At 50.2% G+C, this 53,061-nt stretch overlaps 1 protein-coding gene across 4 annotated transcripts; it reads right to left on the reverse strand.

Annotated features, from left to right (window-relative positions):
- Positions 1 to 21,156: 21,156 nt before the first annotated feature.
- Positions 21,157 to 39,876, reverse strand: GATA3 (GATA binding protein 3). 4 transcript variants are annotated; one of them, XM_016219737.2, is made up of 5 exons: positions 39,636 to 39,876; positions 36,791 to 37,327; positions 31,571 to 31,713; positions 27,216 to 27,341; positions 21,157 to 23,270 (listed from the first exon to the last, which is right to left on the reverse strand). In XM_016219737.2, the coding sequence occupies exons 1-5, from the start codon at positions 39,874 to 39,876 to the stop codon at positions 22,986 to 22,988; spliced, it is 1,332 nt and encodes a 443-aa protein (XP_016075223.1). In that variant the 3' UTR covers positions 21,157 to 22,985. The 4 variants fall into 4 exon arrangements, with proteins under 4 accessions (XP_016075223.1, XP_016075221.1, XP_087672064.1 ...); XM_016219735.2 differs by having other exon boundaries at positions 31,571 to 31,716; XM_087815938.1 differs by having other exon boundaries at positions 23,209 to 23,262.
- Positions 39,877 to 53,061: the final 13,185 nt, after the last annotated feature.

Here is a 53,061-nt window from a genome sequence, read left to right on the forward strand (position 1 = left end):
AGCGGGGGCGCTAAGAAAGAAGTTGTGATCACCTCTAGGAAGTGTTTGCCCTCCCAAACCACTGCATTGCCTCAGAGCCCAGGGTGCAGCTCAAAGCCCGGAGGAGGGAAGGCTGGGGCTTGTTCTGGGCCTGGGTGTTTTCAAGCTTACGCTTCTGGAGTAAACAAACTGAGGCTCAGCCAAAGCTATGGAGATCATGTGGGCATCTAAAAGCTGCCACTCAAATTAACAACTTTCCTCGAAGCTTTGATTCCTTTCAAGCCACACCTGAAAATGATAACTGATGCAACTATCTCATCATATCCGAGTTTGGGGGCATTGTCAAGGTTCTGCTCCTTCCTCCAGTTGGTACAGAACCAGGGCTGAGAGAGAAAAAGCAGTGTGACCCAGGTGATAGCAGCTGCCATTGTTCATGGTTATGATTATTATTTGCAAAAAGCCCAAATGCATAATCAGCAGGGTTACAAATGCCCAGAACCTCATGGGGAATGGCCTCTGGTCATTCTCAGGGAAGTCAGCTGGCTCCCCTCTGCCAGCATCAGATAATGGCTGAGATGATAAGTTTCAGCTACCTGGCTGGAGCCTCTTCCAGTATTTGATCCCAGTTAGGGATCTGATTCCCTCCTCCTGGCAGTTCTCTTTGATGTCTGAGATTCCCCTGAGGATAAGGGAGGTGAGGTGACTGCCTGCTCCTGAGTCAATTGTGACTTCTTGTGTCCCTTTGGACTTACTTCTGTCCTGGGTGCCTCCACACCATGCAGCCTATTTCCCAGGGTCGGCATGGAAGTTCATAATACCATTTCTAAAAACAAACTTCAAGAGAAGGCTTTTCTTTTTCTACGCTAAGGACAGGGGTCTTCAGACACCCAATAAGAAAGAGTTCGAGGTTTTAAGCCAACAGTGAAATGTCCTTAAGATTCTGGCTTGTAGAAGCTCTGAGGGTCCTCACTCTCTCCTGCCATTAAACAGAATTTGGGCATTGTGTGGCCTAGGGGGTAAACTCAATCCCCTATTTAATATTTGATCACAAATATGTACGAGTGCGCCAGCCCGGAGGCCCCCGTTTCCCTCTCTGGCAGGTGAGACCTGGCTAACCCTTCTGGGAAGGCTGGTGGCTAAGGAGCTGTGCCTACTGGCCTGTCGTCTTGCTGGTTGAGTCACTGAAAATCCCCAAACTGTCAGGGTGAATTGAGAACTAGTGTAAGAAGAAAATAGACTTTAGGGAATGAACTGTTCCCTCTTTGTTGACTGGCCTTTGAGGCTGGCCAGCTGCACAAACCTTGTTGTGGGGTGGGAAGGGGTTTGTTCCAAGTTCTCAACTTCTGAACCAGAAAAACCTACCTGTTTTCATCAAATTCACATACACTCGCACATACACACCCTTAAGAGCAACCAGTAGCTGCCTATGAAAAGATCAGATCACAGGGTCTGATAAGCCCAGGTGGGTAAATGGCAGAGATGGGTCATCAAGCAGCAGCACAGAAGCCAGCCGGCAGCACAGGGCTGTCATCCCCACAGCAGAACCGGGGACTCCATCCATTTAGTGACCTCGTTTCTCCCACATAGGTGGGTCTCTGCCCTTGGAAAGGTCGGGAGGCTTAGACAGGGCAAGCTGGACAAATCCCCTGACTCCTGGTGCTCCCTCTCCCACTAAGAATGAGGTGGGGGTGGGGAGAGAGAACAAGCTAGGCCAGGGGGCAAATTCCAGCAGGTCCAAAACCAACCCTGAGGATGACAGGATTCTTCTGCCCTAGCTCCTCCTTCCAGAACAGCATTCTTCCAGGTTCTGAACCTTCTAAATTAGGGGCAATTCCAATGGCCTAGAAAATTCTAGACAAGCTCTCCAAGGAAACGTCCACCACTGTGAGATCTGCTCCTTCCTTCTTTAAACCGTGCAAGCGTCTCCCGCTCTCATCTCTCTCCCCTGGGGTGGGTGGGCAGCTCAAGACAGCAACTTCCCTCCCTCTTCCGAGAGAGAGGCAGTCCCCGGCAGGTGTCTCTGCCTCGCCTTTTCTCCTGGGGCAAGAGGCAAATGCAGGTGCCTCCTGCCACTCCCTCTTTCCTCCTAATGGGAGTGGGTGGCTAGGGAGGTGTCCCAGCCACTCCCTCTGGTCCCCCCAGGGCTGGTGGGGTGGCTTAAGGAGGGACCTCTGCTACCAACTCCCTCTCAGCTCTGGAGCCCATAATCCAAACCTTACCCTCCCTCACTCTTTTTCCAACAGCTGTACCCCTTCCACATAGCTATATGGGCCCCTCATGAATTCTGCTTCCTACAGGACCTTAGCCTCTGACTCAAATCTTTCATCACTCATTAGTACGGTCCTAGCCCAGAGCCAGCAGATGGGCTGGGGTTACCCCAGAATAAACGCAGGGGGCAGCCTTGGCCTCAAGGAGTTTACAGTCAGCCCCAGGAGCTTGCAATTTGGTTCCATAGATTTACAATCTATCCCTAAGCTCTGGCTTGATAAACTCTGAGTCTCTGCTTCTGGATCTCACCTGACCCCTGACAGAACAGGACTTGGGGACATCATACCTCTTCTCTCCTGTATCTGGTTCTCACCCTGGAAAAGCGGGAGAAGAGAGAAATTTTGAAGGATATGAAGACTGAGGCTGGAGGGTGGCAATCAGATCCTTTCTCGATGTTCTCCACAGAGAGCCCAGAATCCACATGGATGGCTGTGTCAGAAAGGATAATGGCAGGAATATGACTGGAAGGTGAAGGCCCTTCCAGGACATGGCTACCAAGCATGTACGTGGACCTCTGCCTCATCACTGCATGCAGTCAGGGCTGCCAAGAGGAATCCAGGCAGACTGCTACTCACCCATCACAGGACGGTCTACCACCCCCAACACATCCCAGCCCCTCCGGAGAAGGTACACTGCAGGTTACGCAATAGGTTCTCTCGTCTGGGAAGGGCCGTGATCCCCTATTCTAAGGAAACGGGGAACCCTGAAAATCCAAACACCCCACATTTACCTTCCAGAGGAATCCTGAAGAGAAAAGGCAAATGGAAGGGAGGACATGTCCAAGGAAACCCACCTAGAGGCTGGCAGTGACATGCAGCTAAAACTAAGGGGGGCGGGAAGGTGAGAAGTAGTCAGTAGTGATGACAAAAGTGGCCTAGCCTAGGAAATCCACCCCAGAGAGGTCCTGAAGGTTAAAAATAATTATAACTTTTAACTAAGAGAGTTCATTGTTCTAATCCAGGGATTGGTGATTTTTTCCACCTTAACTGCTGGCAGCAGAGCTAAGCCAGGGCCTCAGCCTGGCTGACCAGACACACAAACTGTAAAGAAGGAAAAGGAGAGACAGAGAAGCAGAAAGGAAGGTGACGAAGGGGACAGAGCGGGGTTAGGGCAGAATGTCGGACAGGGAAGAAAAATGGGAAAATAGATAATGTGCAGGAGGTGGGGCAAGGGGCGGGCATTTTTCCTTTGTCCATTGCCCAGCGGGTCCCCCGAAGGGCCTGTGTCCATGCCATTCGGGACAAGCACTGGCACAGACCCTGGGCAGCTAGCCTGCACTCCAGGTGAAATCCCAGACGGCCCCCAGCTCCTTTCTGCTGAAAATCAAGTCACTAGATGTTTGGGCAAAGGGGACATTTTCCCAGAAGCAGTGGACCAGGATCTGGGGACTGCTCCTAGGGACAGTCACTCAGAATTAAGCCCCTGGCTGCACAAATTCTTCTAAGATCTGCCTGCGAGGCAGTGAGAATTCCTACGCCGTGAATGTGCAGTGACCTTGGCCTTTTCCTTCCATCTGACGCGTCTTTCTCAGCCCGACACACTCGATAATCAGTCTCCTCGTGAATGTTGCACGAGTCAAGCTGAAAACCAGCAAATGCACCATTTTATTGACAGGGAAACTGAGACACTGGAAAGGGAAGTGTTGATCCTTAGGAAAGATGGTGCCATAGCAAAAAAGACCCCCATTTTCAGCAGCTTGTGTGTTCCCTGGGGTCTTCAGAGCCCAGTGCCTTGGGGACAGGCACCTCGATTTTCTGGGAATTTCTTCAGGGAGAATGGGAATGTCTAAGGTTGGGTCAATCTAGGCTGAGTTTTTTAAGGTCCTTCTTAAAAGTGTGTAACCATCAAACACCACCATCTCTTGGAAATGTTGTTTCTTATCTCTATACTTCCATTAAATTCATTAAAAACACTAGAACTAAAAACAAATAAAATAGAATTCTAAAACTCTTTTGTGACTCCCAAGAGATTCATAGTTGCCCATCCACATGGCTGAATGTGATGAAAAAATAAGTAAATTACATCAACAGGGTCCTGCAGAGACTTCCAGCTCCGCTCTGATTAGGCAGATCAGCAAAGGGGCATCGAGGACTGTGCGACTTGCCCAAGGACACATTTAGGAATTGACAAAACTGACATAAGAATCCCAGTCTCAGGACTTCCAGTTCATGATCAGAGGAAATCAGCACGACCACAATTAGACAGCCACTGTGTGCTCGCCCCCATACAGAAAACTGCTGTGATCACGTTGCTTATTATTTTAAGCTCACTCACAAACTCACAAACACAGTTTGAGGTCAGCAATATCACTTTTGGTGTAAAAAGGGAGCGGTCCCAGAGTCACAAAAGGAAAAAAACGGAGAAACATGACATTGGTTCATAGCAATACAGAAAAAGGCAGGTCTGCCCGACTTCCCGCAAATTCTACGCCATTGTGTTTACAGTGAAGTTTGTAGTGATCGCCTTTGGATGCACTGGGGAGTTGGCAATACAAAGAAATCCTGTGGTGAACCCTTTTTACTAGCAAAGCACCTTTCTGGAAAGCAAGTAATTCCTCCTGAGGTCCACATATCAGTTTAACTTAAACTGAAGTGCGTGCCTATACTAAAAGCTAATCCCCCCGTCACTCCAAGAGCAGCTCTGATTCCATAAAGGACATTAGTTTGGGAGCAGCCTGGGGAGAAAGCATTTGAGTAGGAGTAGATCCAAGAGATAAATCAGATAGATTTACTTCTTTCCTAATTTCTCCCACCGTCTTCACCAAATGCTCCCAAATAAAGGTTTGAGAGGAATTTTATGAAAGGAAACTGATTATTTAAAGGGTAGACAAGGAAACTTGTCTCATGGTGAAGAATCAACGGTATCAGAAGGCAAATGTTCACTGATTCCCAGCAGCATTGTCCCATGGGAGAGCAGGAGAGGTAGGTCATAGATAGGTGCAGAAAAGATGAAAAGAAAGTCAGAAATTAATTAAGAGGTTAAACTCATCATACGAGAAAAACAAATATTTTTAGATCTATTATTTGTTGGGTTTTTGTTTTTTTTATGGAAGCAATTTTAAAAAGGATCAAGTATTGTTTTAAGGGTAAACCGAAGCAGGTCCACTCAGAGGAAGGGAATGGCTGGTTTCTCTGTCTCCCCCAAAGAAGTGCAATGAGGAACCAGGATGAGCTCAAAGGAAAGCTAAGATGTGGGAGTTTTCCTCGTGTGCTCTGATTAAAGCAATTCATGCTCATTGTGGAAAATCTGAAAAATAAAGTATGAAGAAGTGGGAGCACTCACAACCCCACCACGCAGGTAACCACTGTTAATTTGGGGGCATCTTTCTGAAGCTTTTTAAAGTCAGATCATCTTTGATTTTTGAAACAGTGGAAATGAAGGCTACTCCAGAGCAAGACATTTTACTTTCACATCATGGAAGCAATGCCATATAAGACTTTGCATTCCATAGAGCAAGATGACAGAAGCTTAGGCACCTGGAAAATAACAACTCCACATTCCCAGGGCCCCTTCCCCCAGAGCAAATGTGCCTGAGCTTGGGGAGATGCTACCTGGACCAATCCCCAGCTGGCCCCATCCTCACCTGGCCCAATCCCCACCTGGCCCATCTGCAACTCGAGACACCGATCCAGGTGAGGGTGGAGCGCGCCACATCCTGACAAATGGGAAAGCATCACCCTGGGGCACTTACTGCTCCTAAATCGAGTTCTCAGTTCAGGGGAAAAAAATAAACCAAGAAAGGAATTTTCCACTGCCCCATTAATCATGAGAGCAGCAGCCTGGGAGCAGGAAACACTGGCAGGCATTCCAGGTCGTAGAGCCCACCAGCCCCACCAGCACTCACCATTCTCTAGCAGGGTTACCCTCCACTGTGTTCACCCTAATGCACCCTTGTTTGTGGGGACAGTATTCGGATGCTTTTTACCTAATACACAACGTGGGTAGCAGGCCAGTAGCCCAATCACTTTGCACAGTTCCAATAGGAAGTACAACTTGAAGGCTCTTAGAGCTCCTGACCAGGTATCTTCTGATCTTGGGTTCACAGTAGCTGATACACCCCTGCGATTTAACTCCTTGACTTAAGCATTTTCCTGCCCCTGTGTTTCTCTTTTGAGACAGCTCAGAATAGTGGCCAAGAGGTCACTCCACAACTAACTAGCTGTGTGATCTTAGGCAGGTCATTTAACCTAAGTCTCTGCGCCCTCATCTGTAAAATAATAACAGCATTTCCCTCATGACGTAGTGAAGAGTCAATAAGATAATGTGTGTACAGAACCTGGTACCGAAACACTTAGGGAATGCTAGTTGTGACTTCCAGAAACTCATTCACTTCACAATTATTTATTGATAACCAGCGTGTCTTTGAGGACAAGTGGTTTCTGCTGTCCAGTGGGGGAGACAAAAGTCAAAGACAAACAACTATGACATCACATGATAACTCTGTGAGGTGCATATTATTCACAAACTATCTCATATATCTCCCCAATAATGCTACAAGGTAGACATTAGTGTGCCCATTTTACACCTGATGAGCCTGAGGTCCAGAGGTCACCCGATTAGTCAATGGACACTTGTGGACTTGAACCCAGGTCTTCTGAGTTCAACCCTAGTGCTTTTGATCCACATTCGCCAGTCCCTTTTCTCCCTATCTCTTCCAGGGCCTCTCAAAGCTTCAGGTGGACCTCCAAAGGGTAGCTCAGAAGACCACCTGATGCTAAACACAGCTTTAAATCTGAACTTGAGAGCATTCACCCATTAGGCAGCCAACTTCGCCAGGTTGATGCAAAATTACCTCCAGATTTCCATCACTTGTGGTTCATGTTGTTGCTGCTGCTGCTATCCTTCATCCTTACAGAATTGCAACCCTGAGTGTCACTCTGTGACATATGGCCCCGGGGCTATAAACTGCCACCAGGCCATTGAGGCTGAAGGCTGCCCTTCAATGCCTAACAGTGATGATTAAACATTGCCTATTAAAGGAGCCATAAAGAAGCCAGACATCCTGCATGGATGAGTCGAGTGGAGTACAAACAATGGGCCAGATTTTCCTGTCCCTCAGGGGAGTTACTCTCTCATCATTCACAGAAGAAAAAAATCATGCAGTGAGAACCTGGCAGAGTCATCTACAAGAGGTCCCCGGAAGGGCAGGGACCAGGAAAGGCAGCCTGGACACAGAGGCCCACCCAGTGCTTTAGTGCCCACATTTCTACTCCAGCTAAGAAGTAGAAAACAATTTAATTTCTCCTGAATTCTTATTGTCTGTTTTGCTCATTTGCATTGTTTACTGTGGGAATTGAGCTCCAAAAAGACAGCTGGCCTGGCATGCCATGACATCCAATCTCAGTCTAATTTCCCACTCTGGTCCCTAGACTTCTGAGTATTGCTGGAGAAAGTCCCTAACTTCACTGGGGCCTGCCCTTCTGCTTGGCATCCTGTAGCCATCTCCTGCTGATTCCCTATTAGTTCCCTGTAGAATTCCCAGGGAATCCCAAAAGGAATCCTTTGGAATCCACAACCTGCTTGACCTCCTGCCCTCCCTGTGGACAGCCTGGCCTCCCTGAGAACATCATCCATGTCATCATGACATTTCTCCAGTTCCTGCCATCAGCTTCAAATAACTGGAGGTGTGACATCTGTCATGAGACTCTTTCCTTGCCTCTCTCCCACTTCTGAATCTTTCTCTTCTTCTCTTTTCTCAGAAGACTGATTCGACCTCCTCTTTCCAAGGCCTTTGCTCTTTTTTTTCTTTTTTTTAATATATCTCCATTGATTTCAGAGAGAGGAAAGGAAAGGGAGAGAGAGAGACAGAAACATCAATGATGAGAGAGTCACTGATCGAGCCCACAACCGGGCATGTGCCCTGACCGGGAATCGAACCTTGATTGCCTGGATCCCAGGTCGACGCTCAACCGCTGAGCCATGCCCGGCCCAGCAGGCCTTTGCTCTTGATCTTCTCTCCCACTCCCTGTAGGTTTCTCTCCATTTGGCCCCATCCATCTTCCATCTTGGATCTTGGTAAGGACGCTTAACATGAGATCTAACCTCTTAGCAACACATTATTGTTGACTACATGTACGATGTTGCACATATCTCTAGAGCTTATTCAAATTGCATAACTGCAATGTTATGCTCATTGATTAGTAACTCCCAGCTCCTGGCAACCAACATTTCACTCTCTAAATTTGTGAACTTAACTATTTTAGATACTTCATATAAGTAGAATCACACCACATTTGTACTTCTGTAATAGCTTATTTCACTTAGTGTAATGTACACCAGGTTCATCCATGTTGTCATATATTGCTGTTTTCTTCTTTCTTAAGGCTGAGTGGTATTCCACTGTATGGATAGACCATACTTTGTTTATCCATTCATCTGTCAATTGTTTCCACAACTTGGCTGTTGTGCATAATGCTGCAACAAACATAGGAATGCTAATAGTTCTTCAAGATCCTGATTTCAGTTATTTTGGGTAAACACCCAGAAGTGGATCAAATGGTATTGCTAGATCAGATGGTAGTTCTATTTTTAACCTTTTGATCTGCAAAGTTTTCAGTTTCTCACATCCTTACCAACACTTGTTATTTTTAGCATCATTTTCAGAGGGATTAAACATATTGATGGTTCTAATGATTTTAATAATAGTCACCATCTGTTGAATATCTACTCTATGCTATGCACTAGGCTAAATGTTCTACCTATGTCATCTCATCTAATCACCATAGAAACCCCCATTTTACAGATGAGAAAATACATTTCCTACAAACTAAAAATGTGTGATTCAGTGATTCTGTCTTCATGAGCTCTATTTAAGCTCTGGGAGCTTGGGGGATTAACTGGGACTTAGCCTTGTTGTCTAATTTTAAGAATATCTGAATTTATGCAGCCATGAATTCTCTTTATAAAGAGCTACTCATATGGAATTTGCCACTGCTATTAATCAGCTCTAGCTATGAGTCAATAGGATACCAGAGGCAGGAGAAGCAGTCAAACCTGTTTGTCTTAATATGTCTAAATCATTTCTTTTTTCAGTTTTGAAGTTTTATGCATTTTTTATGCCACTGGATCACCACAGAAGGTATAGCCTATGTCTGAGACATAGTGGGCACTCAATACTTTTATTGAAAAATGTGTTCCCTCTTTAGGATGTAATTGAATTATTGTGCATGCACAGCCATAACATGTAATCAGACAAGTCTGCTTTGCTCACATGGAAACACATCTCCCAAAAGTGCCAAAGAGAAAAACTGTGTTTCTTCAATCCTCTAGGGTTCTAAGACTCTTTCAGATTTGGGAAGAGGCAGAAACCTAAGTCCTATATGATGGCTAATTGCAGCCCTTGCCTGAATACTTGAGAAAACTGTTAGATAAGAGTTCAGACAGCTGGTTGACCTTAAATGATGTCCCAAGGACTCTTTCCAGCTTTTCTGTGCTCCATGAGAAGCACAGGCCAGCAACTACACACAGAGCAAAAGGTTATCCACGGAGAGGACAGTACACTCCCCACACGTGCTCCCCAAGGAAGAACACGGCCTCCGAGTTCTCAATCCAAGCATGAGATAGTAACAGTGGGTCTCATTGACCGTTTCCTCCAGTGAATTTTGCCCTACATAAAGAGAAAGCAATCCAAAAATATCCTCTTTCTTACCCAAATATTAAGCTTCTGATACTTGTTCTGATGGAAAAGGAAAAATACACAGGCCTTCAAGATAATGAATAAACCTAAACTAATATATATTTGGATTGGGAATATCAAGGTAAACACACAGACATGAAATGCTTGCACATCCGTACAGAAACATGTAGACACACATACCTTGGATATAAACACCACTTTTGTGACCATCCTCAATGTGACTTGAATCAGATCCTATTATTGGAAACCAATGTCTCGACAGCTTTAAATTTATTAACCTTTTCATTTTTCTGAGGATCCTTCTGAATATGTGTGGGGCTGATATCCACACTGTCGATATTTTACTCTGGACACCAAGAGTATTTTACATGTTGGGTTAAATGGCATGTTGCATTAGAACATGTTTCAATATTGTCCACCTACTTGACCTCAGACTTGGCTACACTACCAACCCTTGGGGGTAACAAAATCGGCCACAATGGGGCTGACAACACTTTCTGATTGATACACCCTTCACCCAAGGAACTCTACACTGTAATTACCATGATATTCCATGGTCTTGAAATGAGGAAATTCTAGCACAAGGAAAGTAAGCCCCTTGTCTGGTATCAGGTAACAAGAGGAAGTTAGGACAAAACCTGAGAATCTCTAGCATTCTGGATATTTTTCATCACTCTCAGTCATAAGCTTTGTGATTCCAAGAGGCAGAAAAAAATCAAACCCAAGCCCTTGGCAGGCATCCATTTCTCATACTGATTATTTTGATTCTTGCCTTTTTATAACACTATCAGAGAAAAATACAAATTAATACCTGAATTGTACTTACCATTGCTATGCCAGTCCTTAGAATTCTAGGGATTTTTTTAAATGGAATTTCAGACAGACATTTAGAAATTTGACTTTTTGGCCCATTCCTGGTGAGTGAGTGCCTCCACATCCCTGTTTAGTGCCTTTGTAAGGCAGAGTCTTTCATTGTCAATAACTGTCTTTCTAAAGTTTAGTAGCCACCTTTTGAAAGGCAAGTCATTTTGGTTTTCACTTGCTTTGGGTTCATCATGAATGCCTCGATTAGTTCCGCTGATGTGGAGCTTCCTAGTCACCAACATGGAATCTTCTGGTTTCAGGGGTGCTCTGGGTTCAAGAGTAAGTCACAAGAATGAATCAATACCCAGCTGTGTCATGGATGTCACAGATAGCAACTAGTTACCTTTCACAATCCTTACAAAGTATAATAGTTGGCCTCCCTGAAGTGCAAGACCAGCCTCCATTTAAGGATTCCTATGTAACTCTCGTGCTCTTAACCTTCCTAGACACAGAAATGCACTGAACTGGTCTTCCCCGTAGCTCCATCCCAATTCTGCTGCCTCTTCAAGTGTTCCTTCCAGCATCACACCCACTCATCTTCTGTGATCCCATCTTCCATGCAGACTCCAGAAGATTCTCCCAGTCTTTGATGTTTATCCTGAATAAATTATTTGGGATCATTTCCCAAAGCATTAGGTTTGGGGTCACTTAGTATCTCACCTACCCACTCCCAGAAGTGCTTTCAAATCCACTGTTCAAGGACCACTGGAGGGCATGGCAGAGTTAGAACAGGGTAAATATATCTTCTTAGCCCTTCTATTGGCCCTACCCAAAGGATTCTTGACCATCTAGGTACCTCTCCTTCTGACCATGCCATTAACTACTCCTTTCAGGTAACCCATTGGGAACTAAACTCTGGAAAGACTTCAGCAACTAAAGGGATAATAGCTCTTCAACATTAGGGGCTAAATTGGTGACCAGTATAGTTCTCAAGACATTATATACAGTATTTCACTTAATCCCTACAATGACTAAATGCATAAGATATCCCCTTATTGGGAATGAAGCAACTTACATTTTTTGCTCTTAAGTGATAGAGCCTGAATTTGCATCCAGGCCATCTGGCTCCAGAACCTGTCCTCTTTACCACTGTGCTACAGCTAGAAAGGTGAAGGGACACATGGCTGCCTGTTACAAGGTCAACCCTGGCCTTGGTGGCCCAGTTTGTAGGTCAAGGAGTATATCTGGGCCCTCCTAGTCTTCTCTCTTTCCAAATCCTACATCTGGTTTTGGCTCTGGAGAGCGTGTCCCTCTGACTGTCACCCTCGTGCCCCAAACTCATGGGAATAAAGAAACACACACCGGACACAACACCTTCAGAAAGTTTGCCGCACATGCTGCGTCCCCTGCTCACCTTCATTCCTTCTTCCAAAGCCACAGCATCAGTGTTCTGGGTCCTCAATCCCTAACCAAACCTGCTTCTTGGCCAAGCCTAGAGAGACTGGGGATAGAAACCAAACACGCCCAGAGGTGAAGTATAGAGCACCATAAGTTGAAAACAGGCTTCTAAAACTTTGTCCTCATGGTATTTCTGTTCAAATCCCAAACACGAATGGAACCATGGGAAGACCACCATCTCCTGCCTCTCCATACCTCTTCTCCGACAGAGAAAGCAAGACTGGACCCAAATGTCACATGAAGTCAGTGACAGGGAGACCTGATGATTTCAGGGAGCCTGGAATCCCCGTCCTGGGTGCTTACCACTTTCATTCAATACATGACTTTGGAGTGCCCCTCAGGTCCTTGGACAAAGACTCCAGGATTGTGTCTCCATCTTTATTTTGACCAAACCTAAGGGCACCATTAATTAAAAAAAAAAAATCCTGCTTCCTTTTCTGGACTCATACCTAGTTCTGACAAGGCAAGCTATATTAATTAGCATTAGCCAACCACTCTCAGATCTGGGATGAAAGGCAGGAGGCCATGAATGGTGTACCACTATTAATATTATTATTATTATAATTATATTTTATGGCAGTTTCCCTTACCTCTACTGCTCAACACTGGCTAATTTCTCCATTATAAAAAGTGGGTTTTTTATTGGACTGAGTGTTCTCTGATGAGTTTGGTTGAGTTTTACCAGCTGAGACATAATTAAGGGAGGCAAATCTCCAAGAGATACCCGTTACCTACTCCAGTGTGCAGGCAAGCAAGCAATTTTAGAGAAAAATGACCACTCTTTGCAGGTATCCAGTAGGCAACCACACCCTCCTTCAGTCCTCAAAGGGGGTTTTAAGACCAAAGCTTCAATGTTGCAGATTATGCTGGGCTCCAAAGATTCCTAGGGACAACCAAGCAATCAAGTCTAAACATAAGCTGCTTCTGCTGAGAACATTCCCAGAGGGACCCTGGTCCTGAGCACTCTGGCTGTGAGTTTTAACCTGCCTGCTTGAGATGTTGGGCAAGTAACCTCCTTAGGAGAGAAGGTTAAGTGGTCAGGTTGCCTTATAAGGGAGAAACTGCAAGGCGATCGCTCTACCTAAAGCAATGGAAAGCACTCTCAGAAAAATGCTCCTAGAGCCTGAGGGCCAGGACCACAGCTGCTGGTTAGGTTGAGAAGGACTGGCCACTCCCAGTAGAGAGCAGAACTTACAACAGCTCTGGACTCTGACAAGCTGTGAATTTATTACTCACCTTAGCATCTCGAGCTAAGCATCTTTGTCCTCTGATGGAAAACGGGAATGATAAGTAATAATACCTATGAGCAAGGGCCATTGGGATGATTAAGTGAAGAAACACCTGCAAAGCACATAGTAAGTGCTCAGTGTCCAGGGCAGCCACCAAGCCTAGAAACATAGAAAACTACATCAGTGGTTTACTGATATTAATTTCTTTACATGATAAATTAATTGCTACATTTCCAGACCTGGTGGTCACCATATGCATTAGCTGATGTTATTATTAAACAAAGTGCACTGTGCTCCATGTTGAAAGACACAGAAAGGTCCTTTTCCCCCCAAATGTTATATCACTCCTGGTGCCTAGAATTCCCATGGCTGTTCAGTTTCAGTTTCAAGGTGCTAACGGCTTTTTCTACATGCAAAGCTCAACAAAGAAGCCTACTTTTCCCCATCGGCCTCCAGGAAAATATGACAGTTAAATGGAAGATCACAGTTTCTTCCTCTACGCATGGCAGTCCATTTTGATGGTGACACTCTCATGTCCTGCTGGGCTTTCCACACAGCGACAAAGAAGCTCCATTGTCCCTGGGAACCGATCTCCGGAGTGGAAATGACGGCCCTCACCTCTCTTCGCCTAACATAAGCTAAGGAGCGTTGAGTATTCGTTTTATTACTTAAGCCTTCTTTAAACAACCTCTAGACACTCCAGCTCGTGAGTTCCGCGAGGCCTTGCCTAGCTAGAGCTATCAGCAGGGTGATATCCAACAGGAAGCTGAAGCCATGTTAATTACAGGGCCAAGAGGTTGGACTGAGGGGGGCACGGGGCTTCTGTAGGAGACATTCCATATTTCACATGGACGAGCTTGATCCTTTAAGCTCTGAAAACACCCAGAGGGCAAACTGTCAGCACCATGCACAAGAATTTTGCCCTGAACAAAATGACCTTTGAGTTCTTAACTGGTTTCATATTCTTCAGGCCTCTGCATACATATCCCTCTTTGGTCACCCTCTAACATCTTAAATGCATTTATTTGCCAGTAGGGTTGGCCCTCTCTGGCCAACAGCCACTGATGAACATCTATCTAGTCTGCAAACCTTGTAGAAATGTAATCCTTGACAAAGTAGGGAAGTTCAGAGCAAGCCAACACATTGTATCGATTTGCAAATTTCAGCCCATCCTGAGCATCTTTCTCACTAAGTTACTACTCTGTCTTCATAGAAAATCCAGAGACTCTAGAATCAAGCTGGGCCTCTTTCTTGTCGCATCATCACAAACATTAAGTTCAGTGGCTGACAGGTGCAAAGCACAGTTCTAAAACAGGGAATGAAAGATCCATTGACAGGAATGAGACTTTTTTTTAAAGATATGAAATCAAAGCAAGATCTCCCATTCAGGATATCTTTATCAAAAAGCAAACATCTTTTTCTCAGCACTAAGCCAAAGCAGCATTTCTCTTAAGTTTAAGACATGCAGTAGGCTTTTCTAGTTTTCACTGCTGACGCTGAGAACTGTTACACCAGCACTCCACAGTCTAGGACAGGCCCTTGGGGACAGGCTGCTCTGTGTCTTTGGGTAACTCAGATATTTCCCTAGAGCTTCAGTTTCCCAGGTCGTGACAGAGAGAAAACACAGGCCAGCAGGGCACCTTAGAGGACAGCGGGGATGGAAAAAGTGGATTGATACATAACTCTTTCTTTCCTCCTCTCCTTTCACCTTTGTCCAGCCAGCTGGCTACGCGGGCGGACATTCCGCCAGCTCTTCTATCTGTGGTAATGGAAAGCAGAGACACCTAATCCCCAAACTTCATCTTAGACATGCTGTAGTTGGAAACCTCTACCTGCATCAGACCTGCTGGCGATTAGTAAAGAGGCCTGGTGTACACAGTCCTGCTTTCCCTTTGAACGGGTGTGCTAAGGGGCGGAGGAGGGGGCTGGATCTGGAATCTTTGAGGAAAAGTTGCACACAGGGCCTGTCTGATCCACAGACTGGACAGTCAGCCTCTGGGGGAATTGGGGGTGTGGTACTTCAGCCCGAGCAGCGGCAGAGCAGTGAATTCAGCTCCAAATTCCCTCCCTTCAGCCACCACCAATCACATTTAAGGAGGCCCAGTGGCAGTTCCAGGCCCCTCGTCCAGTTAGGAAGGCATGGCCTTCCTGTCTTCTCTGTTATGAGCATAGGACTGAGCGTCAGAACCTGCTCAACCAGTGAACCAGACCAGCATTGACAGTGTAATGGTTGCCAGGCAAATCCTGCCACCCCGGGGAGGGTTGACTTCACACATCGTTGGATTAGGTGCTCATTGTTTGGTATAAAACATTGGGACTGAGAGAAGGCCAGTTCCTATTCACATGCATCCTGCTACTCACCCTCTAGAGACTCCGAAATTTCATTCTGTCAAACTTTCATGCAGGCAAAATGCTGTCATGGAAACGCCCTCACTTCTACCCAGTTAAGAAAAGCAAAATAACAGGGGTCTCTATCTTTTTATTATACTCCTCCATTGCAGAAAGGTCCCCGTAGCAAGAAGACACAGGAAGAGAGTGTCCTCCCTGCCCATCTCGTCAACATGTCTCAATAAAGGCACCTTAAGGTGAACAAGAGCACACTCCACGCACCTTGGTCCAAAGACCTCAAGCTGCCCTGTGAGGTCAGGAGTCCTGCGTAAAACTGTGCAGGGTCTAAGAAAGGAATTTCTCCATTTCCTTATTTCTTTACCCAACATCTTGGTGTCAGAGGAGACCTGCACAGTGAGCCCAATTTCACTTGCTTAATGTCTGATGCAAATAAGGACAAGATCACAGGCCCATCTCTAGTCAGGGCTGGTAAACTCTGCAGAGTAGAAAAAATCCCCAGCTTCCTGTCACACACCTCACCCCAGAGAGGGAGGGAAGAGGACCCTTTTCTCTACTGTCATCTCTAAATCATATCTTTCTCTGGGGGAAGGATGACTACTATTTTTTGACCAAAGAGAAGATGGAAATGTGAGGATGGAAGGAAGAAGCTGGAGCAATATAAGGAAAGGACCATGAGCCAAGGAATGCAGGAGGCCTCTGGAAGCCAGAAAAGGCAGAGAACGTTCTCCACCAGAGCCTCCGGAAGGAGCCACGCCTGCCACACCTCGACCTTGGCCCAGTGAAACTGACTTTAGAATTCAGACCTCCCGAAGCATCAGAGGATAAGTGTGGGCTGTGGTGCGCCACCACATTCTTGGTCATTTGTTGCAGCAGCAGTAGGAAATGAATACAGATTTTGGCTTCATCAAGGCAGTGAACTTGACATTTGTGAAGAGTTTGTCGTGGAGCCGCAGATTTCGGTGTTCCTGGGGATCTGTTACCAGGCCTCTGAGGAACCTCGAATGTCCTGTTTGCCTCACACACTCCCATCTACTGCTACCTAACCAGGATGCAGTCAGATAAGAGGCCAATGGTCTAATGAGTCATTCATGTAGCCAATAAAAGGTATGGAGTTGCCTTATGTGTCACAGGACTACCCTGCTGAGCACAACAGAGCTGGCTGCTCCTTGTGGGTCCACCTCCACCAAAGTGCAGTCTCTGCACCCTGCTGGGTCCAAGTCCCAGCGAATCTCACGAGTGTGTGGCTTTGGGCAAGTTACTTGCTTTCTCTATCCTATAATTTTCTTATCCATAAAACAAGGATAATACTTCCCACGTGAAAGTCTTTTCTGGGAATCAAGTGAGAAAATCAATTTGCCTTCCACACAGGATGTGTTCAACTGGAAACTTACATCATTTCTCAGTGGTATGACAGGTCATGAGCTTTGTTTGATAGCCTGTGTGTATTATGTGACAGACTTCCAACCCATTTTTTCAGTCTCCTCTCATCATCTAAACTAAATAAGCCCCTGATGGTCAGGCTAAACAGATAACCAGTCCTCTTGTCCTTCTAGGAGACCCAGGGTTCCAGGCACTTGTCAGAAGTCCTGTGGTCTTAAGAAGAGTAAACCCAATCAGTTGGTGGCTCAGATATGTAGAATCCTCTGAGGGAGGCCCGGGCGGCTGGCAGGCACCTCAGGCAGCTCTGTCCTACCAGGGAGCCCTGAGGATGCTCAAAGTGAAGAACAGAATGGCTCCGTGCACTGAGTGTCGGTTTATAAAAGACAGGTCCTCTTATGGGCCCACCACAAGGATGGCTGCCTACAGCAGAGGAGAACTGAGAAGAGAATTTATGACTCAGTGTTATGGGATGCCAATGAAGGGAAACCCAGGCAGCTCCGGCTGGGAGTCAGCAGTTACTATGGGTGGGGCTGTGGCGGGATTGGGTGGTGTGTCCAGAGCTGCCTGGTATCCATGCTCAAGAGGAGCCAGCCATCCTGGCAATGGCTGTGAGAGGCGCTCCCAGCCCGGGCGAGTGAGCCTCTGGAGTCCACGAAGAAGGAGAGTAACCACCTTTTACAAGAAGCATTTTACTTAATGACCCCTTCCAGTATATGAAATGGAGTTTTAACGACCCTCCAAAATCAAATGCTCTACCCAAGCACCCCCACACACACACACACACACACACCTTCTCTCCAGGGCCATCGGATTCATTAAAGTGTTGCAGATCAACTGTTCAAAAGGCCAGGCTGCACACGACCAAGTCAATAGCAACCCAAAAAACTCCTCTGTTTCTTCTACTTCTTTAAAAAAAAAAAAATGTTTTTGCGTGTGGGGGGGGTGGGGGTACTTTACAAGTTTGGTCAATAACTATTAACTAATTTTATAATCGGGGGGGGGAGACACAGAACACTTTTATTTTCTAGAAGTTTCTTAGGCCCACAGGCCAAAAAATTAACAATCCCCAATTGGGTTGATTTCTTAGTTGACTACCTGGTGGTAATTAGGCACCCTGTAGACACGAACCAATCTTTCTGCTGTAGGATCCCCCTCAGACCAATCCACCAAATTAGGCCCCAGTTCTGGAGGCAGATTGCCTTGCCTGTCTCCACACTGCATCCCTACGTTGCACAAGCTAGGCCCAAAACGGCTTCTTGAGAAAGACAAACTTTTCTCCAGGTGTTTGCCATCCGTGGGCTTTCACTGGAACCACAGTACAGAGGAGTGCTCTATAATGCATGCCTTTTGTTCAACAGGGCAGGGTAGGGAGGGCTGGACCAGGATGGGCAGGGACAGTGGGCCTGCTCTCCAAATCCCCGCTCCGGTGCCAGCCTGCCAGACTGTGCACACAGACATGACAGGGGATTGTAAAAACACACCACAAACAATGTGGCTAATGTACCGAGATCCCTTGCAAAGAAGCTCAAGGGCAAGTGAGGAAGAGCCTGGAGATACCCAAGTCCACACGGAGCACCCTAAAAGGAGCAGCTTTGGGGAAGCTTGATCTGCTTTCTCTGTCGATGCCTTTCTCCAGGGAGATCAGAGAGAGGGGCACAAGGAAAAAGGACAATTGGACTCCGGCTCTCCCCTCGAATAGCCTGTAAGCAATTCAGGCAGAATTTCTTTACACAATGGATGAGTGAAATATGAACCATGCTGCCAACATCAGCAGGACAAGCAAGTCCTGTGTATTCTGCTTAAGAGGGGCCTGGACACATTTCAGAAAGAGCAGGGACTCTAAAGACTGGGATACTAACTCTTGTCCTGGGTTGACAGTCACAAAATACAAGTTAATTTGTGTTTTGCAAGATAGTACTAAGGGCAGAGGGGAGTGGAACTACCCGGCCCCCTTCTGGAATCAAATGAACTGGTCATAATTCTGACAGGGGTGTGAAGGCGCCTTTCCTAACAAAGGATGTTCTCAAAAAAAAAGGTGAAATAATTTAATGGGATCATAGTCTTTTTCTTCTCAAATGGGTCTTGAGGTCATCTCATGTAAGTATACAGATAAAGAGCCGACTCCCAGAGAAATCAAACCAATGACCTCAGATCGTTCTGCTCATTAAGTGGCACAGCCAGGAACCAAATCCAAGTTCCCAGACTCTTGGGACCATCATCACCATATGATCAAATGATCAATGAGTATCTCTGGATTCCGGGGTCTTCCCTTTCCTGGGCTTTTGCAAAAGAAGTGAACAAGCCCAATCTGAGGGTGTAGTCACACCATTCAAGCAAGATGGAATAAACAAAAATGAAAATGTTTTTCAGAAGTTTGTTTCTTTTGAAAGCACAGGAAAGGGGTTGGCATGTTACCCAGCTGTTTTGGAGAACAGTTAAAATTCATGTTCTATGGATAAACCTGCAATATAATGTGCCGTCCGTCATTCCAAAGTTCTCTTTTGGCCTTTTATTTTTTAACTTAAAAAATTTTAATCACTCCTTAGCTTGGAAATTGGAAGGAATTTATCGACAGAGGAGTCGATCATGGCTGCCGTCCTGGAGAGATCACAGAAATGGTTCTAGATTTTGGGGTGGATTTGGGGTTGAGGACAGGGAGATAGAACAAAAGAGTACATGGAGCAATAATGTTTTTAGATCTTTGAAACGTAAATAAGACAATTCGCCATTGTGAGGAAAGCGTCAGAAGTGGGGGGTGGATGGCATTTGAGTTTGGGTGTTTTAATTTTGTGAGCAGGTGGTTTAGCAAACTCAGGCCAGCCGTGCAGGACCCAGGAAAATTTTCTCCCTTCCCAGAGTCCTAGACTCAGGAAATACTACAATGAAATCCTGTGATGAGGAGTCAGCTTTTTAAATAATTTGAAAAACTTAGACAGGTTTAGAAAATACATTGATCTCAGAAGGCAGGCTCTGGGTGGCCCCACTTCTGTCGCCTGGCGACCAAGCCAGAGGCCCAAGTGGGGATCTCGTCACGGGGCATATAGTTTTTTTGAAAGGGGAATAACATATAGATGTCACAATGTAAGAACGAGACACTGCCGTCTTGGTTCCTCTATTTCCTGATCTGTTTAAAAAACAAAAAGTGGTTTTAAATGGACTTCAACCTGGACACTCTCTGGGTTAATGGTTACATTTAAAAAGGGTGCTTAAATTAACAATGTTTTACTTTGTAAACTTTCACTGTTAGACATATGGGCATTGTTCACAAATAGCAATGCTGTGCAATGACCGCGTAGTATATTTCCCTATTATGTTGGCTTTTTTTAAGTGTTTTAGAGAAATAATACAAACTTGTGTACATATTTCTCAAGCAATCTATAGCTGAGCTAATGCAACTATTTCAAAAGCGAGGCAAAACAGATTGGAAATTAATTAGGGGTACAATTTACTCAAAAATACTTAAGCAACGTTTTAGATCTGCAATCTTGGCCCGTTTTCCTAGGTGAAACCCTCTCTAGTATTGCTCTCTTAGTGTGCCTTATATTTATTTGAAGTGAAGAAAAAAAGAGAAAACCATTGAAACCATGAAAACATATAACCTTCTAAAGAAGAAACTGAATCATCGCTCTCATATATATTTTTCAGATCTCTCATATCTTCTGGAAATATCTTAGAATGTTGAATCAATATGCAGAAAGATAAAAGGCCATTTCTCTGAAGGGGTAAGATTAAATATGCCACTATAGTACCTAAAGCAAATGTAGCTAGAGTACTGAGTTTGGGATTTTTCTGTGTGCACCCCCCAACCCCTGCCTTCTCCCACCCTAAGAATGTCAAGAATTTGAACTCCCTGTTCTTAAGGTGAAAGGGCATTAATTAGCTCAGATCTGTTCATGAAGAAGCAAGGTGGCGAGTCCTGAGACACTGGAACCGTACCCCAAAATCTCCCAAGTGTAAGATCGCAAGAGATGATGATTTCCTGGGGTGCCTCGAAGGTAACTGGAAACAATACCGGAATTGTAGATCATTAATTAGGACCCAGTAAGATCTCCATTTGCGTCTCAGTGATTCTCGACTCCTTTATTTCAACATTTAGCTTTAGGTTTAAAATATTTGCTAAGAAAGCAGAGAGGTGATTAACAGAGATTTTTAAATGTGTGCCATAGTTACACATTCAGTCAACAGAGGAAAAGGAAACTATACAGCATAAGTTACAAAATGGTTATTTCGTGTTTCGCGAACATTCCAATAAACTCTCCACGGTGGTGGTGTTCAATTCGACAGTAGAAAAGCAACAGAAATGAACTCAAGAGCCAGCCCAGCTCCTTCACATCTTGCAGAGAACCGCGAGGAACCCCCCAGCCGCAGTCCGCCCGGGAGTCTCAGCGGCGACCTCTTCCCATTTCTCCTGCGGGAGGCCTGTCTGCTCGAGGTGCCGAGGTGGGGGGGCTGCGGCTCACTAAGGGGCCACCGAAGTTTACTCCCGCCCCAGGAGAAAGGCCTCTGGGCTGCACGGCGGGCTCCGAAGAGGCCCCGGTTCCCAGAGGAATGCGTGTGGATGACCTGGGGTGTGCATCATCCCCTAGTGAGGAACTTCACAGGTTTGGATGTTGTTTCTTTTTAAACTCCTTTCTCTTAAATTACCTAGAGCTACCAGGTTTTAGAAGAGCGTGGCCACCACTTTGATACGATGTTATTGGGTTGTTTGAAAATATTTTCACTTTATTATTATTTTATATTATTATTCCAACAGATTAGATTAAAGGCAGTGATCACTAACACAGAATACAACAGAGCTAACAGTCAGCCAGGCTGCTCCCGGGACCAGGTCTGTCGGGCCTAAGGCGTTGACATGCAGGTCGGTAGCTCGTACACTGCTAGCTACCCTCATAGCACAGGCTGTGGGGGGAGTGAGGGAGACGACAGATGCGGCTGTACCCTTAGAAGCTATTTAATAAATATCATCAAAAAACAAAAGGGAAAGAAGCCCTCCGGAGCACAATCACCTTAGGTCAACTGAACGTCATCTAGTTTATTCAACCAAAAATGGAGAGAGAAGGAAAATATTAAACAAACAAAAAAAAAGCAGATCTTAACACTAGCAGTAAATAAATTTGTACAACGATTCAGTCTGTATAATATGATGAAATAAATCTACATCTTTTCTTATTTTGGTGCTTTGAATTATACATACAAACAACAATTACAGGGACTTGATCACGCAGCATGTAGGCCTGGGAAAAGGCTATCTGAAACCCTCGATGGCAAAAAGTGAGCGTTAACACGGATTGCCCAGACTGATACAACTTCCTAAGCAGAGGCCCACAGCTTTGAACAAATGATTCGCCTACGACTTTTTTTGTTCTTTTTTGTTTTGTTTTTTTGTTTTTTTTTTAATGCATCAAACACCTGTGGCCAGTGAAAGGAAACAAAACTGGCAGTTTGTCCATTGGGACATCAGACCTAGTTTCTTCTTAATTTCCACACTTGATATCCCCCCATCTTCCTTAAAATGCTTGGCGTCCTTCATGCCTTCCTCACAGCTACCCAGATGCAATAAAGTCTTCTTCAAATGTACAGTATTTCTTACATTATAAGTTATATGCAATGTTCAGCATTTTTTTTCACAGCACTAGAGAGACCCTGTTAAATAGGGAATATGAGTCTGAATGGCTTATTCACAAATGGGATCCAGATTTGGTGATTGGGAACGCAGACACCACAGTGAGCTCCTCAGCAAAAGTAGCAAACATTTTGCCTTCTGCCTTCAAAAAAACAGATATCCATCGGTTCTCGATTTCATGATATGCTCCTGCAAAAATGCACGTAGAAGGGGCTGGAGGGACTCTCGCCTGGAGACCTTTATGCATTGAGCAGAGACTCTAACCCATGGCAGTGACCATACTGGAAGGGTGGTGAGGTCCGAAGGAGAGGCTGGACGGCGGGTGCATCGGCGTTGGAGTGGTCAGCATGTGGCTGGAGTGGCTGAAAGGCGAAATGTGGCTGAGGGAGGACATGTGTCTGGAGAGGGCGGCTGGGTTGAAGGAGCTGCTCTTGGGGAAGTCCTCCAGCGTGTCATGTACCTTTTTGCACTTTTTGGATTTGCTAGACATTTTTCGGTTCCTGGTCTGGATGCCTTCCTTCTTCATAGTCAGGGGTCTGTTAATCTAAACAAAGATCAATTTTTTTTTTTTTTTTACTTTGTTGCTGGCTCTGAAATGGTGCAGACTTTCACACCCCAACACAGGTTCCTCTGACCACCCCAGCTCAGGGATCTCTTTCCGGGGGCCCCTTCCTCCCACCTCTTCCTGCCTCCTTCCCGGGGACGCAGAGTTCTGCAGGCCAGGTCTGCAGTGTAGTTCTGACTGTCAGCCTCCATCAGTTTCAGAAACCAAGAGACCATAGGAAAGGTGCTCCACCCAAGCAAGGTTATTATGTTCATCCACATCAGTCATTTGGGGGGCAATTTGCCTGAGGGAACTCTGTGTTCCCAAGGACCATATTCTAGAGACCCATTCAATATGATTGTATTTCCCTAAAATATAACAACTTGTCTTACTTCATTAGACTTTCCTTAGACTATTTCATGAGAATGGAAGCAATGGAGGAATCTTCAAGGGGGAAATAACATTTTGTCTACTGGTCTGAAATCCGTGTCAGGACTAAAAAGCACTGCCAAGGCAACCATTTGGAAGTGTTCAAGCCCATCTGCCTCGGGAAACTAGGACTGTACCCTGATTTAAATAAATTTTGGCTGCCTCTCTTCCACCTGGCCTTTTTGCAAGGAGAGGTGCTGTCAAATCTTCCCCAGGAATGTGTATGTTCTGGCGTCATGTTTTAATACGTGTTTTTCCAAAAAGTCATCTCTTGCCCATGTCACAGCAACTGCAATAATTGAAAATTGCAATTTTTACCTAGCTCCGATTCTCCGCTTCTAACTAGACAAACAGCTAAACTACCAACTAACAAGTATTTAATAACCACTTAGGGGATGCAAAGTACTGTGCTAGCATATACATGCTTTCATCCTAAAACTCAAAGACCAGGAATGAACTAAAGACATAGAGTCAAGCAACTACTCAAAAGATCACCAGTCTTCAGCCTCCGAAACAGCATACCACCTCTCTCTTCTCCATAAGACTCATTTGTTTCCTTTTTAAAATACATTTGCTTTGGGGGGCGGGGGGAATCAAGAGAGGGGACATTACAAAGCTACAGAGTCTACTCTCCACGAGGAGTCAGAATCAGATTAACTGCAATAGCAGTCATCTGTCCCGCGTAGCAAACCACACCTGGCCACGTTTCCAAGGAAATGTGGCAAAGCAACTCAAGGAGGGGATGTCAGGGTCTCGGTCATTCCTGACTCCTTGGGGAAAAACATCTTCAAGGGTGGGGGAAAAAAGTAGAAGATTCTCATGGTTCCAGGATCTACCTGTTTGCTCCAAAAGTGAGCAAACGGCAATTAAGGAAGAAAGAATTCAAACAGCCAAGAGGGCAGGCTGCCGACCGCGCTCTGGGAGCAGCAAACACAGAGCTTCCTAGAGCTGAGCTGGGAGAGGCCGCCGTCAGGGAGGGTGGTAAGGAACCTCACACTGCAGCTGAGACCTGCTTCCCCCTTGTGCCAGGAAGGAAGCATGAGTGATGGCAGAAGAGCTAAAAGGTTGTTGCCAAAAGAACATCTCTGGGTTCCTTCTTCAGAATTATAATCAAGGTAAAGATGCTGCCTACAGAGGTGATAGGAATCTACTGTCACATCAAATCTTCCCCGAGATAATGTCTAGACACACAGCTCTTTACCCGGATATCTAGATACACATAGCCAGATATCTAAATATAATATCTAGTTACACAGATAGCCACACAAACCCAGATAACTAGTCCCAACACCACCTAGATTCACTGATACTGAGATAGGTAGTTATCTAAACACCCAGATAAGCAAAAGGAACTAACTTATGGCATACACATAAAGGTATCTCCATGGGCAGAACAAAACACAACACGAAGAGAATATTAATAGATTATTATCTCTTATTGTTAAATACACACAAATAGCCTCCTTTTGTGAATTCTTACTAAATCAGACAAGACAGAAAAACCACTCTTGCTGATGGGCAAGTTTCTCAGGAGTCAGGTGCTAATTAAGACTAGGGGAAGAATGAGCGGTAAAGAGGTGCCCAGACTTTTCTTTGACTTGAAGAGAACTTCATATTCTTCAGAAACATTTTTCTTAGATTAGACACAACTGACATATCTCATCATGGCTAAGGAGTCAAAGAAATGTATAACTGGTTCATTTCCCATAATTCCCATTCTTCTATGGAAATAAGAAAGAAATAAACACACAATTCATTGCTTTGAATTGACCTTGGGTACATTCTAAAACGAGAAAGCACTAAGTTTCCACTGGTCACTATCAGTCCCCATGCCTCCCAGGAAAGCCTCTGCTGCTCTGAAATAGGTCCTGCCTCTTCCACCTCACCAACGTGTTCCCTTGCACAAGGTACTTGCTTCTCTGAGTCATAATTTCTTCAAAGTAAACCGGAAATAAAAATAATTTCTGCCCTGTCTACCTCATGGGACTACTTGAGGCTCCATTATAATCAAGTAACGTAAAAGTTCTTTGAAAACCATAAATTACAAGCCAAAAATAATTTTATAGGCTGTGTCGATGACTGGGTAGCTCATCAACTCTAATGCTCCAAATCTTCCAGATTTTAATCACAAATCCGTTTATCTCCAGTGCCGTGAGCAAGTAAATTCCCCCAAGTGAAAACGGAAATTGGGCTTCAATGCTGATAAACGTACAGACACAGTTCAAGCATCTGAGAGAGAAGAACTGACTGTAGGAAGACCCTAGTTCCATCAGAGCTGGCCCTGCCCGGGCACCGTGTCAAGAGGGGTGACACTGAAGGCAGGGAGGTGAGTTTTGCAGGTTCCCTGGGAATCTCAGCAACTTTTTCCCAAAAGGTGAAAAGGGAAAGGGTGCTGGGGTCACCCTGAGAAATTCTCCTGTGACTCAAAATATTTAACCAGAAACGCTTCCTCCCCAATTCCCAGGTATTCCTGGGTAAGAAGAGGTGACTGCCAGAATGCCCTGAGCAAAAAGCTCTGCCTTTTCCCCGTTCAGCCCCAGACTTTGCCAAAGTCAGATTGGCCAAGAGATTTTAGGAAAATCAGACAGAGCCAAAGAAGAGAGTGAGAGCAAGAGGGAAATGGCAAATCTGTCATTGGGACTAAGGCGAACTTCAGGCCTCACTGGGTCTTGGCCTGTCAGCCAAGGAGGAAAAAATTCTGGGGGGAGGAAACATTTTTTTAAGGTAAAGATATTGCAACATGGGAGGTCCCCAAATTAAAAGGTTAGAAATGACAAAGCTAAACCCAGGTGACTGACTGGCAATCATCATTCTGCTAATACGATATACAGGAATAAGACAGTTTCTTTTCCCGGGTATGGGTGAGCTTACTGGGATTCTTTCCTCAGTTCTCTGCTGATTAGGACAAAGCCAGAAGATGAAATCTCTCAGACATTTCATCTCATGTCTTCTATACAGAGAACCCATTTAAAATTCGCAGCACAGGGTAAGCCAAGACTCCTGCCCCTCAGTAACTGAATCTCGGTCCTATTTGCTTCAATAATTTGTGTGCCATGTACTACAATTCTAGTTACTTTTCTCTTTCACTCTCTTTCTCTCTTTTTGCCAGAAGTATAAACCATGGGGAAACATTAAAATATAAATAGTGACTTGTTTTTGTTTCCCAAGGGGCAGATTTTTCTCCCCTTAAAAACCCAGACCCTAATCGGCCGCCCATGTGGAACTGTTGCATCGCGCAGTGTTTTCTGCTGTTCTCTGCACCGACTAAGGGGGCTGGGTTGTCCTGTCTCTAAACCCTTCGCTCTCAGCCAGGCTACACTGTACAGGGCAGTTCCCTACGCTGGGTCCTGCTGCACTGATTATCTGAGGCCCGTTGTTTGCCCAAAGAACAGCAATGCAGATCGAGAAGGGGGACCTGGGAAGGGTGACACGCCGCACACTGGGCATCGTCAGCAAGGGAGGCTGCTGAGGCTGACCCCCGCCCTCCACCCCCACCCCCACCCCCGTGACACTTACATTGTGCAGCTTGTAGTAAAGCCCGCAGGCGTTGCAGACAGGGTCCCCATTGGCATTCCTTCTCCAGAGGGTGGTAGTGGTGGTTTGACAGTTTGCACAGGACGTTCCTGCCCTTCTTGCTGCCGACTGGGGAGTGAGGAGAGGGGAGAGGGGAGGGGGGGAAATCAAAACAAATGTTAAATGTGTTTTCAGAACTACAGAGACAGACTTAAAAAAATTATCATTGAAATCAAAACTAGCAAGTGGCCCACATGAAAGTAAGGAAGATCCCCAAAAGCAGCCTCAAGAAGAAAAATATAGCCGATCCACCGGCAGACGAGCGTGCCAGCCTGTAGCCAAGTGGTCAGAATCTAGCCCGCCCTGCTCCCGTGTAGAATTCGGGAGGCTCAGAAAACCAACACCACCTTCTGAGTCGATTTTCCCCCATCCCCATCCCACAAAGTCCGCCAGATTTTAGTTTTTATGGGTGTCCATTTTGAATTAACCAGACTAGTTTGGGTACCAGGCTTTCAGTAGCCTCACTGGCCAAGCCCACAAGAGGTTTTTTTCAAGTGCAACTGCTCAGATGCCGCTTCTCCGGGAGGCTCCTGGCCATCACAATTACTCACAGCAAAGTAAGGGCAGTCCTAAAGGCATCAAAAGCACTTCATAGGCCCCAAATGAAACAGTGCTGGCTTATAAAGAGAACAGAGTGCTAACAGAACGAGAATGTCTGTGCCTGGGTGAGGCTTGCACGCATGGGGTGCATACTTTAGGGAGCACCCCGCAGGACAGCCGAAGTGAACAAGACCCCGGCAAATCTGCAGCAGTCCTAAATTCACACAGCCCACACTTTCAGACTTTGTCACTCACGGTGACAGCCATCCTCGTTCTCTTTAGGTGGCTTTTAGTTAATGAGACAAACTATAAAGAAGGCATTTTGGTCTTCGACAGGAACACAGCCCTCCTCCTGCTCTCATCTCATTCCACCTTCTGGAAATTAGGTATTTCCTATTTGCTGTTCACAGAGCACAATAGTTGCAGGTCAAATGTCATCCTCAACTTGAATTGTAATTATTCTATTGTGCCAATGCCTTCATTTCTTTTAAAAGGGAAATTTATCTTTCACTTTTTTGGACGCACATTTATAAGGGGACTATTCTCTATGTCCATACTGTTAAAAAAAAAAATCTCAAAATCTTTTGAAAAAAATGGAGTTAGGTCACTTCTCAACATTCACCTCTCAACTCCTCAGCCCTGCCCCCCACAATATAAAAAGAAAATTCGAACTACAGAATTATTCTTGCCCCTGAACTCAAAAATATTACCAAAGGCAAGAGGAATAGAAAGAATCCAGCTAGCTTGATCAAAAAAAATTCTGGCATGGTTATAAAAGAGTGGGACAGAAAGGACAGAAATTGTGGCGCACTTTTCCATCAATATTTTATCAAGCAAAAAGTTGGGTCAAAGATCTGAAGCTGCCAGGTATGGAAAACCCAGTGGCAATCCTGAATGAACCGGATTGAATCCTTTCCTTCCAAAGCCGCTAAATTGTTTCACAGATACGTTCCTCTGGCTTACAAGCCTCTTTTTTTGTAGTAGTAGTAATATTATTTTCTGCATTCTAAGGAACTGGAAATTAAAAATAGCCCTTATCTATCATAATCGAAAAGGTTCTACTTTTTGGCCGTCCGTTTTGAAAATAATTCAATACGGCCCAAGAGTGCTGCCTCTAACCCCACCTGCCTTTCTGAAATGTGATAATTTAACGCTTAAATAACAGTTTCTTCTGTACTCTTGGGAAAATAATACATTAAATCGGTCCTTAATGATTTTGACAATTATGTTATTATGTGATTATTATTATCTTCCTGTGCTTTTTTTTTTTTCTTTAAAAAAAATACTCGGATATAGTCGACTAATATCTACTCAGCCACCGGATTTCCCAGCCCAGCCACTTGGAATGTATCACACAAGCACATCAGGCCAGCCGGTAAAATCAGAGCTCCAAATGGCGAGGCTCACGGTGCGTCCTCTGCAGTGTATTGACAGTTTCATAAATAGGAGCAGACTCAGAATAGGTCTCCGGTCTACAAACTTTATGCGAATTTATACAGAACCTCTCAAAGCCACGCTGTTTGATTCACTGGCAGGAGACCTAAGTATATTAGCAAAGCAAGCTGCTCAGCTGGCTGTTAGACCTATGGGCACGCTGGCGATGCTGGGCAAAGAATGCTATGGCTCTTCCCTTCCGTCACTTCTGTTTCCTGCGTGGGCTTACTCAGTGTTAGACGCGCTTCTGACGGGGGAACTAGCTACCTGTTGGGCAGGGTGGTCCTCAGTGACTCTGCAAACATGCAAAATGGAAAATAACCCACTGGGGACACAAAGCTGGGATGGAGGGGCAGGAAATAAAGAAGAAAAAGAAAGGTTCCAGGCACTCAGACATCAAATGCATCTAAGGGCTAAAGGAAAAAAACCCTCCTGAATGCACTCTGCGTGTCTCTCGGGATGGAGCATATGAATTCTATGTAACTAAAAATATAAAACCACCCAGGACAGATGAGTAAGACAGAAAAGACAGCTGAAAATGTGACAGCGAATGAACTCTGGAATTAAAGGTAATTATTACTCAGAGTCTAGAGATTGCTTATGAAAGGTGAATGAAGACAGAATTGTATAAAATGCAAGTAGTGTCTCCTATGCAAGCTGCCAGATAGAAGGAACCCCAAGAAAATGTCCAATGTGCGCTCGCTCATCAATCAGCCCATGGTCTGAGACTTTACTTCCTCTTTTTCCTTCTTTACTTTTACCATTTAAAAAAAAAAAAAAGCCCAATTATAATAGGACCAAGACTTATTTTTAACAAGAAGGTTTTTGTTGTTAGTTTTTTCATTTTTACTTTTTTTCTAGCAAAGGCAAGGTTTTAAGTGATTCAGAACATTCTTTTGTGGTGCAGTCATGCTCATTCTGTGCTAACACCTCCAGCCTTTTTTTTTTTTTTTTTTAAACACGTCTTGTTCTGATCCGTTCAAACATCTTGACGTTTAGCTTAGGGAAGCCGAGTTGTTGTTTACGGGTTATCTCCAGTGCTCAGATATCCGGCAGCTTTTTCCTAGGAAGTTAGCTTTGCACATGAGAGAAAGGAAAAAAAAAAAAATACCAAAGTGCATAGAGACCAGGAGGTTGAGAAAGTTGGAGAAAAGGGCAAAGATCAGAAAGAATAAAGCCTAGGGACCAAGGATTGCCAAAAATTAGTCACGTGGGCCCTTCATCCCTAGAAAGTTTTCCCTTCTTCAGAAGAGGATGTGAAAGGTGTTGAGTTGCACTAAAATCTGATGGGAAAGACACATAATTCTTTAAAAAAAAAAAATAGGAAGGATTTGTATGTTTTCCCCCCTCAGAGTTTAATGGATGCTTTTTCATCCACTAATGTGCCTGGGGAAAAACGCCTCCTCCCCTCTCTACGTGGTGGATATCATCACCACAAAAAGCATTCTGATCTCTTGACTGTGGTTATAGAGTTATCATTAGCCAAGCTGGCTTTTATTTGCCTGTTACATGCACTTGCTATTCAAGCTGGCCCGAGGTTCCGAAGACAAGTTGACAAATGAACTTCTGCTAGTTTTCCTAATAAATGCTTGATGGGGCCAGGTTTCCTCAAGTATTTTCTAAGGGTCAAGAAGTTTAAGAAAGAAAAAAGAGGGAGGGACTAGCACCCTAGGGATAGTAGTTCTAAGGGGGTCTAAGACCAAATGCTGGGTGACATCAAGAAGCAAGCCGGTGATCATACAGTTTTTTTCCACAGGAATTACCTATGGAAAGTCTTCACTTCCTAAGACGAAAAAAAACTCCACTGGTTCAACATCTGTAGCTTGTGAAATCCCGGCCCCATCAATCTTAAATCACTGGCACATGAGATGCATCCAGCGCTGAGGCTGTGAGCACTTCCCAGGAGTCCACTTCTACCACGTCAGGACCAAGTTCTGGGGGTGCCTGGGACATTCTATTCTCATACTAAGTTTCTCTGTCCATCAAATAGTCATTATCAATGCATCTTCAATCAGTGGTCCCAGTCCTGTTAAAGCACTTCTTCTATTAGCAAATAAAATTTCGGATTTGATAACCAAGAAGTCAGCACCCTTCAAAATATAGTGACTTAAGAAATGCGGAGGGGAAATAAAGAAAGAGAAAGCTTTCCTATATATGCAATTTGGAAAGAGAAAAGGGGGGGGGGGAAATACTATCCCAAGCAAGCTGACATGATTTTGAGCTGTCCTGCCAATTTCCTGCAGAAAGCTCTCCTTCCAGGAGAGAGGAAATGAAAAACACCAAATGGTTAGTACTGGATCAGTGCTTCCCCATGAACAACTCACCAGCCTTCGCTTGGGCTTAATAAGGGGTCGGTTCTGCCCATTCATCTTGTGGTAGAGCCCACAGGCATTGCACAGATAGTGCCCGGTGCCATCTCGTCGCCACAGTGGGGTAGAGGTCGCCCCGCAGTTCACACACTCCCTGCCTTCTGGAAACAAGATCACACATAAGTCACTTATGGAAGGAAAACAAACGCAGAAAGGCTGACAGTGCACAGGATTAGAGAATGACAGTCAAATAAAGAACTTTTTTTCTCTCTTCTCCCTCTTTTGGGGAACTTTCCCACCCCCATCTCCCTTGAAGGTGGCTGCCCACCTGAAAAGAGTTCTTGGATGGCCAGCTCACGGCCTAACCCATACACACAGAAGTGGCCCAGGAATACATTTCAGCAGAACCTTGTTCTGGGCCTGCCCAATGCTGAGGGCCAAAGCAAATTTAAACCTGAAGGAGTTCCCTGAGAAAATTCTGAGCCCCAGACACGCAAAGGCAAACATTCCATTCATTTCCCTCGGAGGAAAACAAAGGTGACCCATTCTCATCTCTAGGTCTGTCTATACAGATTGATTAAATAATAAAGATTAGGCTGGGGAGAAAGGAAAGATGAATCAATAGCAAGATAGATAAACAGATAGGAAATAGATGAATAGATTGATCAATTGGTTGACTGATTTTAGCGGCGAGGGCTTTTGATTTTACTTCCAATAAAACTATAAACGTCCCTGGCTAGCAAGTAATAGATGAAGACCCAGCAGGGTCCACTCACTTCCCCGTCTCTTTTTCCTCTAGAAAAGGCCAAGGTTTTCCATAGTTTCCCAGCCATTGTGACAGGGACTGAATTTAGGCAAGGAAACTGGACAGGCGTGGAGGAAAAGGGACAGAAGAGTGGGTTGAGAGGGGCAGAGTGAGGGGCAGAAGATCAGAGCCGGCCTGTTAGGGAAGGGGGTGGGGGGAGTTCTTGGTCAGCTCATTAACTAAGGCCTGCCTGCAGTTGCTGCTCTTTCTCCAAAAAAACAAACAAACAAAATAAACAAAAACCGGCCAGGCGAGGTTCCGGCAGGCAACATTCACTCAGGGGCAGGAGAGCGAGCCGGACCCACCTCCGGAGGGAAAGCTCCTCGAGAGAATCCCTCAAAATATCATTTTAGGACGGGGGAGTTTGCTTCCTGAATGCTTTTCAACTTCTGCAGGAGGAGGACTGTTTCTGGGTGAAACTGTCCTGCCACTGGGGACTGTTCTCCCCACCTGGCTGCTCTGAGAAGAGACCCCTAAAGGAGACCCCTCCGTCCCGCAGGCGGGTCCCAACTCTGAAGCCAGTGGCTCTGCTAGCTGGACCTCCCCAGGAGACCAGAGCGAGGACAGGGTTTTGCTCTCTTTGGGGTACCAGGAGGGAGGTTTGGGGGGATGGTAGGAGAGAAAGTTGAGCAAAGGTTGTTTTAAGAGATTAATCAGCTAACTCAAAACTACCAGGAAGAAAGGCTGCACTGGGCCGGGAGAGGAAAACCCAGCAGGGCGCTGGGGAATCTTGACTCCTCACAAGGAGGGCAAGGCTGGCCTGGGGCCTGGGGCATGTTCTGCCTCTGGAGACCCCCAGACCAAGTATGAGTGAATCGGGGAGCTTACACCCATGACCTATGCTTTTCTCCAGGGGCAAATTTGGAGAAGGAAAAGAACTTTTAGAAATGGAAGAGGATTTTGCCTCCTTTCACTTTGGAGTTCGTGCCAGTATTGAGTTGTTTTTTGTTCACTTTCATTTTACAAAAAAATTAAGGGGTTAAGAGAGATTTTTATTATTCTCTTGCTCTAAATTTTAAAAGGGTTCTTAACCCAGGGTCTACACAGATCCATCCAAGAACCCCTGTGATTATCTACAAAAAACATGGTCCTGGTGTACCAGGAGCCCTTTTTAGGGACCCGACAGCTTCCATCGGTCCTCAGAAAAAGGCTTTGGACTGAACTGCATCCAGACACTGTTCGCTGGGGTCCAAGCCTGCGGGCTGTAGCCGGTGGATGTGGGGGAGGCATGGAGGAAGGAGGAAGGGGTGCGTGGGCGAGGAGGTGCCAGGGGCTGCCAGAGCCAGGAGGCAGGCAAGCCCTGCAGGCTCCGTGCCCCAAGTGGGCACTGGGTCAGCCCCATCTGGGGACACGGATGCTGGCCTGGCCTGGCCTGGCCGGGGCCGCCTACTCCCCCATCCTGCCAAGGCAGGGGCCTCTCAGGTTCCCAGCCATTTTGCCCCTTTCCTACTTGGGCGCTGGCAGAGCTGGTGTGAGGTTTCTCTGGCTCCCTGCTCCTAAGCACCCTGGGCTGGGGGATCTCCCAGTCTGACGAGATTAGTCTGATTTCCTTTCCTTTGTCAGGCGGTGGGGAGGATGACAGCTTCCTTTTCAGAAGGACCTTAAGAGCCAGCAACGGTTGCCTCTTCAGCGGGCTCTGCTCAGTAGAGCAATTTTCTGTCTTGATTCACTCCGCAAGTTTGAGATTGCCTTGCGTGGGTTTTACCTATTTATTTTTTCTTTTCTCCCTGTTGCCTCTCGCTTGCGACTTTAGCAAACAACCAGTTTTCCTAATGGAGGCCCTGACTGTCTCCTGCTTTCTTTCTCTCTCCTCGCTCACTGCCTGGTGTGAGCAGCTCACACAGACACCTCTCTCTTAGGTGACAAGAACCACAAAGCTGCCGCGTGGCCTCTTGACATTCAACAGCCATTTTCAAGCACCCCTTCGAGACTGAAATCCAGAAACTTGGGCTGACCGCAAGGGCTGGAAGCTGGGGCGGGAGGTTGTGAAGAGGAAGGTAGAGTTCTCAAGATGCCCACGGGAGGTGGAGAGCTAAGAAGTGGCCATTTGCAAAAAGGCTTTGTCTTTTGTTTGCAAAGATAGATCCCAGCAACAGCCCTCGTTAGAAAAGCAATAGGTGCCCTAACCACAGCTCAACCGTTTCTCCAAAATGCGACAACCCTCTCTTCTCGTCTCCTCCTTTGGCAAGTGCAAAGAAGAGGTTTACCAAAAAAAAAAGCAACCACTAAAACCAAGAGAATCCCCTCCTCAAGAATTCCCACCACTTCCACCGCCTTTACACAGAAAATGTCTAGAAACTTCCCCTCCCCGATCCCACACTCCCAAAAGTCCCAGGTCCCTCGCTGCCCAGGTGTGCTGGCCTTGGTTTTCTTGACTGTGAGAAAGGAATACGAGGAGGAAGTAAAAAGCCAAATTTAAATCATCTCCTCATCTCTCCCCGCACCAAGAAAAACACAATAAAATAGGTATATAGGTACCCCTGATTCTGGCTTAGAGAAATCGCAGCTCTCCCCTCCTCCCAAGTGTTTGTGTTCAGAGTCTTAAGGAAAGCGATGAGAGAAAGGAAAAGACTAAACCGAGGGCAGAAGGTGTACATAACACAGGGGGAGCAATCAAACATGGAAATGAGGGCAGAGAAACCAGAGGCGTTTGGAGAAAGCACTCTGTCCCCTCCCCCACATACAAACCACCACACCAGCCTCAGATACCACGATCTTCCCCCAAAACTTTTAGCCCTACCAGAAGAGAGAACTTAAAAAACAAAATCCCATCACTACCTCAAAATGCACAGGTCTGCTTTCTTTGCAATCAGCCCTCAAGCCTTTGATCTAATCCCAGGTTTTTCTGCCGAAAGCTGCACCCCACTTCTCTCGAACCCTCCACTCCACGCCAAGCCTGGCCCCTGACCAGGCAGCCAGGCCACTCTCCTGGCCCACTCTCCCTCTCGCTTTCTCTCTGACTCCGCCAGCAGCCTACCTCCCTCTCCCTCTGCCGGCTTTCATGTACTGAACATGCAGGTCTGAGTTTTTCTGTCAGCCTAACCGCATCCGGACTCTATTAAAGTTCCTGGCTCGGGATAAACAATGCAACTGTCGCGTGCAGCAGTCTGAAAATAATTGGATTAGCTAAAACATATCAACTAAATAGAGACAGTCCTGCCCAGGCAGTCGGAGTGAATGTCACCCTGGAAAAAAAACCCTGAAAACTGATCTCATGGTCACTGGGTGCCCACTGCCCTCCCTCGAAAGTTTTCTAAACCGGGGTTTTGCCAGCTCTGTTTCAAGACTGCTCATCCTGCCCATAAAAAAAAACAAGTGGGTTTCACCACTTCTTTGTATATAGCAACTCCACAGGCAGAGGACAGAGGCACGGCAGTTGGAATGGAGCAGGACAGTCACCCACCCTGAAACGGGCACACCCACCACACAACAGCCTTCACAAAATCATCTCTAAAAACATAACTAAATCTCATCTCAGCCAATCCCAAACTTTCTGAGTCAACTGCTTTGGTTAGAAACAAAATTGGTGGTGAATTATTTCATTTGTAAAGAAAAAGTATTTTGTGGGGGTTGTGGGGGGGACATTAAGGCAGGTATCTACACCCAGAGAATAAACAGGCTGTGCTTTCTGGAGAGAGGATGAGCAGAGGAAGCACAGACTCACACCTGAGGTCTTCTGCAGCCCTTCCCTCCTCCTCTGGCTTCAGATCAATGGAGGACCATGTCCCGAGACACCTTCCTGCCCCAGCCTGGGCTGCAGGTAACCAGCCCTGTCTACTTTTGATTTACGTGCAGCTATTTCCCTGGGGCAGAGGCTGCCTCGCTGTCCCAGAAGTTACCATGAGAGCCCCCCTTTTTCATGCAAAGAATATGTGGGGTTGCTTTTGCAAGGTCACGCCCAGCGCAAAAAAATATATACACACTTTATTTATACATGTCTGTATAAAGGGCTGTCCTCTGTTGACTGAATGACCCCGGTTGAGCTGGGCCCGAGAGGAACAGTCAAAGGGACTCAGAGGCCAGGAAGGGTCAGAGGAGGGACCTGTGTTTGTTTAGGTTTCAGGAGGTTTCGTTTTAGCATTAAACACTTAAAGTTCTTCCCTCGCCCTCCGTTGGGTCTTGGAAACTGACTGAAGGTTACTGGCAGAACCCAGAAGCCCCGGGGGGGCAGGCGAGAGAGGGTTTGTGTTTGTGTTTGTCTCTTGCCTTCCTCAGGCCATCGGGGAGTTTAATTAGATCTCACTGCCCCTCTGCTCTGAGGGCTGGCCTGAGAGGGGACACACCTCATTCTTCGAGGCTGTCAGAATGGAAAGAGATCAGATCTCAGGGGGGTCTGGGGCAGCCCCCAGCGGAGCCAGCCCGGGCTCTCCTTTCCCTAACCCTGGATTTAGAAGGAAGGGGGGGGACCCCAGGGGAGAGCAGGCGCCTACCTGTGCTGGATCTTGCCTTGGGCCTCGACTTGCACCCAAAGCTGGTGGGCGAGCCCCCCAGCAGGCTGCTGGGCGGGAAGAGTCCGGAGCTGTACTCGGGCACGTAGGGCGGGTAGGTGGTGATGGGGTGGTGCGCCGAGGCCGCCGCGCCCCCCAGCGTGGTCATGCTGCCCCGAGAGTGCGAGGACTCCAGCTTCATGCTGTCGGGCAGCGGCACCTGGTACTTGATACATTCCTTCTCGTCCTGCCGGCCGGAGCCCGCGGAGCCCGGCGTGGACAGGGACGGGTCTGGGGACACGTCCTTCGGCGGGGTGGGCGGAAAGGTGAAGAGGTGCGGGCTGGAGTGGCCCCCCGACAGCGAGGCGGAGGAGGCGGGGGGGTAGACGGACAGCGGCCCCGGCGAGCCGTGGTGGATGGACGTCTTAGAGAAGGGGCTGAGGTTCCAGGGCGAAGCCGTGTGGTGGCTGCCCAGGGCTTTGCCACCGTCCAGCCAGGGCAGGGATCCGTGCAGCAGCGGCGGGCGACACACCTGGCTCCCTGCGGGGAAAGGGCGGGAGGTGAAAGGCTGTGAGAGCAGCCCCCCCCTCCGAGGCCCTCCGACAACCTGGGGGTTCGCCCCTCCACCCCAGACTCCCTGTCAGGAAAATCCCAGACACACCCAGACCGGACCTGGGTGCAGGCCCCACTCGCCCTAATCCAGGGGGTGCCACGAGTACCTTGGCCAGCACACACCCCTCACCCCTCCCTCCCACATAAATGTCCCATCAAAGCCCCAAGAATAAAGGGCCTGTGTCTGACACCCAGGAGGTGCTAGGAAGGAGCGGAGAGGTCCCCTGGGCTTATTGGCCTCTCCAGATACACTTTCTAAATCACATCCCCTGAGGTCCCTCTCTAGAACCTGACTTGATTTATAGGTTTCTTTCAATGGCCTGGGGTCTTCCACCCTGGACCTAATCCCAGCCAGCCCGATAAGAGTCGGCTGTGAGTGATGAGGCCTGAAGGGGTGAGCCTGGCCCCGCGGCACTCAACACTAGGGAAATCCAGGGCCCTGGAGAGAGGCCAGCAGCGGTGCCCAGCTCCTGGTGCCCAGAGCAGGAAGGAAAGGGCTGGGAAGAGAGGAGAGGGGAGCTACTTAGGGTTACTTCCAAGTAACCGTACTTCAGTGTTTGCTCATAACTGGCAAGGCCTGCGATGGGATTTGCAGGGAAACTAATGGCTCGGACTGCTGGAGAAAGTTTTCTAGCCTTATACCCTGGGATGCCTTCCTCGCCCTCCCAAAGCCTACAGAAGAAAACAAATTAAGCCTCAGATCTGCCCTCAAAGTTGTCATTCGACGGCCAGTGTGATAGGTGAATTTTCACCTGAGCTCCTGACACACAAAACCCAGTCCATGCGTATGCTTCACTCATACACAGGTTGAAGGTAGCCATAACCCAGGCCGGCCCATATGCTCTGCGAGGTGGGAATTTAAACCGCAGATTCAAATCCACACACACGTTGATCTCTTGATCCAGTACCTGCCTCAGCGTTTGACGTTCTATCTTAACCATTAAGAACAATACTGAAACTAAAAATCTAAAGGGGAGGAAGGGGAGGAGAGAGGAAGGGAAGGAGAGTTCTCTGACAAGGGTCAAGATTCAGATTATGCAGGAAGTAGTATAGTAAATAATATTAAGTCTGCATCCACGCATTTCCACTTAACTGCTGATCTGCACAGAACAAGGGCAAAGAGCGCCCCATCCGCAGAAACAATTGTTTAAGCCCAGTGACAGCAGGGTAGAGGATGCCTGCCCCCGGAGAGGCTCTGTCATCAGAGCCTGCCCGGGCTCCAAGTAGTGGACCAGGGCAGACCTCGGTGTGCATGGGGAGGGGAGGCTGAGAGAGCCTCACGCCTCAAACTTTGGCTATTTCTTCTTTTAAAACACCCGTGCTGCTGGGAAGCGTGTGTTCTGCCCCCTAACTACACAGGACTGGGTTTCTTTTCAGCATTTCAGAACTCCCAAACTTCTCAAGGCGAAAGAGAAAGAAAGAAAAGAAAAAAAAAAAAAGTTAAGGCCACTGTAATCGCTCCTCCATAAAAAAGAAACCCTGGTGGATCCTCAGCCTTCCTTGGGAGCCTGATGGACTGTCGTAGGCCGGAGGACACAGGAAGGCCAGGGTTGCCGGCGGCAGCAACGAGGCGACCTAAAAGCAAAGCCGCAGGAAAATTCTGTGCAGCCGGGAATCTAGGACACCGCCTCTGTCTCGACCTTAGGACAGTAGTCTTTCCACCGAAACCCATTCAAGCACCAGAATCCCATTCCTGCGAGCCCAGGGGTAGCCGACCGGCCCAGAAACCTAACGCGCTAGCCCTGGGGAAAGGTCAGAATCAGGGGCGTTCAGAAAGACGTCTCTCGGGCCTTTGTGGAGAGGTGTTCGCTGGCGGAAGGGACTGCAAGATAACTGGGGGAGCGCAGCCCTTTTGGAAGAACCGAGTCTGAGCCGGGCCGGGCCGGCGCCGGCTGCGGAGGCAGAGCCCCGCTCCCGGCACCTGGGCCCCCCGAGGCCCCGGACCTGCGGCCGCGCGGGGAGGCAGGTCTGCAGCCCTGCGCCCGCCAGGTGAGCGCCAGGCCCCAGGGGCTCCAGCCGCGCAGAGGCGCCTCTAGGACTGTTGTGAAAAACACACCCTCATGACGGTCGAGACGGCTTCCTCGCCCATTTCCGGGCCCCGGTATTTTAAAATGAAGCATTAACGGCGCTTTGGGGGGCTGGGGCTGTGTCTCCCCAGCCCCGGTGCCTCCCTGCGCCCCAGACCTGGGGCGGCAGGGGCGGCCGCGCGGGGTTTCCGCACCCGGGGCGGACTCACCGTGGTGGGTCGGCGGGTACCTCTGCACCGTGGCCCTCACCGAGTTTCCGTAGTAGGAAGGGACGTGGTTGCCTTGACCGTCGATGTTAAAAAGCACATCCACCTCCTCGGGAAGGGAGTACTGCGCTGGGTCCATGTACGAGTGGCCGAGGCCCGGGTGGTGCGTGTCCGGGTGCTGCCCGTTGAGGACGGCCGGGTGGTGGTGGCTCACCCAGCGCGGCTGGTCTGCCGTCACCTCCATGGCCCCGGCTGCGCTCGCGCCCTCTCGCCGGGCCCGGAACCCGCGCGTGGAGAGGGAGGGCTGTCGGCCTGGGAGGTCAGGGGGTGGGGGCCCCGAGGCTCTGCAGGTGAGCTTGACGTCGGAGGAGCGGGGGCTAGCTTAATGATTTGTTTTCAGAACGGGAATGGGAAAGGTGGGAAGGAACGAGGAGCGAATGAGTTTTAAAAAAACAAAAACAAAAAAAACAACAAAAAAACACCTCTGAGTGGTAGTTTAGCAAAGAGAATAGGAAGAAAAAAGAAATCCCCCCCAAAAAACAGGACGGGAGGGTAAAAGGGGGCCAAATCGCTAAGAGGGGGCGAGGGCGGCTGGAATCCTGCAAGCGAGGCTCCTCTGCAGCGGCTCCGAGGCTGGGTCCCTCCTCAGGTCACCTGCAGAAGAAAGAAGGGGAGAGCGGGATGAGCTCCTAAGTTCCTGGGCACCTGAGTTTATGAAGTGGCACCACCTGCCCTCGAGCCACCGGCCCGCGCCCCGGGACACGCGCGCACCCCCGCGCACCCGCGCGCACCTCCTTCGGAGCTCGGAAAACCCGGGCGCAGCCGGGAAGGGAAAGGCTCCCGGGGACATCCCCACAGCCCGCTCCGCCCGGAGCCCGGCTCCGACCGAGTCCTTCCAACTCGGGCCGCAGCTCCCTCCCTCCGGGGGACACCGGCCCCAGGACCTTTGGCTTCCAGCCTCTAGAAACTCTCCAAGAGAGGAGGGTTGAGTTTTAAATGTTTTACAGTTTGCCCAAATGCAGAGGAAGGAAAAAAATAAAAAATAAATAAAACTTAAAAGAAAGTCGCGGGTACCAACCTGGGCAGCGAGGAGCAGAGAGGAGGTGGAGGAGGCGTGTGACCTGAAGAGCAGAAAGTGCTCGGTCAGATTGCGCGGCTCGCTCTGTCTCGCGCTCTCTCCGTCTCTCTCTCTCTCTTTTCCTCTCTCTCTCTCTCCCTCTCTCAGTATTTTTTTTTTTTTTTTTTTTTACAGGGAATGCATTCTTTCTGAAAGTATCAAGACGGCGCCAGGCAGCTCAGTGTTCGCAGACAGCTGTGGCGCGACGCAACTTAAGGAGGTTCTAGTGTCATCCGCGAGAGAGGGAGGAGCCTGGCGCTGGCGAGGAGGGGACAGCCTCCCCGGCGCGAGGAAACTGCAACCCAAACCCGCTCCGGGGCTTCACCCCCAGCCCCTCCTCCCGCTCCTCCACTGACCGGAAAGGGGCGCCGTGCTGGCCTGCCCCGGCCCGGGGGCCCGGGAGCCCGGGGGCGGCGGGTGGGCGAAGCGGCCGGGGGCGGGGGCGGGGGCGGGGGCAGGAGGGGGCGGGCGGGCAGGAGGGAATTCGCGCTCTGGCCCTTTAAATGTGGCTCCGGCTCCTGCCAATTCTGCACGGCTGGGTGGGTTATTCCATGCGGGGGAAACCCGCCTGCTCCATTCATAAACTTAATTTCTACGGGAAGACTTGCTTTTTCAGGCTTTTTAAGCGAGCGACATTTTCCTATTCATTCTGGGGAGTACTGAGAAGTTTATTGACTTGGGGATATGAGCATGTAAAACTAATCAGGAAAATAAAAAAATTGTTTAAGTCAAAGTACTTTGAGATTTGCCTCTGGAGGGAAAGACTAAGAGCTGAGCAATCGGACCAGCAGAACCCGCCTGTGATTGAAACGACCGCGTTACGCTGAGGGTCGCCGTCCACGCGCTCCCCAGCCTTTGGCGTTCACGAGCCTCTCCAAGGAAGGCTCCAGCTGTCGCAGCTGTCCCGGTCAGACCCAAAACTTGTAATCGAAGTGTGCTTCTGACCTCAGCGGCAGGAGTGATGAATGAGGAGAGAGGAAGCAAAGACTCGAACCAGTTCCCACTGCAGTGAGGGGTTGCAAAGCTGGGACTCGGGTCTTCACTCCAGTTACCCAACTTTTCCCCACTTACTCCGGCGGCTCCCGGCGTGATTTCCCCCAGCCCCTCTCACCCGCCGCCCGGCAGGACCGCGGCGACCTTCCCCCGGCCCGGGACTCCCGCGGCGGAGCCCGAAACCCCGGGGCCGAGGGAGCGCAGCTAGGAGACGCCCCGCGAAGGGCGGGGCGGGGCGGGGCCGGACGAGAGGCCAATCAGCGGGCGAGGCTGTGGCCGGGCCGCGATTGGCCGGCGCCGCGGCCTCCAACCTCCGCGGCCCTCCGCGGTCCTTTGAGCCACGGCCTCCCCTAGCGGCGCTCAGTCTCCTGCAGCCGCCGGGCGCGAGGAGGCGGCGGGGGCGCGCAGGGGTCAGGCGGAAAGAGACTCGGGTCCCACCCTCCGCTCAGCCCGCACGGCGTGTGAGACGAGCGCGCGAGGGTTCTCCCGCGGGCTCTCCCACGGACGGTGCTGAGGGTTTGGTGTGGGTTCTCCTAGAAGTGAAGACGGTACCCCCTTTTCGCTCCTCCACCCCATAAAATGCCCTACAAATACGAAAGTTGGAGCTAGAGGAGACCGTCCCTAAAAATAAGATGCTGGAGGATTCCTTTCACCGGGTGAAGCAAAAACATCGATATTCTACCCTTCACTTGATGAAGGGCAGATGTTTTCATACACAATCCTCGTAGGAAGATCAGTAAAATTTATTTTGAAAAAGTAGTGAAAACGTTGGGTCCTCCCGATCTTGGATTTGGAGCTTGAGTGTCCTCCGTCTTCTTAAATCTGATGTTTGTTTAGAAATCAGAATTGGGTTCCTGGATGTGGGACGGGAAGAGCACCCCTAAATTAAACATCCCCGGCACCCCAGGTTGCTCCCGAGCCCGTTTAGTCCCGGCTGTCAGGACGGCCCGCTGAAGGCGCATCGATTTTCCTCTCTGACCACTTCTCTCCAGGGCCCGCCGAGCTGCCGGCCTCTCCTGCTCGCTGCGCTCTCCAAACCTTTCAATTATTTAGTTTCTAACATTCGCCGGAAACCGCTCCACGAACGCGGACAGACGAACGCACACACATTTTTGCTAAAAAGTCCCGAGATGAAGAGTGGAAGCCGAGAGGAACCAGCGAAAAGCGCTGCGCCAAGCTCCAGCCCAGGCCCAGGCTGTGCCCGCCGGCGCCCTGTCCGAGGCCGCGCGGATCGCCCCCAGACCCTGGAACCGGGAAGGAGAAAACGGAGCCTTTCTGGGGAGAGAAGGGCTGCCCGGGCCAGGACTCGGCAACGTGAACTTCTGAGGCTGGGAACGATTTTAAGAGACAAAGAGAAAAGATTTGTGAGAAGGAGGCCTTCCTTTCCGGGGTAGCGGCGCCTCTCTGATAACCTACAAAACAGGGGCTGAGGGCGGGCGGGGGGGGGGGAGCATTATTCGTTTTAATTAAACCACGAGCACCAAGTCGGGCTGCCCTGGGATGGAGAGCCCCCACCCCAAAGCACCCTGAAAAAAATAAAAGATCTTTAAGGCCCCTCTCGGTCTGGGAGGTTGGGAGCTGGCGGGGAGGCGCGGGGGCTGCGGCTGGACGCCCGGTGTAATGGAGCCAGCCTGTAGGGGGTATTTAACATTTAATTCCCAGCCGGTCCGCCCCTGTTCCCGGACTGACAGTGGGTAATTGGGAAAGAGGACGTTGCTCTTTTGATGGCCCGCGCCGGCCAGTCTCGCCGACGCCACACTGTGTTTGACGTCACGGGCCCAGCCCCAGAGCTGAGAGCGCGGAGCAGGGGGTGGGGGGAGGAGGGAAAGGAGAGGAGAGGGACCCGGGGAGGGAGGGCCGAGGTCGGCCCCGGGACCCACGGGGAAGGAAGGGGGAAGGGAGCGCGGCCGGAGAGAGGCTGCGGCGTGTGGCCTGAGGCGCGGAGCCGGGCCGCGGGGGTCTAGGCCGGGCCAGGCGCCGGCGAGACCCGCCTCGCCGGCAAATGCAGGCCGGGCTTCCTCCGCCGGGGGAGGGCGGGCGAGGCGAGGGGAGCGGAGGGGAGGGGAGGGGAGGGGGCTCCGGGCTGGGAAGCGGGGAAAGGTGGCCCTGATTCCCCCTCTGCCATAGCCTGCAGAGCCGATCCCGGCCTCCTGCGGAGACGCTCAGCGCCCATCTGCAGACCTGACAGCCCCTTCCCCTGGCACCCCGGCTCTGGTCTGGTCTACGAGTCCCCCCTCTTTTCCCGGGGAGCAGCCGGGGAAGAGGAGAGAGAGAGGAGACCAAGAAGGATGCTGTCGCCCTGGGCTCCTGTAGGGCTCGAGGCCTCCCTCACAAGGGTAAGGGGCAGGCGAATGGCTTGGATGCTTGGTACCCTGGGGACAAGCATCCCTGAGCCAAGCAGACCACGGCGCAGCTACGGCGCTCCCACCCCCACCCCACCCCACCCCACCCCACCCCCACCCCCAGGAGCCGAGTCCGAGCGCTGGGTGGCGGGAGCCAGTCTGGCCTCCCTGCAACGCCAGGCCTCCGGGCGGCTGCTGTAGGCGTCAAGTTGAGCGAGGTGTGTGTGCCCTCTTGGGGAAAGGGTAAGAAATGGAGCCTTACTTTCTCTCCTTGGTTGGACTAAACTGGGACCCACAACCTTCCTCCCCCCACCCCACCTCCCCCAGACACATGCCCCTGTACGCGTCCCACCCACCCGCCCTTCCGGGAGCGCAGACACTCTGTCCGGATGGAAGTGGGGAACCCAGTCCCGCCAAGGAACCCGAGCCCGCGGCGCATAGGGGAGGAGCATGCCCCCCAGGCTCACCCCTGGGGTCTCAGGGCTCAGAGAGGCGCGATCCACAGAGCCAGCGTCACCCACCCGAGCCTGGCGGCCGCACGGTGCATCCAGGCGAGCTCCGCGGGGCCGAGGTCCTGGGAGCAGCGGCCCCGGGCGCCCGCGCGCCGCCCGCGGAGGGTAACCAGAAAAGCCGAGCCTCGGGGTCGGAGTCATAAAGTTACTAATCCCGGGCGGGGGGAGTGAGCGTGCCTCGGGCCGCCTGGGGCGGTCATTTGAGCGTGTTTACTTAAGGACTTTGCAAGCGGACCGCGCGCGAAATAGTCGGATTTCCAGCGAGGCAGCAAATATTTGCAGGCGGGAGAAAGAAGCGGAGCCGGGCCGCGCCGCCGCGTCCCTCCCCCCGGAGCCGCGGCGCCGGCCTGGGCGGACCCGGCCTCCCAGTTAAAGACAGAAATGAAGCCGGGAACCTGCGGGACTTGGGGGCGGGGAGGGCGCAGAGCGACAGCAAAGGCCAGAAACCCGAGCGTGGCCCCGAGGCCCTGGCGAGCCGGTGCTGGGGGAGGAGAAATCACTTCCCATTGCAGCTCGATCAATCTTCTCTGCCTGCGCTCGGTCAATAAAAAAAAAAAAAAAAAACGGTGTGAACGGCCGCGGCCGCGGTGCGTCTGGGAAGGAAGTGGAGGCCAGAGGTGCGGAGGCCGGCGCCCCGCACTAGCGGGGTTCGCACCCCGGCGGTCAGCACGCCCCAGGCCGGCCGCCAGGCCGTCGGGGGCGCGGAGCGCAGCCCCGCGGGACGCTTAATTGGGTATCTCCACTTTAATAGTGGCCATTGTTGGAGCAATTAGCGAGAGACAATAACCGCCACGAGGCGTTTAATTCGATTCCCTTCGCCGGCTGCGGCGGCGACCTGTGCGCTCTGGAGAAGAGCCTGGCCTGGGAGGAGAGATCTGCCTAAGTGGCAGCTCCCTTCCCTGCGGTTTTGTCTTAGGTGTGGGAATTCTAATGGGGCAAGTTAAAGCGGGGGAAGAGAGAGAGCGGGGAAACCCGTGCTGGGCCTCGCCAGTCCCGCAGGGCGCCCCTGGGACCGCCGTGCCTGCCGGCTGCGAGCGTCTGAGCTGCGGCCACGCACGGGTCCCCGATGCCTGTTAGAGGGTGAAAAGCAGAGAAGACAGGCGGGGGAGCCGGCCTCCTTCCCCCTCAGCCCTAGGTCCCCCACCTCGGTCACGCGAACCCCGTCCCAATTTCCTTCCCCACTGGAGAGAAGGGACAAAGCAGAGAACCCCCTTCTCGCGCGTACATACTCCCCTCTCCCCTGAGCCAACCCCATCACCCCCTCCTCTGCCTCGGCCCTGGTATTAGGTTACCGTGGCCGGGCGAAGATTTTTACTGGATACGAGAATAGCACAGGTAAAGCTGTATAAACAGCTCGCCGGCTGCGGGACCGGAGGGTTACGCCGGGGACACGGCCCAAGGCGCCAGTGCTGGGCCTGGGTTGCGCGGGCGAAACGCCCCGGGAGCCCGCTCCGGCGCACGTTAAACACATATCTGCAGCTCCCACCCGAGCCCCTCTCTGTTTCCCCGCATGAACTGAAATGCAGGGTGAGCGGAGAAATCACTTGGCGATGGGAAATCAGGCAGCGCGGGCTGCTCTCTTCAGATGAAACACCGAGAGCAGAGCAGGGGACCTGGGGGGGTGGGGGAGTAGAGAAAAAGGGGACCCCAAAACTCATTGGCGATGGGAAGATGCCGGAGGTGGAAACGTCAAAGGGGAAACCCGTGGGAAGAGGTCCGCTCGCGCAAACCTCCCCGGCTCCCACGCCCACCCGCACCAGGCCTAAGGTCCACCTGTCCTGGGACAGGAGCCATCGCTTTGGGGGTGGTTAAATTTACTCCTTTTTTTTTTTTTTTTTTTGCTTATTTATCTATCACCGGTTAAAATTCGCAAGGAAACCCGCCCAGACCCGGACAAGCTGCGAGAGATGTGGAGCATCGAAGAGAGGGAGCTGCGCTCCGAGATTACCTCCCGCTCCGCCCCCGCGGCCAGGCCGGGCCCTCCGGCTTCGAGGGAGCGGGATCCTGGCCCTCCCCCAGCCGTCACCCACTTCTCCGGAGTTGAGAAAAACCCTGATTGTAGCGAGATAAAAATGGGGCAGGTATGGGTGTAGCGGAAAGAGCGAGGAGGGAGGGAGAGAGCAGGGGATTTCTGTTTTTTAGTTTGACAATGCACAGGTCAGAGGGCTGGCGATGCGGGGAGCCCCGGGGTTAGGCTGGAGAGAAAGATTTCCCCTTGAGGGTGAGTGGAAAGAAGTACGAGTCGCCCTGGAGGAAGGGCGCACCTCCCAGGTCTCCCTTCCTCCAGGCCTCGGCGGTTTGGGGGACAGGTGGGAGCCACAGGGAACAGGAAAGGGCGGAAGAGCTCCAGCAAGTCCGCGCGCTGCCGCCCGGGCCACGCGCGCGGATTCGGCCCCCAGACGGCCCTTAGGAAGGGGCTCGCACGTCTAGACCCAGGCTCTCTCCTAGGGCGTCCTCAGGCCGCTCGGTTGAAGCCGGAACTCCAAGGGAAGTGGTCAGCATGCGGGTTCACCCATGTGAACTTCAGGTCCCAGCATTTTTTAGGTGATGAGGGATGCGGGTGGGCACCTGCTTCGCTCCCTCCGGCCGCCGCCTCACAGCCACCGCGTGCGGAGCCCCCCGGCCTGCCCTAGCCCGGCGCCTCGAGCCCTCCTGGGGCCGACTCTCCTCCGGCCGCTTCCATTTGGCATTTCAGAAGAAGGAGGGCGTTCTCTTGGGGCTATTGTGTTTTTACTTCTCTAGATTAGCCAGAAAACTGGAGTGCGATTTTTGCTGGAAAACCGACAGTGGGCTTCAAGGGAAGGGGGAGTTCACAACCAGGAGAGGGGAGACGGGGGAGGGTCATTTCTTTCAGATCAGAAGACAGTTGAGGCGAGCTTCTAAAGGCACGAATTGTTCGTGTCCTCCGTTGGACACGCCGGAGACCCCGCGGTAACATCTGTGAGCCCGCCCGCTCAGGTGGGAAGACGCGGCCCTGCGTGCAGCCCTTCGCCTTCCCTCCCTGAAGGATGCGCCCTGCCAGCCGCCTCTCCCCGCCAGGCCCCGGGGCTGGCGCTGGGCTCTCTGCCGCCTGCCACTTCGTGGACTCCAAGCAATTTGTTATATAAAACAAAACAGCAACCACACATGTGTGCCTGCAGACCCGCAGCGACGGACACCTAGGGAGACTCGCTCAAGCGCCTGGACAACGTGGGGGGTTTTCTGGTCCTTCCAACGGCCGCACCTAGGGCCACCACCTCTAACCCCTTCTGTCCAGCGTCCAGAAGCAAAGGGGGGCTGCCTTGGCCCAGTCGCCCTGGTTGCTAAACCTCTCTCTGGTTACTCCAACGGTTAAGAAAAAGAAGTGATCAGGAATATTTGGTCTGCACACAAAGACACCACGAAAGGGCTGCACATTTATGTGTGAAAGAGCTCAGATGCGAGAATGAGGCAAACCCCTCGGTGCAGCCCAGAAATGGTTAGGATAACCCGGGCTAGAGAGCACTGGGGTTTTTGGACTCTGCTCTCACACAGCTATCAGAGTCCCTAATACCCTGCCACTCACCACAGTTCCCAGCCACAAATTGCCTTAACCTCCAGAAGATGGGTTCTCAGCCACCCGGCTCCCACTGTTACCTGCCCCTCCCCAGGCTCTCTGTGTAGCCCTGGATTGCTGGGCATCCCAACAAAGAAGCTCCACCAGAGCTCAGGGACACCCACTCCCACGCCTTCACTGCACCCCCAACCTACCCCCACCTCATATATTGTCTGGGGAAAGGCCGGGTAGAATTATCAAATAAAGGAAAATTCCGCTTCTGCTGTCTCTGGGCTTTTGGCTGGACAGACCAACCCAACCCTGAGTCCCCAGAGCTAGCAAAGAGCTCTTGTGTAGAACAGAGGGTGGGCCTGCGGATGCAGGTGCATGGGTTTGTGTACCCAGTGCCACTCACCGATATCCTCAGAATCCAGCTGGCTCCTCAAGCCAGGAACCTTAGGCCTTGCAGGGCAACTGGCTAGAAGCTGGAAGCTGAGGCTCCTGCTTGGTCCCATGCGGGAATCGATAATGGGACCCAAAACCCACCTGGATCTTGGTCAGTCTGACCTGGGCACCATACCCTGCCCAGAACTTAAATGGGCAGAAGACAGTTTCTTTCCTCAGAATCACACAAACGTTTAAAAGGTTTAATGGTAAGCACCCTCCCACAAACAGCCATTTGGGCGCTGCAAGCATCAGACACCTGGGTCTGCTCCACCGGCCCCACTGGGACTCCCAGCCCAAGCCTGTCACAGGAAAAACAGCACCCCCCCGCCCCCCCCCCACACACCTTTTCTGCCAGAGCCACTAAGAGACAAAAGCGCTGCAAATGCTACTTTATTATTTGTCCCTTTAAATTTTGTAATCTCCCATCCACAACCCAGGCGTCCCTGGTGAATGTGGCTGACAGAAGAGAACAGAACTAGGAAACATGGGAACCAAACTGAAGGGAGATCCTGCTGGTTGGAGTCGTTTCCCTCCTCTGCCCTGGACAGAATCACGCTGTCAGTTTCCTCAGCACCCTGCGGTATCTGAGAGGAGGCAAACGTACACAACAGCAACTCTCCCGCCTAGATTCACTCAACCTCCCTTGCATTTTAAGGCAATCTGTTTTGGCTGGGAACCTCTGATGGAGTCACTTTTAGGAGGTCTGTTGGCCCAATGTCCCAGAAGAAAGTAAAATTCTCCTCTCCCCCTCCTGTTCCCCACAACCCTGGGCACCCTCTCTCCCAAGCAACGGTTTTCTTAGTCGCCTCGGGGTGCTCCTAGAAGCAAAGGCGCCTCCAAGCCATCGGCTCCCCCGGGGGACCTCAGACGCCCACACAACTGGGCTCCAACTTTTATCTCACAGCGCACAGCTGCTTCTTTAATTATATGCAGAGACAATGAGCTAAACACACACTTGTAAGCAGAGGGAAATAAACATGAAATTGACACTGGGACCCTGCCGCCACCTTGAAAGAAAACTGAGCTGCTCCTCTGCAAATGGGTTCTTTCCCCCAATCCTCTACCCTCCCGAAGTGGGAAACGTGTGTCCAGCCCTTCCCAAGCATTTCTGCCGTCCCTTATTTTTCTGTTTAGTTTTTCGTCGTGTGCTTCGTTCTATTAGCTCTTTTCTCCAAACAAGGACAGACACACATGCACACACCACGCTCGCCCAAGGTCATTGCAGAAAGCTCAAGATTTCCAGTGACCAGAAAGAACAATAGGACTGAGGTCTAGTTCACTTTTTTCCAGGGGCGGCTGTCCCTTTGGAGTCGAGACCTCCTTTTAATTCTCTCCACGTGGAGCAGGGAAAGCGAGTGAGAGTTAGAGAGAAAAGATAGCGACATTCACTGACCTGGGTAGCTTGCTTCTCCTCCTGCCAGCCAGCTGTTTTTTATTTTTTCCTGACTTGCCAGAGATCTGAAGGCAGAGATGACAGGCAGACTTGGCCACTGCTATTGCCGCTGCGGTCCTCACTGCCCCAGCTGCTTACGGCATCTCACGCAGGCTTCCAGCAAGAAGTAAAACCTGGGTGATGTGCATCCTTCCTAGGAACCCCCTCCCTCCCTCCGCCTTCTCCTGCTCACTGTACAGAGCGAGCTCTTCCGGGTTGCAAAGGGGGAAAGGGAGGGAGGGAAGGAGGGAGGGCAGAAGACTGATTGAGAAATTAATCCCCCCCCCCTTTTTGCAAACACGCAAACTGCACATAAGGGGTGGAGAGTTGGGGAGGGTGGGGAAAAATTGCCTCAAATGTGTCCAGCCCCTGGGTCCAACAAAGCCCACTGTCTTTGGCAGGGTTGGGATTAACATTGTAAATGCCATCAGTAGTGTTTACTGGGTCATTACCTACGTTAGATATAAAAGCTTTTGTGGAGTTTTCCTCCCATTCTGGAGAACTGGGAACCCAGTGGGAGTTTCTAGAGATAAACCGGTGGCCAGCATTAGCAGGGCCTATACCCCATCGGGCTTTCCCTCTCCTTTCTGACTCTTCCTCCTGTTTCTGTTTATGCTAACACCTCAAAAATGCCTGCACTCTCCAGCCACATCTGTCTTCAGCCACCGCCAGCCAGTAAAAGTTAGGAAAAGCAGGATGCAGGGTGACTGGGCTCTGTGCCTCCAGTTACTCCTTGGCCCTCCTCTTGGTGGGCATGGGAGCACTGAGAGCCTAGGGTATCTATGCACACACTAAGTAGAGGTTTGGGGAGGAGGCTCTATAGGGGTCCCAACTCTTTTCATAACTACTTCTAGGGAAAATTTACCTTTTAGGAGAGCGAGATAAGGGAGAGAGAAGCAGAGGTCGCTCTGAAGATAAAATGTCCAAGGAAAATGGTCCTATTTGTCTACCCACCCGGCCCAGCAAACTCCAGCCCTCCCCTTCGCAGCCCCCTCTCCTGTACCATACCTACTTTTGCTGGTGGGAGATTCAAAATAGCCCACGGAGGGGTCTGCCCTGAATACATTTCTGCAAGGGTAAAATGAAACTCCATAAACATTGGGGTAGAAAGGTCAGGGTCCATTTGTTTTGACAGGTAGAGTTTTGCCTTCACAATATTTATACAATAAGAATATGGAGACTGACTTTAAAAATAAATAAATCTTTGGGGAGAAATAAAACAAAAAGTGTCCATTGCCAGGCCAGGAAGTCAAGACGTTTCTTGCGCTGCACCCAGCCCTGGAGGAAGGCATGCCCCGCTTAATGGGGCAGAGTGTTCGGCGGCGGCTGCGAGGCGGTCGGGAGGCCGAGGCCATTGGTCAGGAAGGTCAGGGCGAGCGGGACGGCGGCGGGGCGGCGACCCAAGGAGGGGCAGTTGGGGAGGGTCAAGGAGTGCTAGTGAGAGGAAGGCTTCCCGTGGAGCGAGGTGTCCCGGGAGCAGGTACAGAGCCGTGCCCAGGCCAGCGGGCATCGGTGGGAGGGAGAGCCCGGCAGGCGGCCGCGCCTGCCGCCTGAAGCCCGGGCTCGGACGCACGGCCACCTGTCTGGCCGTCCACTCCCGCAGACCCTCGGCGTGCGGCGCTTAAGCCGAGAGTTGGGGGTAAAGGGGCTTCTCTTTTTGCCAACCTGTCCAGGACACGGGGAGGCGGTTCCCTGCCCTGCAGGGCGCCCCGAAGCCCACCTCCGTCACGAGTTCAGCCCCTCCTCGGTCCCCCTGCCCTCTCGCGCCCTCCTTCCGCCACCAAGTGGCGGAGCCAAGCTCTCCGGCGCCAGGGCGCGCGGTCGGCAGGGCTGCGCTGTGCGAGGGTTCCGGAGGGGAAGGTCACTTTGTGGACAGCTTTCACCCAACTTGTTGCCCTGGCGCTTCGCACGGGGCTGTGCAAGGCTGTGCCAGGGAGGGCGGGAAGGCTCCGGCCGCGGCCCGTGGCGAGAGAGGGTGGTGCGGGCTCCGAAGCCCTTTAGGGTCCCGAGACCCCCTCGCTCCGACTTGCGCACTGCCTGCTGGGGAACAGGACGGCGGGCTCCCGTGGGGGGGGTCACCCCTCACACTAGACGGGGACAGTTGTCTCTACGGCTTGGGTGTTAGGTGCACCCAACGCAACTCGCTGTCCACCAAGCCCGTGGGGCCCTCTGTGTCTTTCTCCAAGGTCCCCTCTCCGCTCCTGGCCCGGATGGAGGGTCCCAATCTCCCACCAATTACCTTTTATTTCCTCCCCCGCCCCCCACCCCCCGAGGTTGGTCTGCAAGTGGAAAGCCCTTGCGCCCCCGTCCCTTACACTCGGGATCCTGCCCCGCACCCTCTGGAACCCAAGACCGGCTCGCGACCCCGCTTCCTCAGTCCCCCCCGGCCACCCCGCGCACCCACCGCCTCGCCACCCCGTGCACGCGGGCGCCCAGGTGCCCGGCCGCCCCTCTCCGCGCTGCGGTTCTGCTGACGCGGGCACTCGCCCGCCTCCGGGGCTAAAGCGACTGTTGCGTGAGGGACGGAGCCCGGCCCCCGCCCGCGCGCTCCCCCAGGGCCACCTCCAGCGAAGGAAGCCTCCCTTTGAGGAAATCCGGGTGCCAGAGACACTCGGCCTTAAAACAAAAGAAGGGGCCTCATTCAAACATAACTTATTTTCATTTTCCTGGTTATCCCAGAGGGGCAAGACTCCGAGAAGAAATGCCAGCTGGGCATTTCTCGCCTTGATGGACTTAGAGGTGGCCCCTGCTGCTCCTTGGGGACGCGGGAGCCGAGGATTCCAAGGGGGCTGGGGGAGAGCTGATGGTGGGGAGGAAGTGGGATGAAGGCAGGAGAGAATTTATCCTGAGAAGTAAACAAAGTGAAGGCTCTGGTCGCTTGGTCAGACCGCGGAAGATTTGTTCGCCTTTCGTAGGCACCGGCCCCCTCCCACCGTGAAGGCGGCGCGGGAATGAAGCTACAAGTCGCTTTCGGAATTTTAAAAGCTCCCACGCTGGCTCGCTGACTCGCGACTGGGGTCTCTCCGTGCGTGTGGAGGTACTTGTGCCTGAGAGAGAGCGAACCGGCCCTCA

The sequence above is a fragment of the Miniopterus natalensis genome, chromosome 1 (assembly GCF_054644295.1).
Source record: "Miniopterus natalensis isolate mMinNat1 chromosome 1, mMinNat1.hap1, whole genome shotgun sequence".
NCBI lineage: Eukaryota > Metazoa > Chordata > Mammalia > Chiroptera > Miniopteridae > Miniopterus > Miniopterus natalensis.

Excerpts from the sequence above, each read along its gene's own strand:
- GATA3 (XM_016219735.2), bottom strand. The coding sequence starts at position 39,876 with ATGGAGGTGACGGCAGACCAGCCGCGCTGGGTGAGCCACCACCACCCG. Across the intron at positions 37,328-39,635 it reads GTACCCGCCGACCCACCACG|GGAGCCAGGTGTGTCGCCCG; the intron begins GTGAGTCCGCCC and ends CTTTCCCCGCAG. Across the intron at positions 31,717-36,790 it reads CAAGGCAAGATCCAGCACAG|AAGGCAGGGAGTGTGTGAAC; the intron begins GTAGGCGCCTGC and ends TCTTGTTTCCAG.